General features: G+C 45.9%; 3 protein-coding genes across 6 annotated transcripts in view; 1 reads left to right on the top strand and 2 right to left on the bottom strand.

Moving 5' to 3' along the window:
• The window catches only part of USF3 (upstream transcription factor family member 3), a 16,998-nt gene extending 1,825 nt beyond the window's left edge, over positions 1–15,173 (bottom strand). Inside the window, exons 1-7 of the mRNA XM_075263319.1 lie at positions 15,065–15,173; positions 8,271–8,375; positions 7,709–7,777; positions 7,466–7,494; positions 7,010–7,092; positions 6,233–6,329; positions 1–5,736 (exon numbers count right to left, since the gene is read on the bottom strand). The exon at positions 1–5,736 is cut by the window's left edge and continues 1,825 nt beyond it. Of these exons, the coding sequence (XP_075119420.1) occupies positions 1–5,736; positions 6,233–6,329; positions 7,010–7,092; positions 7,466–7,494; positions 7,709–7,755 (5,992 nt within the window). The 5' untranslated portion in view covers positions 7,756–7,777; positions 8,271–8,375; positions 15,065–15,173. The remainder of the gene's footprint in view (positions 5,737–6,232; positions 6,330–7,009; positions 7,093–7,465; positions 7,495–7,708; positions 7,778–8,270; positions 8,376–15,064) is intronic.
• A 5,599-nt stretch (positions 15,174–20,772) lies between these two features.
• Positions 20,773–31,592, bottom strand: NAA50 (N-alpha-acetyltransferase 50, NatE catalytic subunit). 4 transcript variants are annotated; one of them, XM_075263317.1, is made up of 5 exons: positions 31,363–31,592; positions 24,648–24,784; positions 23,433–23,552; positions 22,800–22,866; positions 20,773–21,306 (listed from the first exon to the last, which is right to left on the bottom strand). In XM_075263317.1, the coding sequence occupies exons 1-5, from the start codon at positions 31,368–31,370 to the stop codon at positions 21,126–21,128; spliced, it is 513 nt and encodes a 170-aa protein (XP_075119418.1). In that variant the 5' UTR covers positions 31,371–31,592; the 3' UTR covers positions 20,773–21,125. The 4 variants fall into 4 exon arrangements, with proteins under 4 accessions (XP_075119418.1, XP_075119419.1, XP_075119417.1 ...); XM_075263318.1 differs by having other exon boundaries at positions 24,648–24,781; XM_075263316.1 differs by lacking the exon at positions 31,363–31,592 and adding an exon at positions 26,237–26,309 and having other exon boundaries at positions 24,648–24,781.
• A 4,069-nt stretch (positions 31,593–35,661) lies between these two features.
• Positions 35,662–60,233, top strand: ATP6V1A (ATPase H+ transporting V1 subunit A). Its single transcript, XM_075263322.1, has 16 exons — positions 35,662–35,773; positions 46,254–46,334; positions 46,588–46,686; positions 47,444–47,572; positions 48,064–48,278; positions 49,544–49,681; positions 50,036–50,187; positions 50,382–50,544; positions 52,054–52,162; positions 52,251–52,373; positions 52,749–52,863; positions 54,710–54,773; positions 55,019–55,222; positions 55,340–55,434; positions 55,998–56,169; positions 58,482–60,233. The coding sequence occupies exons 3-16, from the start codon at positions 46,605–46,607 to the stop codon at positions 58,572–58,574; spliced, it is 1,854 nt and encodes a 617-aa protein (XP_075119423.1). The 5' UTR covers positions 35,662–35,773; positions 46,254–46,334; positions 46,588–46,604; the 3' UTR covers positions 58,575–60,233.
• The last annotated feature ends 533 nt before the right edge of the window (positions 60,234–60,766 follow it).

Below are 60,766 nucleotides of genomic sequence, written 5' to 3'. Positions count from 1 at the left end.
TCTGAGTCACGGGAGGAATAAAAGATGCGTTTGCGTTGATTGGTGGGTTCATCGTACCCTCTGGGATGAAGGGAAAACCAAAATTCTGGGTAAGTGCATGTTGGTCGGGAGCTGGATTGTCAGTGGACACCTGCGGGGTGTCGGTCATAAAGCGCACAATTCCAGTCCTCTTTTCCGTAACCGGCTGCTGACGCCCAAGGATCATGCTACTGGGCCCCGCCAGCGGGAGATGAGGAAGGGTAGAATCAAACATATTGCCATGTCTTTGGTTCCCCGATCGGTTTCGGTCAGGCTGACGGGTCTTGGGTTCGTCTTGTAGAGGATGCCTAGAACGCTGCGATACCGGGGGGTTAGCCTGTCTCACCGTTTGCCGCTGATCTCCGTTTCCATGGGAAACTGACTGATGAGGAATGGGCGGATGGACCACGCCGTGCATGTTGATGGAAACTTGTATATTGAGTTGGTTCTTTGCCTGTCCATCAGCCTGCCGTACAGACTTTTGCATGGAATTGTGTGGACTCGTATTCCTGCCCTGGATATCTGCAGAGGAAGAAGAACTGGAGAAGGGAATATTTAAAGAATTGTTCCTTGAGTTTACTTGTCCCATCACCAAATCACAACTTTCCCTGTTTTGTCCTTCACTGTCTCTCCGGAGATGAAGAGATTCCCGAGCGGGCGGGCAACTAAACTCAAGGCTGGAGGAGTTGTACTGCGTCCTTTGATGACTAGTTATTGACCTCTGACTCGTAACCACTTGGTCACCAATATGAGGCGCTAACAAACTCTGCATAAAGCTCTGGTGACAATTCTCATTTTCTCGAATCGGAAGGGTATTTGCAATGGGAACTTCTTGGGCGGTCTGGTAGGGAAGGTGTTTTTGCCGATCGATTGCAGGATTAGGATTTTGGCTGATTCTATAGGTTTGTGACTGCAACCCTCTCATATTGACGTTGGTGCCACCATCATTGTTCCTTGAGGTCTGGACTTCAAACGAGGTGGGTTGCTGCTGATTCAAGCCTCCGGGTTTAAAGGTCTGACAATCGGGAAGCCTCTGAGGCTCTGAATTGATGGCATGCTCAATGGACATGTGGCCCTGAAGATTATGGGTTGGTAGAACTTTGTTCCTGGACACATCTAGATACTTCCGCATTTCGATCTGCTCTGATACTCTTGAAGCTTGGACAGACACCCCGATTCTCTGTTCGGCACTTGACGTGCTCTTGCCTATAAGAGCCTCAGCAGAGTAACTGGAAACCCGGTTCCTTTCCTGCCGGAGTGGAGCGCACGTCATGTTTGTAGGCCGAGACACGACACTAGCTTGGGAAGCCATCTGCTGCTCTAAACTCCTGGAAGTCATAAGTCTTTGGACTTGGCTGTGACCTGATAAGTGCTCGGAGGACACAATGGGTCCTTGCGAGCGGCTGATTTCTTGTTGGTGTTGATGAAGTATATCTTGACTCACATGGCCTTGCGTGTGGGTTACATGGAGACCCCGGGAAGGAGCCGTGTTCTCACAGGTTTTCTCTGCTTGTTGACTTCCAAAATGAGGAGGAATCTGCTGCTGTTGCATCTGTTGGTGATGAGGTTGACCGCTCTTATGGTGATTTTGGTCTGTGAGGTGTTTCTGCTGTAGAGACAGCCGTGCCGCCTGAGCGCCTTGGACGGAGTTCTGTTTCTTTTGCATCTGGACGTCCTGCTGTATCATTCGCTGTTGCTGAAGGTTATGAGACTGAGAGCGGATGGAACGATCCACATGTGGAACTTGCTGCTGCTGGTACAAGTGATGATGGTCTCGTAGATGCCCTGCTTGCTGCTGCTGTTGCTTTAAGTATGGGTTGTTACTATGAAGTGGTACTTGCTGTTGGTGCGATTGTAACGGCTGAAGGTGTTGGGTTCCGATCTGACTCTGTTCGGACACAGAAGGCTGTGAACTGCAACGTAGATCAGTCTGTCTGAGAGTCGGGTTCATAAAGTTATTATTTGATGTGAAGAGACTGGAGAGTCCCTCGCTGTGGTTTTGGACGCTACTAGGAGCAGACACTGATGACGAGGACTCAGACGAGACGTGACCAACCAATACTTCATTTGGTTCCGTCACTGTATCCGGAGGCTGCAGTCGCTCAAGTCGGATTGGAGCCTGACAATGTTTTTGCCTCTTTGCTGCAGAAAGCAACTCGTCTTCATGTGCCGAACGCTTGTTTGACTCTTTTCTTCCCTCTATGTTTTGCTTGATGAGCGGCACCGTAGCCTGAGATACCTGCATGAGAGCCGAACTCAACGAATGCAACTGTTCATGCGAGTAGTTGGCCAGAACAGTCGTCACTTCGGTTTGGCTTTCATAAGTGCTGGAGGACACCGAGGGATTGGTGGATGGAGGCAAGGACATGTGTTCAGAGGTCTGCAACGCACCCGCACAGTTCCCTGAATGGCTAATGCCGCCCGGATGTATTAAGTTATTGATGCTCAAACTGGTCACACTCTGAGACTGGGACGTCGAGATCTGTAACGACAAACTGGTGGAATTTACAACCGAACAATTACTTTTTTCCACCAAACGTTCGACGCAAGGTTGTACATTCGCATCCAGGGCAGCAAAGGAATTTGTTGAAGTAGTAAGTCGAGAAAGACTTTCTTTGGTCAAGTGAGGTTTGAAAGGCAGTCGACAGTCTGGAGGCAAACTCTCCGCTTCAGAATTCTTGGGAACTAAAGTTGCCATTTCCGCCTGCACCCTTTGTCTTCCTTTCGAAAGGGTTTCTTGATCAAAAATAGCTCGAGCAGCAACTGCCACAATGTCATTTTGCTCAGAAAGCCCACATCCATTAAATGGCGGCCCTAAGGGTGCCCCGCTGACGCCATCCCGGTTGGAATCTGGCAACATGGAGGCCACTGAGAAATTACGGCTGCTGGAGCTACTGGACAAGGGCGAGTCTGTCTGTCGATGGGTAGCAGTCGAGTTGCTGCCATTGTCTTGTTCCGAGTTACTGGGATTATTTGGGGTCATGTGAACAACAGGGTTGTTGGGAATAACAGGTTCAGGCCTGGTTTCGCCTACAGACGTAGGTTCCTTCACCTTTACTTTTCTGAATAATGTTCCATGGCTATCAAGTTCCTTCGAGTCTCCTTTTAAAGGAAAGGATTTTTCGTTTGAGTCATCTGTCAATATCTGTGCATCCAACAGGTCGGCAGCCGTTAACGTTGGAGAGTCTTCTTCGACATGGCACGGTCTGGTAGAGGTCACCGTGTCAGGACTTCTACCAGTGGTCGATTCATTCGATGCTTGAGGAACTTCCACCACCAAAGCCTCTTGTAGGTTATTCATCGGATGACTTCTAGCTTCTACAACACCCTTTAAGCCATCTGTATCTGAAGACGGTCTGTGCTCTCTCTCCGTTAGGGTAGAGTTTTGACCTGCACTGCTATCCGTAGGGTTGGGGAAGTGCGTTGGTAATGGCTCGTCACACGGTATTGCATTGCCTTCTGAGTTTGCATGTAATGAAGCCTGATGATTTCTGCTTGCATCAGTTTTCTCATTTATTACATTTTCTGAAGATTGACCTTCCGCAACATCTCCTTTCTCTTCCATAGTTGGAGATGTCACCAAGACAGCAACTTTCTCCTTCTGAGCTTCGTTACAGGTCGGAGTTTTTGGAGGCTCTGGACAAGATGAATCCGGTTTCGCAGTTGCAGCCGGATCCTTTTTAGCATTAGCTCCTTTCTTTACCGCAGGTTTCTTGATTGTCTTCTTAACCTTTGAGGCGGCTGATGTAGAACTAACCGATTTTACCGGTAAAGGCTTGGTTATTAATGATGCAACGGGTAAAGCAGAGGTTTCAGCGATCGTAGACGTTATGTTGGTTCCGGTAACCGAAACACAGCTTACTGGTACAGTGTTGGAGCTTAAAGTAGCTGGTGCGGGCTGGTTGAGCGTAAACTGTAGGCAATTCTGTCCGGCCATCTGAGATATGTTCTGACTGAGGTTGGCCAAAGCACCAAAGGTGTTCAGAGCTACATTTGTGTTAGGATCTTCACTAGTTGTTGGTTGTATAATTTGCATAGGGGTTTGATTGGTGGAGCCAGCTGAAGGATTCATGGGCTGCAGTGCAAATAACTGTCCATTCAGCGAAATTGTTGGGGGTTGTTGGTTTGTCGCCGCCGTAGACACGGGTACTTGCTGTGCGGTGCTAGACGGCTGCGCAGGGGTAGGTCTGGGCAATATATGAACAAGGTGTTTTCCACCGAATGTCTGTGGTATGACGGTGCCTTGTACGGGAGTTGAAGGACAAACAACCGGATTGGTTGCATTAATGGGCATCACCATGGAAGGGGTAGGCTGAGCCGTCATGATGGGAAGAGTGTTCTGGTTAGGGGTCGCTTGGATTATAACGATTTGCTGCCCCACGGGTGGTTTGGGAACAGGCGGACAAGGCGCAGGTGCTGGTGGTTGAAGTAATATAATGTTCTGATTGGCTGGTGACGGATTTATTGCAGTACCAAATGGCTGAGCCACCTGAATGACTTGCACAGGCGGATGTAGCGGAAGGATACTGGGTGTGCTTTGCGGCTGTGGTTGGGTTATAAGAGACTGAACTTGTACGGGCTGACAAGAAGGCATCTTCACCATGACTTGGTCCACAGGTTTGGCTTCCGAGGATGCTATATTGTTCAGGTTTATACAAGTCGTAACTTGACGATTAATCAAGGTATCTTTGGAGGCCGCCGGCTGTTCAGACAGTGGTGTAGGAATAACCGCAGAGGACTGACTTAACGGCTGCACGGTGTTTCCAGCAAGTTGCAATGTTGTCCATGTAGTTTGAGTATTTCCATCTGATGGGATTCGAGACAGGCTTCCGACGCTTTTCAGATCTGGTAATCCAGTCGAAAGAGACCAACTAGTCTCCAGAGAAGGAGCAGACAACATGGACGCATTGGAACTTGCCTGAACATCTACAGGTGGATTCAGTTCCCTTGAATGAACGACAGCTCCCACGCTGGATCCAACATCAGCAGTTGACAAAATTTCCTTTCCAGCTTCCACACAATTTGAAGCTGCAGATGTCTCGAGAGCACTTGAAGACACCGGCAAACTTATTCCAGGCACATTGGCTTGTGATACTTGTGACGGTAGACTGCTGTTGACGGATACTACAGTTTTGTGCATGGGGTCCACATTTTGTCCGCACTGTACACCATCTCCTTGTGGCACTGGCTGGGAAGAACAAGTCACTGGACCTGGAGTGGCAGAACTGGTCAGAGATTGCACAGATTCTTTGCCCTTGGACACAACAAGGTTTGTCGTACTTTGTGCTATGATGACAGGAAGACTGGTCGATTCAACGGGACCGGCGGTGGTGGATGATGTTGAAGTTTGCTGCCATGTCTTGTCCAAAGGGAACACACCAGCGATGGTGATGGGCGTCACCAGGTTGCACGTTCTTTGCACAGGCACAACATTGGCCGTTTGCTTCTGCAGGTTATGACCCACGTTGAAGGTGATGCCATGTACCGTGGCGCCCTGGTTAGGAGGACTCAGCTGGTTACCGTTTAGACATAGAGGGAGCTTCTGGGCTTGATCGGTAGGAACATTCAATGAAGTCTTCGAGTTTCTTGCATTTCCTTTCCAATTCAGTGTGGGGTCGTCGTATAAGCAGATGTCATTGCTCTTCAATAATTCGATGTACCGAGCGTTTTCTTTCTGAATCTCCGCCAACTCTCTTCTGAGTTTTTTGATCTCGCTGGCTGAAAAACAAGAATTAAGGAGAATCAATCGGAGACAGAAAGCAAAATGGTGAGAGGAAATAGTTAAAAATTCATTATTGTGCACAGAAAACATCGATTTGCGGGTTCAGATCAAAAACCACAAGGACTACAGATTCCTTATTATAAAAAGTACTTGTCTTGTTTTTGGCCTTCTTATTTTATGTAGATTCGACATGTGGATGAACCCCGACAGTCCCTCTGAATGATCAAGGGAGCCCAAAGCTGCAGTCTGCTCCAATACTGACAACGCGCTGTACCGAGCGCAGAGGGACTGGGATTTAAAGGGTTTCCAGGGACCAGTCACATGGTACAACATCAGCTCACACCCATCCAAATGAGCACAGCACTGGTCGCCTTACACTTCTTTGCCGCCCTCTTGAAAGGCGAGCCAACTTGAAGGCTCATTCTGTACAAGTCTAAGGTTGGAGGAGTTGTGTAGTAACGTCTAAGAATGTAGCCGACGTCAGGGCCTCACCTTGCTCCTTGTTCCCTCCGTTTAGTAGCAGCTCATCGTTCTGACGCTTCAGCTCCGTGATGTACTTGAAGGCTTGTTCCAGAATCATGTTTTTGCTCTGAGGACAATAAAAGAAATCTTATTAACAAATCATATTAAAGGGTTTTCTAAGGTTCATATATCCTTATGATAGGTCATCCATAGGTGTTTGGTGGAGAACCAACTCCCAGGACCCCACTGCTGGTTGACAAGGCTGTGACGTTCCTCAGTGAAATGGTCCAGGAGCAGCAGCTCCGTCCTGTATGGTCCTACAATATTTATGGTGCGGTGCTTGGTATTGAATGAAGAGGCTGCAGAATCATCAATCTATAAAAGAGTCATGGATAACCCCTTAACCCCTTCCCACCAAAGACATTTTTCAATTTTAGCTTTTTACTCCCTTTTGGTTTAGTGCTAAGCTTCCCCATTAGTCATATCAGGCCAAAATCTGATCCCTGACATGGAACCAGTCAAGATAAGATCTTCCTCGTCAGTATAGAGCTGGTGTAGGGAACCTTCGGCCCTCCAGCTGTTGCAAAACTACAACTCCCAGCATGCATACTTGCTCTGCTGTTCTTGGAACTCCCATGGAAGTGAATGGAGCATGCTGGGAGTTGTAGTTTCACAGCAGCTGGAGAGCCGAAGGTTCCCTACCCCTGCTATAGAGTATCCGTGCCAGTCACATGTATGACCAGGGTTCTTCAATAAGAAGCCACTTGAGGATCATAACTGGTGAAGAGCGGCCCAAGGATCCATTACCTGCTTTAGGGCTGGAGAGCACGGGATTAGATCCCCGATTCGATTAATCCCAGAGTTGATTTTCTTCTTCCTATGTCTTTCCACTATAAAAAACAAAACACACACATTATATAAAAAACACAATTTATAACATATTCAGAAGACAGCACAACATCAGAGTGTCCATGCCATGGCAATGAAAGGAGAACATATACAGGGCAGTATGCGATAGGTGCCCAAGAGCTCCCTCCAGTGGTGGCTCCAGACAAATAGCTACTGAGACGGTGACGAATAGCCATAGAAACACGCTGGGAAAGTGACAACTTTATGGAAAAATATCACAAGTGACAACCAGTCACAACAGTTGCAGCTGAAGGAAAGTGAGTAACCGAACGCCATCCGCTGATCTAGTAATATTTGTAGAATTTTAGGTCTTTGCAGGATTTACAGGTAACACCAGTCATCTCTCTTGCTTACCCTCATTGTGACTCTCTCGGTTTTTCTTCCTGGTGAAGGAGACAAAGATATTTTATTATTCTACACGTCAGTCATTGATCTCCAGCTGCTACAACACTACAACTCCCAGCATGCCCTGACAGAACAAGATTCAGGAGTTCTACTTATTGAAGACTCAAGTACGACTTGTTATAGCAGAAAACATTAGGCCATAGAGGTGTTGGAGCGTCACCTCCGGCCCCGTGCACTATAGGGTCCACTTACCTGTGCTTGGATTTGTTAGGACTTGCATTCTGAGTCATCTCCGGCATGCTTACATTCAAGGACTGGTCACTGTAAGACAAGGAGAATATGGAGGACCATGAAGGACGGAGAACCAAGAGGAAATTAACCTGCGATCACCCTTTTTTCTTATTTTCTACTCATGCCCCGCGAGTGTGTCCGAGTCTTACAGGGTAATACAAAACAAGCTTTATAAATTTTATATATTTATTAACCCAAGTGGGTCGGCAGTAGCCACAGACATGTACAGAAATACGTATCAGTGGGTGACAAGCAAATACAGTTAAAGTACAATACATAAAATAAAAAAACCAAAACAAGTCTCACTTAAACCCGACTGCTAGGCCTCAGGGCGTATTCTTAAATCAGTCAAAGAAGCTCCACCTGCTCTACATCACGGCCCCGGGCTCCTCTGTGGGTCCCTTGCCACCCCTGAGAATGTCTCTATTACACTATACTGCCCCCTACAGGAACAAGAGAACCTCAGCCCTTTCAGGAAAGCCAACAATCTGTTCTATCGTAGCAGATATTACTATGTCCTCACCTCCACAGTTAGGCCTGGACGTATTGTGGTCTTACTCTGGCTTCACCGTCCTCATCTCCGTTACCTTCTAGTCCTCGTGGCAGACAAGTCTTCTCATCCCTCATTCTACTGGGCAATAAGAAGGAAGAACTAACAGGTCAGTATCCAACGGCAAAGGAAGAAGCAAAGCCAGTCCGACATAACTTGGAAAAAAAATACAAAAATTTAAGGACTTTTTCATTATTTCATAAATTTTATGTCAAAGACCCAGAGCGAAGATAACAAACAAAATCTGGGAAAAACAAATGAGGTATAAACTGAAGGCAAAGTCCGTGTATGAATAGGAGCTTATCAATGGCGTGCAAAAACCTCATCTAAAAAGAAAACATCACCAAAGAGATTTCTGTTCATGACCTGCCCGCACCAAGTTCTAGCCATCACAGGAGCGGATACCAGAGCGCTCATACAGCAAATACTAAACAAGGTGACTCTTTAGATGCTGGATTTTTGTTCTTTCACAAAATGTAAAGAGAAATTGTAGATGACTATATGTGTCAGACACCAACACTAGTGTGAACCCAGCCGAAATGTGAAACATTGTGTGTTTGGATGTTTGTTCCTCAATCACGCAAAAACGGCTGAACGGATCTGAATGAAATTTGTCCCATAGAAAGTTTGTAACTTTGATAAACACATCGGCTACATTTTATCCAGTAAATGACATGGCTTCACCACTGTTATGAATTTATGTTCACATATTATATTACACTGCTCCTGCAGCAGCAGTGTCCATGGGTGTCCTTAAGTGTCTTTTCACAAAGAAGTCCGATTTTTCAAGCAGATAGCAAAATTCTACATGTAGGGTTTAGCTGTCCACTTGAAAAAAAAAGAAAAGAAAAAAAAAAGAAAAAAAAATCAGACATCTTCGTAAACGGACACAACATAGTATCCCATTTAAAATAATGCAAATTGTAAAGGACGCAGCTAGTGTGCCGTGCTAAAATCTTGCACCGACATTAGCATCGGACACCGACACTAGTGTGAGGATACGCTCGCCGATTCTGAACGTGTAAACGTTCCAAATCAGCGGCATTTAAAACAGATCCCATTGCTTTCTATGGGAGCCGGCATACGTGCATGGAAAAAAAGCGTCCCATTCATTTCTATGGGGAGCGCACGCATGTCAGCTCCAATAGAAAGCAATGGGATCTGTTTTAACGCCGCTGATTTGGAATGTTTACACATTCAGAATCAGCCAGCGTATCCTCCGTGTGAAGGGGCCCTGAATCCAGCCAAAATGTGAAACATTGTGTTTGGATGTTTGTTCCTCAATCACGCAAAAACGGCTGAACGGAGTTGAATGAAATTCGGCACATAGATAAATTGTAACTTCGATTAACACATCGGCTACTTTTTATCCCGGGAAATGACACGGCTTCACGACTGTTATGAATTTATGTTCACATATTATATTACACTACTCCTGCAGCCACTTATCTCAGGTCCCAGGTCTGTTATCTCTCTGTGTAACCACTCAGCTAAGCCTCAGTGGATTGTGTATACACATTTGCATATTATCTGATCTGCTCCAGGCAGTACTGACACACTGACATGGGAAAACACTTTTAATCCAAATTCTCAGTTTGCAACGTTTAAACATGCCAGGAAAAAAAGAAAATCTAATTTGTTGCTAAATTCTAAAACAATGGGAGCTATGAAGGAGCCAGAAGTCACAGAGTTCTCCTCAAGCGGAGCTGAGGAGGATTGTCTACACCAACGATACGCTCAATATATGGCGTCGCAGTGAGGTGGTGAGATACCGGAACAATCATGGGCACAGAACAAGGAAAAAGTTCAGCGGCAGGCCAGCTTGACAGCTGCCGAAACAACGGAGTAGGTTGATCAACCATGCCAACAACATGCTCATTATATGGCGTATCAATGAGATGCTGAAACAATCACAGGCACAGTGCGAGGAACAAGTTCAGCAGCAGGACAGCTTGAAAGCTGCCGAAATGCCGGAGCAGGCAAAACATTGACGGCAGCAATTTGCTGGATATAGGCAGATCACCGACAACAACAACATGCAGACGAAGTCGCGGGCAGAGCCAAGTACCTGTATAATAATAATACCCCTGTGACATCTCATGTAATATATGTATAATAATACTTCTACCCCTGACATCTCATGTAATATCTGTATAATAATACTTCTACCCCCCTGACATCTCATGTAATATCTGTATAATAATACTTCTACCCCAGTGACATCTCCTGTAATATCTGTATAATAATACTTATACCCCCATGTAATATCTGTATAATAATACTTCTACCCCCCTGACATCTCATGTAATATCTGTATAATAATACTTCTACCCCTGTGACATCTCCTGTAATATCTGTATAATAATACTTATACCCCCATGTAATATCTGTATAATAATACTTCTACCCCTGTGACATCTCCTGTAATATCTGTATAATAATACTTATACCCCCATGTAATATCTGTATAATAATACTTCTACCCCTGACATCTCATGTAATATCTGTATAATAATACTTCTACCACTGTGACATCTCCTGTAATATCTGTATAATAATACTTCTACCACTGTGACATCTCCTGTAATATCTGTATAATAATACTTCTACCCCTGTGACATCTCCAGTAATATCTGTATAATAATACTTCTACCCTCTGTGACATCTCATGTAATATCTGTATAATAATACTTCTACCCCTGTGACATCTCTTGTAATATCTGTATAATAATACTTATACCCCCATGTAATATCTGTATAATAATACTTCTACCCCTGTGACATCTCCTGTAATATCTGTATAATAATACTTCTACCCCTGTGACATCTCCAGTAATATCTGTATAATAATACTTCTACCCTCTGTGACATCTCATGTAATATCTGTATAATAATACTTATACCCCCATGTAATATCTGTATAATAATACTTCTACCCGTGACATCTCCTGTAATATCTGTATAATAATACTTATACCCCCATGTAATATCTGTATAATAATACTTCTACCCTCTGTGACATCTCCTGTAATATCTGTATAATAATACTTATACCCCCATGTAATATCTGTATAATAATACTTATACCCTCTGTGACATCTCCTGTAATATCTGTATAATAATACTTCTACCCCTGTGACATCTCCAGTAATATCTGTATAATAATACTTCTACCCCCGTTACATCTCATGTAATATCTGTATAATAATACTTATACCCCCTGTGACATCTCATGTAATATCTGTATAATAATACTTCTACCACTGTGACATCTCCTGTAATATCTGTATAATAATACTTATACCCCTGTGACATCTCATGTAATATCTGTATAATAATACTTCTACCACTGTGACATCTCCTGTAATATCTGTATAATAATACTTCTACCCCTGTGACATCTCTTGTAATATCTGTATAATAATACTTATACCCCCATGTAATATCTGTATAATACTTCTACCCCTGTGACATCTCCTGTAATATCTGTATAATAATACTTCTACCCGTGACATCTCAAGTAATATCTGTATAATAATACTTCTACCCTCTGTGACATCTCATGTAATATCTGTATAATAATACTTCTACCCCTGTGACATCTTCAGTAATATCTGTATAATAATACTTCTACCCTCTATGACATCTCATGTAATATCTGTATAATAATACTTATACCCCCATGTAATATCTGTATAATAATACTTCTACCCCTGTGACATCTCCTGTAATATCTGTATAATAATAATTCTACCCTCTGTGACATCTCCTGCAATATCTGTATAATAATACTTCTACCCTCTGTGACATCTCCTGTAATATCTGTATAATAATACTTCTACCCCTGTGACATCTCCAGTAATATCTGTATAATAATACTTCTACCCCCTGTTACATCTCATGTAATATCTGTATAATAATACTTATACCCCCATGTAATATCTGTATAATAATACTTCTACCCCCGTTACATCTCATGTAATATCTGTATAATAATACTTCTACCCCTGTGAAATCTCCTGCAATATCTGTATAATAATACTTCTACCCCTGTGACATCTCCTGTAATATCTGTATAATAATACTTATACCCCCATGTAATATCTGTATAATAATACTTATACCCCCATGTAATATCTGTATAATAATACTTCTACCCCTGACATCTCATGTAATATCTGTATAATAATACTTCTACCCCCGTGACATCTCCAGTAATATCTGTATAATAATACTTCTACCCCCGTTACATCTCATGTAATATCTGTATAATAATACTTCTACCCCCGTGACATCTCATGTAATATCTGTATAATACTTCTACCCCTGTGACATCTCCTGTAATATCTGTATAATAATACTTATACCCCCCTGTTACATCTCATGTAATATCTGTATAATAATACTTATACCCCCATGTAATATCTGTATAATAATACTTCTACCCCCGTTACATCTCATGTAATATCTGTACTTATACCCCTGTGACATCTCCTGCAATATCTGTATAATAATACTTCTACCCGTGACATCTCATGTAAAATCTGTATAATAATACTTCTACCCCTGTGAAATCTCCTGCAATATCTGTATAATAATACTTCTACCCCTGTGACATCTCCTGTAATATCTGTATAATAATACTTCTACCCTCTGTGACATCTCCTGTAATATCTGTATAATAATACTTCTACCCCTGTGACATCTCCAGTAATATCTGTATAATAATACTTCTACCCCTGTGACATCTCCAGTAATATCTGTATAATAATACTTCTACCCCCGTTACATCTCATGTAATATCTGTATAATAATACTTATACCCCCTGTGACATCTCCTGCAATATCTGTATAATAATACTTCTACCCCTGTGACATCTCATGTAATATCTGTATAATAATACTTCTACCCCTGTGACATCTCTTGTAATATCTGTATAATAATACTTATACCCCCATGTAATATCTGTATAATAATACTTCTACTCCTGTGACATCTCCTGTAATATCTGTATAATAATACTTCTACCCTCTGTGACATCTCATGTAATATCTGTATAATAATACTTCTACCCCTGTGACATCTCCTGTAATATCTGTATAATAATACTTCTACCCCCCTGTTACATCTCATGTAATATCTGTATAATAATACTTATACCCCCATGTAATATCTGTATAATACTTCTACCCCCGTTACATCTCCTGTAATATCTGTATAATAATACTTATCCCCCCTGTGAAATCTCCTGCAATATCTGTATAATAATACTTCTACCCCTGTGACATCTCCTGTAATAGCTGTATAATAATACTTATACCCCCATGTAATATCTGTATAATAATACTTCTACCCTCTGTGACATCTCCTGTAATATCTGTATAATAATACTTCTACCCCTGTGACATCTCCAGTAATATCTGTATAATAATACTTCTACCCGTGACATCTCATGTAATATCTGTATAATAATACTTATACCCCCATGTAATATCTGTATAATAATACTTCTACCCCTGTGACATCTCCAGTAATATCTGTATAATAATACTTCTACCCTCTGTGACATCTCCTGTAATATCTGTATAATAATACTTCTACCCTCTGTGACATCTCATGTAATATCTGTATAATAATACTTATACCCCTGTGACATCTCCTGTAATATCTGTATAATAATACTTCTGCCCCTGTGACAACTCCAGTAATATCTGTATAATAATACTTATACCCCCATGTAATATCTGTATAATAATACTTATACCCCCTGTTACATCTCATGTAATATCTGTATAATAACACTTATACCCCCTGTGACATCTCATGTAATATCTGTATAATAATACTTCTACCCCTGTGACATCTCCTGTAATATCTGTATAATAATACTTATACCCCTGTGACATCTCATGTAATATCTGTATAATAATACTTCTACCCCTGTGACATCTCATGTAATATCTGTATAATAATACTTCTACCCCTGTGACATCTCCAGTAATATCTGTATAATAATACTTCTACCCCTGTGACATCTCCAGTAATATCTGTATAATAATACTTCTACCCCTGTGACATCTCCTGTAATATCTGTATAATAATACTTCTACCCCCCTGTTACATCTCATGTAATATCTGTATAATAATACTTATACCCCTGTGACATCTCCAGTAATATCTGTATAATAATACTTCTACCCCTGTGACATCTCCAGTAATATCTGTATAATAATACTTCTACCCCTGTGACATCTCCTGTAATATCTGTATAATAATACTTATACCCCTGTTACATCTCATGTAATATCTGTATAATAATACTTATACCCCTGTTACATCTCATGTAATATCTGTATAATAATACTTCTACCCCTGTGACATCTCATGTAATATCTGTATAATAATACTTATACCCCTGTTACATCTCATGTAATATCTGTATAATAATACTTATACCCCCATGTAATATCTGTATAATAATACTTCTACCCCTGTGACATCTCATGTAATATCTGTATAATAATACTTATACCCCCTGTGACTTCTCCTCATAGCTTATACCTGTATAATACTCCCTTCCCCTCCCACGTTATATCTGTATATTATTAACCCTTCCGTCTTGTCTCCTGTGGTCAGTCAGATTTGGGGGTCCCTCTGTCACATGACCACAGACCTCCCCCCTCCTTCCTCTCTCACAGACCCTCATGTAGATCCCTTTCGATGTCGGTCGTCCCCCTAATCGCTGCCGGTTGTCGGACACTCCTACCTCAGTCCTCGCCACACGTCTTCACCCCCGGGGTCGGTCCCCGGTGGGGCCTCCAGACCCCTGAAGCAACCCCGCCAGCCAACCAAACCCGAACCCGAACCCAGCACCGAGATCCTAAGCACTAGCAGAGCCTCAGCCAATCACCGCCCTGCGAGCGCATCAGATAGCCAATAGGCGGGCAGTTCATCTGATGGACAGCCTCCTTATCCAATAATAACAGAGAATGAGGTCGGAGGGGCGGGGACAATCGGTCGATGGAAAGATGGAGGGGACTTGGGCTGGAGATCAAGGAAGTGTTTTGGTTTGATGGTTTTTGATTGACAATGTTCTCGACCAATAGGGTAAAGGGGGCGTGGCTAGCCTTAAAGGTACAGTAGTCCCTCAGCTGTGGCTGAGATCACGTGGTGGAGACTGGCTCAGAGACCTGTGGCTGGGCAGATATTATAGCACTACTCCTCCCAGCATGCCTGGCACTGATGCTGGGGGTTGTAACCGTTACATTCTGAGGTAATAGAACATTATATGTAACATTTTACTTGTAATTTTGACATTGGTGCCAGTCAGGCTCCTGTACCCTTAGGGCGCAGTGACATACACAAGGACAGGATATATACTGTACCGTATACACATGTACCATGGCCGCGGTGTACGTCATCTATATAGTGGCACATATCAGAGGTGCGAGTTACAAAATGCCCAAAATATGACTAAATAGTCCCGAATATGTGGAAACAAACCAGTAAACACGTCCCAGGTGCAGCAGGACAGTCCCAGATTTCGGGCGCTGTCCCGGCTTAAACCCCCATCTATGTCCAGAGTTGAGTACAATGGTGAAGCAGGGAGACGTCTGCACCCCTGTACTGATCTGCCTCCAGGAGGTGATGAATTGACGTCAAAACATGGCGGCCGATGCTCCTAAGCCACCGGCGGGAACCAGGAGATGAAGAGTAACTTTATGTTGTTTGTACTTTTTTTTGTAGGAGCCACAATGAGGGGGAATGTATACTGTAAGGGTCATAATAAAGAGGGTATTATATAGTGGGGGCCACAATGAAGGGGACTTGATACCGTGGGGGCCACAATAAAGGGGACTTGATACCGTGGGGGCCACAATGAAGGGGACTTTATACCGTGGGGGTCACAATGAAGGGGACTTGATATTGTGGGGGCCACAATGAAGGAGACTTGATATTATGGGGGCCACAATGAAGGGGACTTTATACCGTGGGGGCCACAATGAAGGGGACTTGATACCGTGGGGGCCACAATGAAGGGGACTTTATACCGTGGGGGCCACAATGAAGGGGACTTTATACCGTGGGGGCCACAATGAAGGGGACTTGATATTGTGGGGGCCACAATGAAGGAGACTTGATATTATGGGGGCCACAATGAAGGGGACTTTATACCGTGGGGGCCACAATGAAGGGGACTTGATACCGTGGGGGCCACAATGAAGGGGACTTGATACCGTGGGGGCCACAATGAAGGGGACTTTATACCGTGGGGGCCACAATGAAGGGGACTTTATACCGTGGGGGCCACAATGAAGGGGACTTGATACCGTGGGGGCCACAATGAAGGGGACTTGATACCGTGGGGGCCACAATGAAGGGGACTTGATACCGTGGGGGCCACAATGAAGGGGACTTGATACCGTGGGGGCCACAATGAAGGGGACTTGATATTATGGGGGCCACAATGAAGGGGACTTGATACCGTGGGGGCCACAATGAAGGGGACTTGATACCGTGGGGGCCACAATGAAGGGGACTTGATACCGTGGGGGCCACAATGAAGGGGACTTGATACCGTGGGGGCCACAATGAAGGGGACTTTATACCGTGGGGGTCACAATGAAGGGGACTTGATACCGTGGGGGCCACAATGAAGGGGACTTGATACCGTGGGGGCCACAATGAAGGGGACTTGATATTATGGGGGCCACAATGAAGGGGACTTGATACCGTGGGGGCCACAATGAAGGGGACTTGATACCGTGGGGGCCACAATGAAGGGGACTTGATACCGTGGGGGCCACAATGAAGGGGACTTGATACCGTGGGGGTCACAATGAAGGGGACTTGATACCGTGGGGGCCACAATGAAGGGGACTTGATACCGTGGGGGCCACAATGAAGGGGACTTGATATTATGGGGGCCACAATGAAGAGGACTTGATACCGTGGGGGCCACAATGAAGGGGACTTGATACCGTGGGGGCCACACTGAAGGGGACTTGATACTGTGAGGGCCACAATGAAGGGGACTTGATACTGTGGGGGCCACAATGAAGGTGGCATTACAATGCATACGTTAGGGGGCCATTATACTATAAGGAGCCATTACACTATAGGGTCCACATTAAGGACATTATACTGTCAGGGCCACAATGAAGGGGACATTATACTATGTTGAGGCCACTATAGAGTCCCTATACTGTGTTGGGTCAGAAGGGGACATGGCTTCCGATACCTTAATTCACTGCGGTGTGGAATAGACGACACTTGGACGGCCTCCATATGTTCCTGTACACTTGTATGACTAAGCCTGGACCACCAAATAATAGAGGAATAGGTCCGGCTCTGTACTTTGCACCGGGGCGTTCACAGACCCTACATGGATCCTTAAACATGCTTTTATAGATTCCTACAGCGCTGTTTTTGGAGATGTGACACATGGACAATCTGCAGATCAGTAATACAGGACTGGTGCACAGCTAACCTGCGGGGGGGGGGGGGTCCTAAGGACAGATCATCACGATCACAATCCTGTAATTATCCCGAATTCCCCTTTAAGACTCCCTATTACATATTTCTAGGTCAGTAAATCTGCCCCAACTTTCCAAATCAATGACAATGAGCAGAAATCCTGAAAACGATGGAAAATCGGAAAGTTTGAGAAAGTTGAAAAACTGGACGAAGCCCTTTACGAGGATGAATCCCAGGGCAGCGGCGGATTATATAGAGGAATACGATCAGTCTGATCTGACGTCATCGTCAATCGGGGTTAATAAAATGGAGATGAGTGCTCGCCGAGATCTAAGAGGAACGCCGAACATTAAACCTCAAAAATAGGCCAAGCGCTGAGACAAGGCGATGTACGTAATGAGAAAAAGGAATCTGGCGGCTGCAAAATAGTAGAGGAATAACATCAGCCCTGATCATGGAGGGGGGAGGGGGCCACATGTCAGGGCTCTATTAGCAGCACAGCAAAGTATACTGGGACTTATGGATCGCATTGCACCAGTCATTACAAGATTAGGGGGTGCCTGGTCCCCCATAGTCATCGCAGGGCAGCAACCTTCAGCACCACAACTCCCAGCGTTTGAAGGGAATGAAACATGTTGGGAGTTGTAGTTTCACAACTGAGGTTGCCGATTCCTGCCACAATGTTACTGGTTTTACAATGGTCACCCCCTATGTCTGAACATAAGGGATTAAAGGACTGGCTGTACCAGTCAGATTCTTCATCATGGACCCAGAGTTTTCAGCCCAAAGCATCTCCCCCCCCCCCCAGTTCATCTGACTACTGGGTCACTCAGCCCCTCTCCTCCTCTGACAGGTGATATACCTGTGCTATGGCAGCCGGTGGACTATAGTAAAGCCATGGTCAGGTAAATGACATATATGATCAGGAGAGAAGGGAGGGGGCAGAGCAACCCAGGGGAGGGTACTGATCATGTGACCCCTCCAAGTGTTAGAAGAATTGACCAGATACAACAAGGCAAGTCCCTGGACAACCCCTTTAATGCAGCATTCCAGTAATTTAAGTTATTCCCAACCCACAGGATACCGGGGTAACGCATTCATCGGTGGGAATTAAAGAGCAAGGGGGTCCTGTCCCCATCTGAATGGAACAGTCACAAAGGCGCCCCAGGAATCAGCAGCTGTGATACTACAACCCCCAGCGTTCAGACTTGCTCTGTTGTTCTTGGAACTCTTATAGTGTACGCAGCACGCTTGCAGTTGTAGTTACATATTAGCTGGCATTGCTGGGAACTGTTTCGGGGGGACAGAGAAAGACACCTGTGGACAGGGCTTGGTTATCTTTGGCAGTCCCATAAAATGAATGGAGCACACTCACACGTACAAGCAATTGTTCCCTTCATTTGGGTAAATAAGGGGACCCCAATACTTGTAAACAGAAGTCAGACCCACCACCAATCAGGAACTTACTGCTTAGCCTGTGGATAGGAAGAGACTTCACTTTTCTAGGCCACTTTTGAGGTGTAGGAGGGGGATACTGTGGTCACATTTGGCACAAGGCCCCATCTTGTACCACCACAACCTTCATTCTGCCCCTCACTCACCACATTGTACTGGAGCCCCTTTATTATGGCTGGTATATGATACATCAGTCTTAATGACTCTGCCCTATTACACGTGCTCCTATAGTGGCCATACGTGAGGATGAGGCAACAATCACTGCATGTTACACCTACAACCAGCTCTGTCCTGAGAAGGTCCCAAATTAGGAACTCTGTGATAGCACTATGAGACAGACAGTGCAGAATCATGTTACTCTAGAGATCGCCCACTAGTGGTGGCACCAGGCAGGAGCACTCCCCGCCCTGCAGACCTGCCATCCCTCCAGTTCTCATCATGGTTGCACATTGAATCCTTTGCAGGCGTTTTCTTGCAGAGATCCTTCCCATACATGTGAATAGGACTTTGCTGCAGCCTCAACTTCATTCACATGTATGGAAATTCTGCAACAAATATGGGCTGTGACACGATGTTCGTAAAGGGAAACTCCACCTAAAGTCCTGACTATGCAGCCTACTCTTCAGTATATAGCTGGGATCCCGTATTTTCAATCCCTACTTCATGGCACATTTGCAGTGCCAGGACCTACTAGAGATGTGCCATCTGGTCATAACCTCTGTACACTGCTCTGGAGTATGGTGGAGGCAACAGGATGGGAATATGAAATACGAGTGTCCTTGGCAAGGAGATCTTTCTTGTCCCCCTGCAGTACTGTATTAGGATAGACACATCCCCTATCACCAGCCCATATATCAGCTAGGAATAGGATATGCCAAGACTGGATAAACTGTACCAAATTCTCAGCTGTGAGAAAAGTCCAGAGGAAGACAGGACTGCACTTAGTGAATACGCTGAATATACAAATGCATATACAAATATGCATATACAAAATAATATAATAATAATATAATATATTTTTATCCATATCATTTGACGCGTCCTGTGTCAGGTTGTGCAACAAGATAACTGGATGCAGCAGGACTAGGAAACCACATCTGCTTCCAGAAAACAGCGCCACACGTGTCCAAAGGTTGTGTGCGGTATTGCAGCTTAGCGCTATACAGTGTAATGGAGTAAATCTGCAATACCAGGCTATGGCCTAGAATGAATAAACACGCTGCCTTCTTACTTAAAGGGGTTTGCAGGCTCTTTAAGACGGAGGACCTATCCTTAAACCACGGTTTCCATGCATAGCTTTTTTTGCTGCGAGATGTCACCAGGGGCCTTAGCCTAAAATTTGACAATTCTGGACCCCGATATGTGCCGATCCATCAAATATTCTGGGATATCAATTGCAGAAACAAAAGTAGATAGAAAACCATCAGCAAGAGCATAAAATGTTAGAAACCGTAACGGACCATCATGTGCCGGATTATAGGAAAGGTTTCAGCAATTAGTAAAAAAATACTGTAAAAAACTGCAAGGACCTTAGAAAGAGAATGCTAAAAAGAAATTAGATTTTATTTAAAGACTATTATTTGAGACTGATAGAAGCCACCCAACTCTTCCAAACCAAAACAGGGGAAAAGCCCGAAAATAAGAGAATCCGTTACTCCCCCGCCCGGGTCATCTCCACACACGGGAAACACTTCAGAGTTCAACCAGACAATATACATACAAGATTGTACAGCTCTTTCGAGAAGCATTCAACACTTTTTCTTTTAATTTTTTTTTTTTCAAGTGGAGAAGGAAGAAGAGATATTAGAAGTGTGCGCTCAGTAAAACTCAACGGGTCTCTTATCCGTATTTGGCGACAAGCAAGTGCAAGAAAAAAGGTTCGTCCAGATTTCCGTTCAGTTATCGCTCTTTTGCACATCTGCATTCGGCGCAGGAGAAGAGATCTTCAAATTTTTCTGGAGCACGTGAGCGTCGGCCGGCTCTATCCTCTTGTAATAATTTTTCTTTGTTTCGATGATCTCAAAGCCAAATTTTCTGTAGAAATCTATGGCAGATTCATTGCTGATCTGGACATGCCTGTGGTGAAAAATTATAAGCATCGGTTACTCTAGTTGTATCAGGCAGTTACATCCTGTATTATACTCCAGAGCTGCGCTCACTATTCTACTGGTGCAGTCACTGTGTACATACATTACATTACTTACCCTGTATTATACACCAGAGCTGCGCTCACTATTCTGCCGGTGCAGTCACTGTGTACATACATTACATTACTTATCCTGTATTATACACCAGAGCTGCGCTCACTATTCTGCCGGTGCAGTCACTGTGTACATACATTACATTACTTATCCTGTATTATACCCCAGAGCTGCGCTCACTATTCTACTGGTGCAGTCACTGTGTACATACATTACATTACTTACCCTGTATTATACACCAGAGCTGCGCTCACTATTCTGCTGCTACAGTCACTGTGTACATACATTACATTACTTATCCTGTATTATACTCCAGAGCTGCGCTCACTATTCTGCTGGTACAGTCACTGTGTACATACATTACATTACTTATCCTGTATTATACTCCAGAGCTGCGCTCACTATCCTGCTGGTACAGTCACTGTGTACATACATTACATTACTTATCCTGTATTATACTCCAGAGCTGCGCTCACTATTCTGCTGGTACAGTCACTGTGTACATACATTACATTACTTATCCTGTATTATACTCCAGAGCTGCGCTCACTATTCTGCTGGTGCAGTCACTGTGTACATACATTACATTACTTATCCTGTATTATACTCCAGAGCTGCACTCACTATTCTGCTGGTGCAGTCACTGTGTACATACATTACATTACTTATCCTGTATTATACTCCAGAGCTGCGCTCACTATTCTGCTGGTACAGTCACTGTGTACATACATTACATTACTTATCCTGTATTATACTCCAGAGCTGCGCTCACTATTCTGCTGGTGCAGTCACTGTGTATATACATTACATTACTTATCCTGTATTATACTCCAGAGCTGCGCTCACTATTCTGCTGGTACAGTCACTGTGTACATACATTACATTACTTATCCTGTATTATACTCCAGAGCTGCGCTCACTATTCTGCTGGTACAGTCACTGTGTACATACATTACATTACTTATCCTGTATTATACTCCAGAGCTGCGCTCACTATTCTGCTGGTGCAGTCACTGTGTACATACATTACATTACTTATCCTGTATTATACTCCAGAGCTGCGCTCACTATTCTGCTGATATACTGACAAGCAGGTTTATTCTATGGATCAGATAGAGGTTGGGTCAAACTCATTACATAAAAAAAGGAGAATAAAATAAATCCAACCTTTCCTATTCCCCAGCTCACAATCTGATTTGCACAGTTATCTCCCTAATCAAAAATGGACGCTCAGCTGAACATGTCCTTTAATGCCTGAGTTGGGGGCTGTCAGCAGAACCATTGTCTATGGGCAGCTTTGGCCTCCCCCAGAATCTGCTGACTGCACCCAGGGCTCAGGACACAGATGAAGTAAAGCGGGATACTTACAGATAGATGTTATCGAAGGTGCCGTCCTTCTCACAGATGTTTAACACGTGGTTCAGCATCTTTGTTCCTGAGGAGGCAGAAGATTTTATTACAATAGAAGCCCCACTGAACCCATTACACAAGCTTCATAAACACCCCCTCAAAGGGATTTTTTGTTAACCCCTTATTAATCAGAGTTCTGGTCCTAAATGACCAGATATTTTAGTAATAATGTGTATGCGGTGTGCTGAAAAAGTCTCTACACCTAGAACACTAGACCACAGTCCGATCAGAGTCTCAGGCCTGGTTCACATCTGCGTCCGGCAGTCCCCGAACGGAATACCGGACGCATTAAAAAGCGGTTAGCTACGAAACCACATGGACATCATAGACTACACAAATCATGCGGAAAACACCCAGACCCCATTATAGTCTATGGGGTCCATGTGGTTTCTTAGCTAACCGCTTTTGAATGTGTCCGGTAATAACAAGATGTGAACCAGGCCTCAGACTTGTCTTGGGGAGGGGCGAGAACTGTAGTGAGGTCAGACATGACAGGTTTGGGACCCTAAAGAACCAGCATTTCCACCTGTGCTTTAGTGTCCCCAAACCTAGCAGCAGGTTCCTCCTTTTAAAGTTAAGGGTCATACATACCTATTCCTAGCCTGCGGTACGGTGCCAGGCAGCCAAGGGTCATAATATAAAGTCTCTTCTGATTCTGAGAGTGGTCGACTCGACAACACACGGCTCCAACTGCAATGTCATTGAAATAAGCTGCAACAAAAAGACACTATTAACACTTCTGTCACCAAGAACCTGCTCCTACATACATCAGATCACGACTTGCTAAACACCGATGGCCTATCCTTAAGATACAGTAGCAATATTCGATTGCCAGGGGTGCCCAGGGTCAGAGGCCTGCAAAGCTGATTGTAAAGTCCACAGCGTTCTGTAGATCAGTCCTAATCAAAAGGAAAATGTTTGTTTTGGTACCGTGTTAGCCAGTGGTTATAAAATATAAAAAACAAAAAAAACTTTGCAAGTCTTCAGTAGGTGATACCTTTTTTAATGGCTAACTCATAATGATGACAGAATATGACGTTTCGAAGCTTTCCTCTGAGCTTCTTCTTCAGATATAACATTCAGTTATCACCTACTGAAGACTTGCAAAGTTTTTTTTGTTTTTTATAGTTCTAATCAAGTGAAAGAATGAGCTGCAATACCAGGCACAGAAGCTATGCAGAGAGGGGCGCTGTGCCTAGTATATCATAGTTTGCAGGGCCTGTGGATGCTGCAGTGGTTTTGCATTGCAAGGGTTGAACACAACTCAAGCCACAGAGGTCAACCCTGCAGCAAAAAACCGATGGGGCTGGACCACCGCGGGATCTACCAATGTAAACAGCCATGTGCGGCCATAACCTTAAGCAGTTCCCTTAGAACATTCCCCACCATTAAAGAGGTTGTCCGAGCAAAAATTTTAATTTTTAAATAGGGGGAGGTGAAAAAACAAAACAAAAACTAAACAAGTCACACTCGCCTGTCCCCGATGCCTCCCGGCACGGTCTGGTCCTCGGCTGTCTTCTGGAAGTGAAATCTGATTGGCCAATGAGATAACTCAGGAAGGGACATGGGACGTTACAGGTAGTCATGTCCTGCGCCCCTTGCTGAGTCCGCTGACCCCCTTCTGTGGTCATGTGATGCGGGGACTTATACCAGAAGACAATGACAGACCAGTAAGACTGGACCGTGCTGGGAGGCACCGGAGCACCAGGGAAAGGAGAGTAGGATTTATTTTGTCTTTTTTTCCTTCACCTCTCCCGGCCCATTTAGAAAATAACATTTTTCACCCGGACAACCCCTTTAACTCACCAAGTTTTGCCAGCTCTCCGACCTCCAAGACGTCTTTGTAGAACTTGTCGTTGTAGCTGACTGGGAAGATGACCTGGTTCAACCGCTTCAGCTGCTTTATGTTATGTGGAGTCACATCTCCCAACTCGATCCGGCTACTGGAACAAAGCAAAACATCCTTAAAAATCAGTCCACATTCACAGGAGACTCCAGGCCTGTCAGCCCCGGTTGCCTTCTACAAAGGGTTTCTTAAAGGAGGGGAGAAAAAGCAACAAGCAAGTACATTGCAAAATAAACAAATGCAAGATCCATATCCATGTGATGAATTACTGCGACGCGTTCATCACTTCCATTCCCTGTATAGATTGGGGCTCGGCCTTACAAATCCAAATATTACAGCGACACACTACTAGCTCAGGCTTCTAGCAGCTTCCAGCACCTGGGGGCCGCTGCGACAGCTGATCTGTGCGGGGACCCCTTATACATCGTATACTGATGACCTGTCCTGTGGATACGTCATCACTGTGAAGAATCAACTTGGGGTCGGAAAATCCCTTTAATGTAGAAATCCCTACAGATGAACAATCACAGCAAGCGTCCATCAAGAAGCAACCACCCCCTTCCAGATCAGTCCATTTTTTGTTGTAAAAAGTGAACCCCTATAGAGAACAGGACCAGTGGCGATCAGTAAGGGTCCGGATGTGACGGCCACCAATTGCTTGAGACAGTGTGGAAGGTGAGGATGGGCTACAGACTTGTATTGCAATCTATGACTTTGCCTTCACTTGGTGGTTAGCATTGCAGCCTGTAGCCCTGTGTTCGAATCCCACCAAGGACAGCATCTACAAGGAGTTTGCGTGGGTTTCCTCCGGGGACTCCAGTTTTCTCCCACACTCCAAAGACTTACTGATAGGGAATATAGAGTGTGAGCTCTATAGGGGACAGTGACTGACAAGGTCTGTAAAGCGCCACGGAATAGGATGGTGATATATAAGCAAAATATATAAAGCAGAAGAGTATAGAGGGGGTCTTAAAGGGGGTTCTCCTTGGACTTACATATTGGTAATAGGTCAATATATGATCAGTGGAGGTTCAACATCCAGGAGCTGTACAGATCAGCCGTGCCGATGACATCATACTCATCGGATGGTACAGCAGGAGGCGTCCCATTCAAGTGAATGGGGCTAAGCTGCAAAACCAAGTACTGACACTATATAACATACGGCGCCGTGCTTGATATACAGGCCGCAGCATTCGCCAGTGGGGATCTTGGGTGCCAAACTCCCACCAACCTATAACTACAGTCCTAAAGTCCCTTTAAATGGTGAAGATTTTCATTTCAACTACAATGATCAAAGAGAAATAAAGTATTGTTCTATCCCTTCTGTAAGTGAAACAGGAGACTCAGGATGAACACAAGTGTTGCAGGTCTTGGGAATGGAGGTAGAAGCGGCGCCCCATTAGTGGGCACCATTTCATCAATGCCGCACTGAATTCTGGTGGCACTCCGAGCATTGCCCTGTATCACAAGCCGACTATCTGACCTGGCGTAAACAACACGGGACGAGACACGAAGCCATGAGACGGTAAGACGTGGCCTTCACACTCACCAGAACGCAGCGACGCTTCCATGGCTCATCGCTATAAATAGCCTCTGACCGTCCTGAGAAGGAATGTGGAGCCCTGAAACAGATCCCAGCGCTCATCGCTCCTCGGAGCCCACAATCTATTTACAGCTATCGCTTGTTAAATTTAGTTGCAGCTCCATGGACTAAGGCAAGGTCTATGCAAAGATGGACAATCCCAGGAGCTAATGGCGGGTGTGTACGGAAAGAAACAGGGCTTTGTAATACTTCCATGTGTGTTATTTCCTGCAGTTAAGTCATGGTGAGGGAATGGGGTGAGAAGCTTGTTATAGGGGTTTCCTGGGGTCATAGGTGAGCTGCTTGAAGACAAGTTCAGGTGAACACTGCGGTCTCTTCACTTTATACCGAGCAGAGCGCCATACATCGTATAGTGGCTATGCTTAGTATTGCAGCTCAGTACCACATGACAAATGAAGGCTTGCTGCAGTTGATCTGTGGGGGTCCTGGCAGTCAGACCAGCACTGATCAGATATTGATGACCAATGCAAAGGATGGATCAATATTCAACATCTGGAAAACCCCTTTAAAAACAAGGAGGTGGTGAATGAACCTAAATATCTGCCCTGTGCTCGGGGTCTCAAAATTCAATACCAAAATGAGGTCCTCTATTTACTGAACAGAACCAGTGAGTTCTATGAACGATATTCTATGTGAGATACGGAGACAGTTGAGGAAATTGGGGAAATATTGTGATGCAATTTAGATGTATAGCTGCTTGCCTTGTGTTTGGGTGGGGACCAAGGCGGATCAGGGACGCCCCAGCCTGCCAGATTTACTACAACTCTCGTACTATAAACCTCAGACTTCCTGCACTCAATGGACCCGTCTTAATAAACTCCGCACATTGTGCTGCAGAAAAGTTGTAGAACCAGGTAACCAAAAGTGGACGAGCCCTTTAATTCAATCCAAGGCTGAGAGTCTATCCTGAAGATTTAATAAAGAAGAGCAATAAACCTCTAATGTTTCCAGCTACAATAGGAGAACAGATGTGAAGGACTTTCTATAAGGCGCTGCCAAGTCACAGCACATAGTTAGAGGGAAAGGTAGACTTGGCTGCAGGAGACGCTCACATTCAGTCTGCAAATCCGATTCCTTCCCCAAAGTTTATAGGGCGCAAGAGACCGAAGGGCGGCTGAAGGGATCTGCTGGAGCCTGAGCGAGAAGAGGAGGATTCTAGAAAGAAGGGACATTGCATTTACTTGTACATTATACAGCATTACGTATCGTCTGAAGTCACCGGGGGGCAATTTATTAAGACTGGTCTTAAGTGCTATTCAGATTCTAATACTAAGGATAAGTCATCAATATTAGATCTACGAGGGGTTAACAGATAAGACGCCTGCAGATTATCTTCTCCGGGAGCTGCTCACACCATACAATAGGTAGCGGCAGGTTTTGGGACTGCCCATTGAAGTCTATGGGGCAGCGCTGAAGTACCTGGGGCTGGGGGTGAAAACTACATTTGGGTTCCCTGAATTTGAGCAATTCTAAAGCTTTGAGACACCTCTGGACATCGCTATGGGTGTAGATTTGAGAACCAGCCGATATAAGAATTAATTCATTAAAGGGGTTTTCAACCCCAAAGGGTTTATATATTGAAAGGTCAATAGTATATGATTGGTGGGGTCTGACATCCGGACCCTGCACAGATCAGCTCCAATTCAAGTCATAGGCAAAGAGCCATGGAAGGGAGGGAGCCACAAGAGCTGGTCAGTGGAGGGTCCGGGTCCCAACAATCATATACTGGTGACTTATCCTGTGACCAAGCTCTTGGGGCTGGAAAGCTCCTTTAAAGGCCAGTTGCTGGGGTTGAACGGCCATCCATTACTCACGGCCACATGTATAGCCGCTCATTTCTATTACGGTCGGGGACACATCTGAAGTGACTATTTTTAATCCACATCGATGCAGCGTTTGCTTCTTTGCAGGACATTTTATATACAGAGATGACCAGGAATGAATCTTTGTTCGGCTGACAACAGCCCCATAGACCACGTGACCGCCGGCCGACACAACCCTTCTAGATGGTGGCAGGTCCTTAGACACGGTAAAGTCATTAAACCTTCAAAAACAGGCAAAAATCTAAAAAGTGGTCTCCACGACAAGAGAAGATAACCTAGGATGACAGATCTATGGGCAAGGTTGGCTTTCCATACATTGCATTGAGACTCACTCCTGCTCAGCTGCTAATTCCCCAACATGGAACTACAAGCACTCCTAGTATGCCCGGGCCCGTGACCGAGGAGCTGACATATCAAATATCATTGTTAAATAGTTAATAGATGTCAGCGCCCGTAGTAGAGGCCCTGTATACAGCACAAAGGTGACTGACAGGTGTATGTAGTGCAGCACTGAAGTCTGCTCCATCTGTTTATACACAGCAAAAGGCAATATCTGGACGTGACCGGGTGACTTTGGTGCTGCATTCACAATTCAACTGCTTCTTAGTGGAAACAGTCAGCAAGTCTGCAGAGACAGCACCTTAAGGCTGACACATGGGGTAAATGTCACGGCACAAAGTGTATGAGATTTAGTGGATCATCCTATAGCGTTGCCGCCAATGTTTTTCTACAGCGCTGTTTTTCCCCCCATCAGTATTTCTTTGTCGAATGGGAGGAAAACCACCCAAACATGGGGAGAACATACAAACTCCTTGCAGATAGTACTTGCTCCATAGTACAGCAGCAGCTCAGTCCCATTCAAGTGAATAGGGCTGAGCTGCAATACCAAGCACAGCCATTGCGCTATGTGTGACATGATGCTTGGTTTTTAGTAAAGGGGCTACAGTGCTCACCCAAAAATGGAGGTCCCGGATGTTGAACCCATCACATATGGATAGGTCCTTAATAAGGTTCCTGCAATCAGGGCAGGGCAAAGTAGACAAGTTGCTTTCTCCTGGGATCCATGATGGCATCCCTGAGGGTAGGGGTCCTATTCTGACTACAGGGGTGCGGAGGTGCAGGCTCGCACATCTCCAGCTGCAGGCTTACTAATCTTTACGGTGCAGTGACCAGGTTGTGCGATCCATAACAAGGAGCACTGTAAGATGACTGACCTATGTGTTGTGCTCTATCACCGCTATATCCTGAGGTCTTCACAATACACCTCTAATGCACGAACAGGCAGACGAGGGGGCGTCACGTCATGTAACCAACAACCTGACAGTATGACGGGTCACTAGTGGACTCAGGTAAAGGAATAAAGCACAATGCAGAGGCAGAACCAAACCAGAGGACATAGGAAACCGGTAACGCCACTAGGATACATGTAAGTGTATGGGGTGTAAATATCTGGGTGCTCATGATATCGGGGAGCTAAATATCCTGCATGGAGAGAGTCACCCAAAATGTTTCTCTCTTCCTGCACCTTTGCAATCTAAAAGGCAAATACCCTGATGATCCATGGCACATTTACAAGGATTCTCTTCTTACCCAACATTATAGCAAGGAGCCCTCAGTTTTCAGAAAATGCAGCAGAAACCTAAGGCCCCATGCACATGGAGGAATACGGACAAGAAAACCCCAAACTTTGGACCCATGCCAGGAGTCCTGACCTGACAGCGACTTCATTGAACCATACTACATACAGTACAGGACAATGGAGCCACAAGGAAGTAGGGAACGGCTCTTAGCACTACAATTACTATTATGCAAGGAGCCCAGGTCTCCAAACTGGAGAAAGAGTCCTCAGTGACCAGACTATAGCAATGGAAGCCATGACTAATATGACCAGGGGTCAAAATGTAGGCCCCACATACAGAGTGAACCCCCATAGGAGAGACTGGGGCCATGGACAACTCTCCATTTGGATTCTACAGATCAGTACAATCCCCAGAGGTGGGAGTACTCACGGTTCGGATACAGTAAAACCATTTTATTTTTGGTCTTTCTATCTCTGCCTCAGTTTTGTTCACACGACACAGGTTTGGTGAAAGTGGTGAACAAACTTGCAGCAATGTCTGAACCAGACCCTGAAGGCTTGTCCCAAAATTAACTTATATGACACGTCCAGCAGCTGCACCTCCCTCCCCTCCCCCACCCATCCTGCAGGTTTAGGTCTTGGCTGGGTCCCTGTATTTAATATGGAAGTGATCTGACACATCATAGACAGATAGGGGAGCTTATAAATACCTAAACTATATACTACCTAGAAATATGTGCAGGAGTTAGTCCTAGACTGGACAGAATCTGCCCAAATTGTCACCCCCATGACCCTCTCTGATCCCCTGTCCTGTAGTGGATACAACCAGCCCCGAAACCTGTGTAGGGAATAACTCACTAGTATAACAAACCAGGACCTGAGTACACACAGGGGCAGGACCGACCCCACCAGAAGAGGACTGCAAAGTTAGAAGTGAATGGCGCCCACTGCTGGCCACACACAGATTGACAGTTTTGGGCTGAGTGCCACTTTAAACCCTTCAGTGATTTGTTATGTTATTCCCGGGGTCGACAACCTTTAAGGCTCCAGCTGATGACAAACTACAACTCCCAGCATGCACATCTGCTCCAGGGAATGGAGGATGCTGGGAGTTGTAGTATCACATCAGCTGAAGGTCAGCCTATCTTAGGCCAGGGTTCACATACATAGAACACCAATGAAATGCAATGTAGCTGCAGGTCATCGCCACAGACCTTTGGCGATTAGTCATGTGACTAATCCGCGGCAACACTGCCATATAGCCGCGGATTCTGACAATACCAGTGTGAACGACGCCGTAAAGTGACCAGACAGGAAAAGACATAAAATAGACCCAAAGCAAAGTCACCTGGCCAAAGCCACAGGTATCGCCCTCATACAGGGTGGGGGCCCCACAGAAATTGTAACCTTTGGGGCCCCAACAGCAGCCAATCTGGGGAGTCAGGGCGCACCAATGAGGCATTACCCAAAATATAGCAACAGCCCAACCAAAGATGGGGCAAAAGTGGGCACTGGGGGGAGGGGAGGTACTTCATGGCCCAAGGTAAGGGTGGGCCCCCAATGAGGACTATTCAGTAATACGGAGATACAGGACACGTACAGGGGGGGGGTCTATACATGGGCTACAGTGGAGCTCGCTACAGTACACACAGTGCGGTATGACAGCTCACCCCTTCATGATGGCAGCGTCGGCGGCTGCGGCGGCTCGGAGGCCCGGGCTGTATGATGGTGGCGGCGAGCTCAGGGCGGAGGCTCAGTCCCGGGTGTCGCTGGTGACAGTTCTCCCCCGTCTCTGAGGTAACCTGGGGTCTCTCTCCTCCTCCCCCACCACCTGCACCACGTGACCAGCCACCCCACACTCCTCCGAATGGCGCGAAGGATCCCAAGCCGGGGAGAACGGTACACGCATGCGCAGAAGACGCTCCAATCACAGCGGCTGAAACGGGAGACCCCCAGACTCCGCGCCTGCGTGTTGCCTGAGCCAACCACAGGGCGATAAGGGAAGGTTCGTTGTGCGCAGGCGCGTTGCGAGACACCGTGACAGCGGCGGCCATTAAAAAGAAAGGCGCACATGTGCAGTGCCAGGTCGTAAGTCGCCGGCTAGGAAAAGCGCATGCGTAGAACGAGGTCGTGGTTAGGCCTCTGCTCAGTAGAGTGGCAATGGGAGGCCTTCTATGGGCAACAGTGCTTTATTAGCCCCCTCTGTGACTGGCAGTGACCACTGTACCCCTTGTCACAGCCTCATAAGCCCCAATATATGACATTAGGACATTCATGCACCCCTTCACATGTGCACTGAGATAAGATATGTTTTGGTTGTCTGTCTGCTCCTTCCCTGAGCTTGAGGACTGGGGTCCCCCCCCACTTGGAATTCAGTCTGGCTGACTATAGGGTATCTGCAGTGCTCCTATTAACCCCTTCCCGACAGAACAGGAGCACTGCAGATCCCCTATATTCAGTAGACACAGGGAGACCTAATGTGTTTGTGTGTCACAGTCATTTTCTACTTTTATATGTATTCTAGGGAAAGGAGGGATTTACAACTTTTATTTAGTTTACTTTTTATATTTTTTTTAAAGCTTCTTTTTTTCACTATTTTATGGGAGATTCTATACATTACTATTGCGGCTGGTCATATACAGTATACAGCGCCTACATATTCCATAGCGCCATACACACATTGTCAGTCACTGTCCCATATAGAGCTCACAATCTACATTCCCTATCAAGATGTCTTTGGAGCGTAGGAAGAAACCGGGAAACCCACCAAACACGAGAGAGACGTACAAATTCCTTGAAGATGTTGTTCTTTGTCTGAATCTCACCTAGGACTCCAACACTGTGGGGCCCAGAAACTTCGGCAAGATCAAGGAGGACACCCAACATCCAAGGGTGGCTTCAAGAGGAATTGGACATATTATATGCACCCCTTCTGCTAAATTCAGCCACAGCAAAATCGCTAACCAAAAAGGCAGCTTTTCCGCAGTGTTGGGACCTTAGCCCTAAGGGTTAATTACACCAAAGTGAAGGCACAAAATTTCCAGAAGCCAAGCGCAAAGGGGAGCTTGGTACTCGTTTCGTACTTGCTGCCAAATATACCCTTTTACCTAAGGTGTTGGTTCCCTCTTTGGTACCTACCTGTGTCTTATCCTTAGGTCATCGATATGCAATGTGCGGTCCCAAGTTGTTCCTGTAATTCCAATAGAAGAGAACAGACAATATGGAAAGAGTGTAGCTGAGCTGTACTACCTTCTGTAGATCACCATTTTCCTCTATGGGAGTATAGGTAGCAGCACACAACCGTGAAACACGGAACGTATGTTAGCCATATTTACCAGCTTGAGCTTTGTCCTGGGAGCAGGACTCCTAGCAGTATAATTATCTGTGATGCCAGGAGTCCCTGCCTCCCAATGGCATACTGTCCCGTACTGTAATTGATAGGATGTCATTGGGAGGCAGGGACTCCTGGCATCACAAATAATTCTACTGCTAGGAGTCCCGCTCTCAGCATGAAGTCAGTAAATGTGGCTAACACACGGATCGTGTTTCACGGGTGAAACGTGGTGGTGTACTGCTACCCTTACAGGAAGATTGTAGAGCAGAACTGCTAGGCTAGTCCTGCAACCTCCGACTATAGGGCTTGGATGGGAGCAGGAGGGGCTCAGGATACAAATAACACCCTATACAGTATGCCTTTAGGGTGAGGCTTCACATTGTGGAAAAGCAGCTTTTTTTTGGTTGCAGATTTTGTTGTGGGTTTTTGTTTTTTTTTTAGTCAAATCCAAGACTGAATTTAGCAGAAGGGAAATACATAAGTGTTCCTGTATATATCCCATTCCTCTTGAGGCCACTCTTGGCTTTGGCAACAAAAAAGCAGTTTTTCTGAAACATAGTTAGGGTGAATTCACACTGAGTAAACGCTAGCTTATTCTGAACGTAAAACACGTTCAGAATAAGCGGCGTCTAAAGCAGCTCCATTCATTTCTATGGGAGCGGGGATACGAGCGCTCCCCATAGAAATGAATGGGCTGCTTCTTTCACTCCGTGCAGTCCCATTGAAGTGAATGGGGAGTGCCGGCGTATACGGCAAGCTCTGCTCATGCCGGAGCGTACACGCCGGCACTCCCCATTCACTTCAATAGGACTGCACGGAGTGAAAGAAGCAGCCCATTCATTTCTATGGGGAGCGCTCGTATCCCCGCTCCCATAGAAATGAATGGAGCTGCTTTAGACGCCGCTTATTCTGAACGTGTTTTACGTTCAGAATAAGCTAGCGTTTACTCAGTGTGAATGCACCCTTACATAGTAGATGAGGTTGGATGAAGACATCAGTCCATCAAGTCCAACCTATAACCCTACAATCCCTACAAGTGTTGATCCAGGGGAAGGCAAAAAACCCCATGAGGCTCCAGCCAAACATGAGGTGCCTTACCAAGCTGCTTGGCACACCTGGCGATCACCCTTTTTCCTAACTTTCCAGTTGTCTCGTGAGTGTTTGGGCTCACATAGGGTAATGCAAAACAAGCTTTCTAAATTTTATATAATTATTAACCCTGAATGGGTCGGTACTTGCCACTTAACATATAGAGAAATACATATCAGTGAGTGACAAGCAAATAGGCTTCATAGTGAGGTCCTCATCGTGTAGACACCAAGGATGACAACCCCATCCCCTTTGAGTTCGGTGCCTGGACCCTTCCTCTGCTCTCAACACTAGCAAGTTTGGACTTTGAGCATTTGGATCTGCCTGGCACACCCGAGGAATTTACCAATGCAACTGTGGCATGTCCTTTTAGGCAAATATTATCAGAAAATCATATTTCCTTTGAAGTCTGAACTAGAGACAACCTGTCTGGCTGATGCGTATTGAGAGCTCCTTCAGCATATAACGCTAGGATACCCCCATGCTGGGATAATGAGGTTAGCACAGGTATACTACTTGTGCTAGGCAGAAAAACAACAGAAGACTGTGTTTACAGAGCTGACAAGCCCCCCAACTAAGTGTCCAATCCTTATCTGATGTGTATGGCTAGGCTTCGCAAATTCAAGCTGTTCATGTATTACAGGGACGCTACAGGGAATAAGCCTGGCTAGCTCCCCCCAGTGGAGGAAACTGTGTAGTGGGAGCTGCACCAGTGCAATGAGTCTGCAGTGTAAATATGCTCGTCTCTGATAAGACAAAGTGGTGGCACAAAAATTCCAGAAACCAAATCCAAACGAGGGCTTAGCACCTATTTCATAGTTACTGCTGAATAGACCCTTTTGCCTGTGGTTATGGTGCCCTCTTTGGTACCTACTTATGGCATCAGATTTTTTTATTTTACTGTGCCAGGCGCTAAGATGGGGGGAGGGGGGGTCTCGTGCGCCTGTTGCCCACCTCTCTAATATAACAACCCTCTCTGTACTTTACATGACATCCATTCTTTTCAATGGCTGACACTTTGCAGTGATCATCTCCTGGCCCGGCCATCTTATATTCCTGAGATAGATAGATATATATATATATATATATATATATATATATATATATATATATATATATATATATACAGCTCCTAGGCAGGCAATGTACGTATCAGCGGTTACAGGTATCACCTGTGCTGTATGTCCAGCTTAAAAAAGGCCCAACCTGGCGGGGGAACAGGAATAAAGAAGCTGCAGCCTAATCTCCACCTGCTGCTTACTATGGTGACTGCCCCCTTCCTGTACTAGTCTCCGCCTCCTGCTTACTATGGTGACTGCCCCCTTCCTGTACTAGTCTCCGCCTCCTGCTTACTATGGTGACTGCCCCCTTCCTGTACTAGTCTCCGCCTCCTGCTTACTATGGTGACTGCCCCCTTCCTGTACTAGTCTCCACCTGCTGCTTACTATGGTGACTGCCCATCTTCAGTCAGTCATGTATTGGCAGGCTGCCCGTACCTAAGATGGCGGCCGCTCCTCTCAGGCTCCTATCGCGATGTTTGGCGGTGGGCGGTCCGGTCAGCTGATCGGTGACGGTCGGTTGTTGCTGCAGTAGGAGGGGGTAGCATCGTTATTGCAGCCGGGCCTGTGACACGGAGCACCGGGACCATCCTCCGGCAGGTAGGCGGCCATCTCCGCGGTACTGACAGGCCGGGCTGGGCCAGGCTGCGGCCTCCATTACTGTGAGAAGAGAGACCAGAGACATGGAGGAGGAGCCCGACCTCATTCACTGCTGAGGTCCGGGATAGAAGGAGGCTGCGGTGTATGACATGGTGTTATTGTATATATTATATACCCTCCTCCATTATATCACACTGTACAGTATATATTATATACCCTCCTCCATTATATCACACTGTACAGTATATATTATATACCCTCCTCCATTATATCACACTGTACAGTATATATTATATACCCTCCTCCATTATACCACACTGTACAGTATATATTATACCCTCCTCCAGTATATCACACTGTACAGTATATATTATACCCTCCTCCATTATATCACACTGTACAGTATATATTATATACCCTCCTCCATTATATCACACTGTACAGTATATATTATATACCCTCCTCCATTATACCACACTGTACAGTATATATTATACCCTCCTCCAGTATATCACACTGTACAGTATATATTATACCCTCCTCCAGTATATCACACTGTACAGTATATATTATATACCCTCCTCCAGTATATCACACTGTACAGTATATATTATATACCCTCCTCCAGTATATCACACTGTACAGTATATATTATATACCCTCCTCCAGTATATCACACTGTACAGTATATATTATATACCCTCCTCCAGTATATCACACTGTACAGTATATATTATATACCCTCCTCCAGTATATCACACTGTACAGTATATATTATATACCCTCCTCCAGTATATCACACTGTACAGTATATATTATATACCCTCCTCCAGTATATCACACTGTACAGTATATATTATATACCCTCCTCCAGTATATCACACTGTACAGTATATATTATATACCCTCCTCCAGTATATCACACTGTACAGTATATATTATATACCCTCCTCCAGTATATCACACTGTACAGTATATATTATATACCCTCCTCCAGTATATCACACTGTACAGTATATATTATATACCCTCCTCCAGTATATCACACTGTACAGTATATATTATATACCCTCCTCCAGTATATCACACTGTACAGTATATATTATATACCCTCCTCCAGTATATCACACTGTACAGTATATATTATATACCCTCCTCCAGTATATCACACTGTACAGTATATATTATATACCCTCCTCCAGTATATCACACTGTACAGTATATATTATATACCCTCCTCCAGTATATCACACTGTACAGTATATATTATATACCCTCCTCCAGTATATCACACTGTACAGTATATATTATATACCCTCCTCCAGTATATCACACTGTACAGTATATATTATATACCCTCCTCCAGTATATCACACTGTACAGTATATATTATATACCCTCCTCCAGTATATCACACTGTACAGTATATATTATATACCCTCCTCCAGTATATCACACTGTACAGTATATATTATATACCCTCCTCCAGTATATCACACTGTACAGTATATATTATATACCCTCCTCCAGTATATCACACTGTACAGTATATATTATATACCCTCCTCCAGTATATCACACTGTACAGTATATATTATATACCCTCCTCCAGTATATCACACTGTACAGTATATATTATATACCCTCCTCCAGTATATCACACTGTACAGTATATATTATATACCCTCCTCCAGTATATCACACTGTACAGTATATATTATATACCCTCCTCCAGTATATCACACTGTACAGTATATATTATATACCCTCCTCCAGTATATCACACTGTACAGTATATATTATATACCCTCCTCCAGTATATCACACTGTACAGTATATATTATATACCCTCCTCCAGTATATCACACTGTACAGTATATATTATATACCCTCCTCCAGTATATCACACTGTACAGTATATATTATATACCCTCCTCCAGTATATCACACTGTACAGTATATATTATATACCCTCCTCCAGTATATCACACTGTACAGTATATATTATATACCCTCCTCCAGTATATCACACTGTACAGTATATATTATATACCCTCCTCCAGTATATCACACTGTACAGTATATATTATATACCCTCCTCCAGTATATCACACTGTACAGTATATATTATATACCCTCCTCCAGTATATCACACTGTACAGTATATATTATATACCCTCCTCCAGTATATCACACTGTACAGTATATATTATATACCCTCCTCCAGTATATCACACTGTACAGTATATATTATATACCCTCCTCCAGTATATCACACTGTACAGTATATATTATATACCCTCCTCCAGTATATCACACTGTACAGTATATATTATATACCCTCCTCCAGTATATCACACTGTACAGTATATATTATATACCCTCCTCCAGTATATCACACTGTACAGTATATATTATATACCCTCCTCCATTATATCACACTGTACAGTATATGTTCTATACCCTCCTCCATTATATCACATTGTACAGTATATGTTCTATACCCTCCTCCATTATATCACACTGTACAGTATATACCTTCCCTCCATTGGTCATACAGTACATAATATATTCCAGTGATGGCGAACCATTTAGAGACCGAGTGCCCAAATTGCAACCCAAAACTCACTAAATTATTGCAAAGTGCCAGCACATCAATTTAAAGGGGTTGTCCCATCACAAGGCTCCTATCTATACTGCTTGTTAATGTGAATGTAAGACTTTTCCTAAATACACTGCTTCAGCAAAACTGCTTTGTTTATCCATTAACTTACTTTATTCAATTCATTGTTGACATTCCCTTGGGATTATCTGCTCAAAAGTCAAGTGATGTATCTGCTGCTCTGAGGGGGAGGGAGGAGGGGCTAAGTGCAGGGAGCGAGCCTGTGTATCTAGCTATTCCTGTGTCTACACCACATGTGACCTAGCTTGGGGGGGGTGTATGTGTGTGTATATATATATATATATATATATATATATATATATATATATATATACCACCCCCCCATACAGCGGTCAGCAACTAACAGGAAGATGAGACCCCACGGACTGTTCTACTTTATATACATAACGACTGAGATTTATATTTGGGAAGTATTTGAACACAGGGGGACTGGTCTCGCCATTCAAAGCGCTGTATGTCCAATGCCTAGCTGCATCGGGATCGCGCACGCAGGGCCAGTGGCATAGAAGTGACGTCCTCTCGCCGCTGGCTTTGCATATGTAACCCCGCCCACCAATGACACAAGAAACCAGGAAGAATGAAGATTTTACAGCAGCGAAGACTGGTGAGTATGCGACGTGGGAATACCCCTTTAATACTGTGCGAATCCACAAGTGTGGACAATTACAGACCTGCAAAACACAGTCGTGTGAATGTGGCTTTACAGAGCTTTCAGTTATAGAAACAATTTTGTACCGCATTTGGTGTAATTTTGTATAATTAAAGGGATTCTACCACTAAAACACTTTTTTTTTCTAGTTACCACGTCGGAATAGCCTTTATAAAGGCTATTCGTCTCTTACCTGTGGAAGTGCTCTCCGCCGCGCCGTTCGTTCAAAATACCGGTTTGTACCGGTATGCTAATGAGTTCTCTCGCAGCGATGGGGGCGTCCCCATCGCAGGAGCAGCGATGGGGGCGTCCCCATTGCAGCTCGAAAACTCACCGCAGCGCCGCCTCTCCGGTCTTCAGTGTCCTCCCCTTGCTTCTTCAGCGTCTATCGGACGCCTGCGCAGTATGCTCTCTGTTCGGCGAAGATTGCTGAACGTATTGCGCATGCGCGAAAGTTCGGTGCCCGCACTATGGCTGGGATCACAATTTCGCGCATGCGCAGTACGTTCGGCAATCTTCGTCGAACAGAGCGTACTGCGCAGGCGTCCGACAGTACGCTGAAGAAGCAAGGGGAGGACACCGAAGACCAGAGAGGCGGCGCTGCGGTGAGTTTTCGAGCTGCAATGGGGACACCCCCATCGCTGCGAGAGAACTCATTAGCATACCGGTACAAACCGGTATTTTGAACGAACGGCGCGGCGGAGAGCACTTCCACAGGTAAGAGACGAATAGCCTTTTTAAACATACATAACACTATGTAGTATATTATATTCCCTCCTCCAGTATATCACACTGTACAGTATATAAATATATACCCTCCTCCAGTATATCACACTGTACAGTATATATTATATACCTTCCTCCATTATATCACACTGTACAGTATATATTATATACCCTCCTCCATTATATCACACTGTACATTATATATTATATACCCACCTCCATTACATCGCACTGTACATATTATATACCCCCATTATCTCACACCATACATTATAGATATTATATACCCCATTTTATTAAACTGTACATTATACATTATGTAAAACCCATTATATCGCACTGTGCATTATCCGTTATATTACACTGTACATTATATAGTCTATACCCTCCTCCATTATATCACACTATACAATATATATATATATATATATATATATATATATATATATATATATATATATATGTTATACACCCCCTTACATGACACTGTACATCATATATTCTATATTCTCCCCCATTACACTGTACATTATATACGATATACCCTCCTCCACTATATCACAGTATACATGATATATTATATATCTCCATTATATCACACTATACTGTACGTTATAACATTATGATACCGCTGTCCTCCAGGATACCATACTGTACATCATAGCTTTCTAACCCTCCATGTTGGCTGTTTCCTGCGCTGCACTGAGCAGTCATGTGGCCGGTCACAGGTGACTGATCTCCTCGGCAGGACGAATAGAGGGCAGAGGGGACAATGGCGGCTTCTCAGTGATTATTGCTCATGTCTCCTCTTATTATTAGTCCGAGGGTCTCTGTATTGTGAGACATCAGATTATATGTCATGTGTTATATGGCAGTGCTGTGTGTGTAATATATATTGTATTACAGTCACCTGGAGGGGGAGCTATCGCAGCATCCATCTGTCCTGTATGGAAGAGTCCTGTCTGACCGTATTATATTAATTCCATGGTGCTGTACATTATTATATTAATTCCATGGTGCTGAACATTATAGAGGGGTGGTAGCCCGCGGGATGGGGGGGGGGGACTCGGGAGGGGAGGGTCTGTGCGATGAGGGTGTGGGGACGCCAAGGGGGAACAGGGGCATGGATGCAGAAAAGAAAGGGGCCAGGGGCATGGGCACGGCGGAGGAAGGGGGCAGGTGGAGGGAAGCCAGGATTAGGCAGTAGGTAGTGAGGCCAGGCGAGAAGCAAGGGAAGCGGGGGCACGCAAGGGGGGCTGCGGGGCCACATGCCGGATCCTAACCAACACGACTTGCCTGAATAAAAGCGTCTCAGCGCCCACGCTGACCCGCAGGCAGATGCTAGTTATTATATTAATTCCATTGTGCTGTACCTCTGCTTGCTGTCAGTGAATGTGAGCATATCCAGGTCACATCTAGCTGAGGCCTTTGCACAAGCTTATGATACATAGTGAAGCGTCCGCCGCCGGTGTGAGACCATGACTATCTCCATTCACTGGCCGGCAGCAGAGATCTGGAACGTGCTGAGGCTTCATCATTTCCGTGACCTCAGTATTTGCCTTCATGGTGATGGTCGTAGTAATCGCTTTCCTCGCTCTCTGGGCTTATAACGCCGGCAGTGTCCCCCATGATCCGTGTAGTATGAGGAATGTTCTTTGTGGGATTCCAGTGTGATGTGTGCGGCATCTCCCATGTGACGTGTCAGGAGAACACGTAAAGTATTGTGATCGGCCAAGCGCAGGGTCAAGGAAGATATGAGAGTTCTCAGAGAGCCCGGCCTGTGAATGAGTCTGAGCTGTCAGCTGTAGGATGGAAGTGACCCCACAGTGTATATCCTTATATCCCTGACATTATTATTATTTATGTTATATAGTGCCAACATATTCCTCAGCGCTGTATCTTCAGCTATAACGCTGCTGCTGGTGCATTCTTGCACTGGGGGGGACCCCTGTGGCTGCCACACCGGTGCATGGTTAATCCTTGATCACAATGCTGCATGTTGGATGACTCCTGAGGCTGGTGCATTGTTGCATGGGGGGAGAACCCTACATCTAGCACACTGTTGCAAAGGGGGAGAGCTTTGGGACTGGTGCTTGGGGTCACTGTTGCACAAAGATTGCCCCTACACCTGGTGCATTGTTTGCATGGGGGACCCCTGCGCCTGGCGCATTGTTTGCATGGGGGACCCCTGCGCCTGGCGCATTGTTTGCATGGGGGACCCCTGCGCCTGGCGCATTGTTTGCATGGGGGACCCCTGCGCCTGGCGCATTGTTTGCATGGGGGACCCCTGCGCCTGGCGCATTGTTTGCATGGGGGACCCCTGCGCCTGGCGCATTGTTTGCATGGGGGACCCCTGCGCCTGGCGCATTGTTTGCATGGGGGACCCCTGCGCCTGGCGCAGTGTTTGCATTGGGGATTGGGGCCTGCTGCAGCTGATGCTCTGGGGACCCCTATGGCTGGGACACTATTGCACTAGGGAAATCATTCATTTGAGCCGCAGCTGTAATTCAATTACCAAAATCAATTACTAGTGCTACAAAAATTCCCAGTGTAGCCCCGACCTTACTAGTACTATATGGAGCTGCAGCTTTTCCTCCTACTCTGATGATTCATTCATCTGCTGCTGCGGGGTCGCTCAGTGAACTATGTGCTTGCAGTCAGGTGACCGGTCAGCTGAGCAGTGAACAGGGAAGTGAGCAGCCTGCTCATGTGACTGCAGCAGCCGAGGAAAGGAGATCACCCTGAGCCCTCCATTCATAGGAGCCGACCCTGGCCGTGAGTACAGAGCCGAACTACAACTACCAGCAGCCCATGAAAGCTGCATATTACATGAACACACTGGATCCTGTAGTGTTATTATATTGGGGATCGCTGCATTATTTACAGGGGTCTGTGTGCTGTGCAGACTATGCTGCTGCTATCTATGCGATCATTGGAAGAGTTAACGGTTGTAGTCAATTCATTTTCTGGTTAATACTAATATTTAGATTCAATATTGTTACACTGTGTTATTTGGATACATTGTTGGTTGTTTTTTTTTAAACATGATTGTTAGACTGAGTTTACTATTTGGAGACATTGTGTTAATGTTTGGATACATGGGGGCAGCACGGTGGCTCAGTGGCTAGCACTGCAGCCTTGTAGCGCTGGAGTCCTGGGTTTGAATCCTGCCAAGAACAACATCTTCAAGGAGTTTGTATGTTCTCCCCGTGATTGCATGGATTTCTTCCCATTCTACAAAGACATACTGATAGGGGAAAAATGTACATTGTGATCCCTATATGGGGCTCAACTTCTACAAAGAGAAAGAAAAGAACCAAACAGGCAGGAATGTGGCTTTATATGCAGCAGTTCACACTGAATATAGAAATCACGTTCCTTCTGTGTCTTAAAAAAAAATATTGAGATACATGTTTGATAAATTGTTATTATTTGGATACTTTATGTTATTATTTAGATACACTGTGTTTACTACTTGGATACATTGTGTTATTTTGGTGCATGATTGTTACACTGTGTTTACTATTTGGAAACATTGTGTTAAGATTTGGATACATGTTTGATACATTGATATTATTTGGATACAAGTTTGATACATTGATATTATTTGGATACATGTTTGATACACTGTCTAGTATTTAGAAACATTGTGTTATTTGTATATACTGCGTTTACTATTTGGATACTTCGTGTTATTATTTAGATACACCTTGTTTACTATTTGGAGACATTGTGTTATTATTTAGATACACTGTTTACTATAAATAACTCTGTGTTTGATGTATCCAGATCTATCCTGTTTGTTCTCCGCACACCCCCTATGCTGCTGTATACGGTTTACACAGGGCTGCAGACACAGGCAGGGCTGGACTTTCACCTATACATTCCTGTCTGGCTGTACACTTACCTTCACTATAGGTTACCTGTAAGGATCTGATCGCTGTGCTGGGTTTATACATTACATCAGGTTATCATAGACATCAGATTTTAACACAGAATAATATCTAACATGTGAACCTAGCCTTATATGTTGTCTTATCTACTTTGTGTTTCATTTCTGCACCATTTTAAGACCCCTGTTTGCTGTCATTGAATGGGACATATTTGTTTCCATCCAGTGACCCGTTCAGACCTTAATTTGGCCATAGGCATTATGATCCCACTGGTGAGGCTGGCCGACCATTTAAAGGGGTTGTCCAGACCTTTCCTTAGGAGAAGTTATTGGAGTCTGTTACCTGGGACCCCCACAGATCAGCTGGGTGAAGGGGCCTAAGAGTTCAGGTGAGCACTACGGCCTCTTCTCTGAATACCAAGCACAGCGCCGTATATTGTATAGTGGCTGTGCTTGCTATTGCAGCTCAGTCCCATTCACTTGAATGAGACTGAGCTGCTGCTATGCTATATGACTGATGAACATGAATTGGGGGGTCTCTGCTTTATCCCCTCTGTATGCCTGATACTTCTCACAGCTGAGGGTTTGTTACAGGCTGAGGCCTCATGGAAAACCCAACAATGACGTTAAGGACATGATGAAGTGGCACCAGCTGGTAGAGGAGCCCTCTTCAGGCCCCTGAGGGGTACATCCTCAGTGTAGTGTTTTGGGGTACCTCAGATGTGAGGGATCAAGTCCCTATTCCAAGTCCTCCTTTAACCCCATATCTTCCACCTGACATTGAGATATCCCAGGATATGCTCTGCATTGTCTCTGTCTCCTCTTTGACCTTGCTGTGACCTGCACAGGAAGGTCACACTGTGTGTGTTTGTGTGTTGGGGGGGGGGGTCCCCCTGTTTGAGGTGTCCCCCTGTTTGAGGTGTCCCCAGGGATTTCTGAGGAGGGGGAGGGGAGCAGTCACCGCTCTGCAGTCTGTGGAAATGGTGCACAATCCTGCAGCTTCCTCATTTAGAGGATCAGCCTGGAAATTTGGTGACTCACCACATGTGAGGACGGCCGCAGCCGCTCAGCAGAGATGACACAGGCAGGCAGCAGGATCTGTAAGCATCATCTTAGTATAGGTGAGGGGGGGGATGGGGACCCCTGACTCTTAACCTTTATAGGATCGATCTCCGGATGGTCCCTGCACACAATGGCCTTGTACTTGTTCTTTGAGGTCACCTCTGTGCATGTTGGAAATGGGGTCTTGTGTAGATTAGGCTGGGGCCCAAGTATTCAGAATCTATGGCCGCATCAGTGCTAGTCTGTATTCTGTAGGTCCGGACTCCCCAGTAGATGCTGAGCTCCGTCCTCCTGTAGGTCAGGACTCCTTGTATATATCTTGGACTCTATTGCACTACAATAATATTTTCTGTCTTATTTCTTGCTGTCATCTGTGCCTTGCATTGCTTATTGTGTACAGCATTATACTTCAGTAGCTGCGCTCGGCGGTGCGGGGATACGTCTATCCTGTACATAGTGGTGTCTGAAGGGTTAGGGAAGTGTTTGGCAGATATTTCCTAATAATCTGTGACACAACTTCCTCCCGGGGTCAGTTCTTAGAATGAAACTGGACCCCTTGTGTCTATTACAGGATCAGAGCGATCATGAGACCCTTCCTTTTTACATAGATCCATTGTGGTGACCTTGTCTAAGCTCCATGCATAGGGGTCAGGGGAGTATATTTATTGCTCCCTGTTATCAGCCAGCTCAGGCGGGGGAGTGATCACTTTGGGGCAAGTGATTGCAATCTATTGTTCTCTATTATCAGCCATCTCAGGCTGGGGGATGAGAGATGGGAGGTGTATAAGCCTCCCTGCCCCCGATCACATATATATCAGCCTCTTCTAATGCTCCAGCTTTGATATAAGCTGCCTAGCGTTCCTCTAGCAGGTAATGGATGCCCGGGGTACATGGTGGAGCATCAGAGCAAGAATAACCTCTTCTTCTCAGACCAGACGTGACAGATGCTGCAGGGATGGTGGATCATGTGACATGTGGGAGTGAGGGGTCTCGGCTTTACCTTCCTCCACGGTCACTTGACCTGTTTATTTGGTGATGTGGTGACATCAGGGTGAGAGATTCCTCAGAGTGGTGTGAGCGGGCGCAGAGCTGAACGCCAAGGAGCCCCCCACCCAATCCGTGCAGGCCTCTTGGACCCCACCGAGGCACTATGTTAGGTTAGGATTGACGGTTTCCAGTTTAGCTACAATGCCTGTTGGAGTCTCAGGTGGTCTGAAATCTATCTTGTCTTCTTTGCTGATGCTTTACACTGCAGCACTGCTCATAAGGTTATCAGGTTATTTGCTCCAATGCTGGCACATACAGGACGTAACCCTGGTGCTGCTCTGAATGTATCATTGGAATGGATCCAGGGTCTAGATGGGACAGATTGGCGTAAAACTTCCAAATCTTGGCGGACCTAAATTTTTTTTTTTTCATTTATCTTAACCATTGCACCTTATTCATTTCTATTTCATCTTCATTCCAGGTGATCGATTGGAGATTCTCAGCTTGTGACGTCATCACCTCCCGCCCCAGGCGCAGCACCGCTTGCAAGCCCTGTAAAACCGTAAGTTGTGTTGTAAAGTCTAATGACATTTATATCCCCCATCCCCCCCATGTCCAGGGCAACCGTGATGGAGACTCCAAAGGTCCTGACAACCTCCTTGTCCCTGCTCTGTTGTCAGCCTCAGCCGCTCACATCATTCTCAGCCATAATCAGATTTTTCTCCGTTTCGGAGGAGGGATCTCTAAGTCTGTGATCACTGTCAGGATGTACAAAGTAGCAACTAGAAATAACGTGACATTCTTTTCCATTGCAGATACTTAAGGCTAAATCATGGATTTCTCCAAATTACCAAAGATCAGGGATGAAGAACAGGAGAGCAAGTTTGGTTACGTCCATGGCGTCTCTGGTCCTGGTGAGTGCTGGGGTGGGAGGGTGGGTTTAGGTTATAGGCGCTTGTGATTCATAATGGTCGGTACGCAGCTCCACCACTGAACATCTTCCTGATACATCTACATCCGATGGTCAGGGACTGCTTTGCTTTATCTATATGTACGCTAATGGTGGAGTATATATTTTCTGTAGTCACATCCAGAGCTGCATTCACAGTTTTACAGACTTGCTGTTCACTTTCTAGCCCCAGGGCCTTATGCTTACTTGCCCCCTGCTGGATGGCTGTCTAACCTGCACCAACCAGGTCGATTAACTAATGATAAAGATAAGACAAACTACATCTGCCACAATGCAGTGCATCGGGGTGCAGTGTATTATGGGGTGTTATTAAAGGGGTTTTTCAGGATTGAAGATCATGCAGTCACATCCAAAACTGGAACTCCAATACCCTTTACCCCTCCCTGAGCGCCGCTTCCAATTCACAGGCCATGTGATGTCACCTTCGTCAGTCACATGGTCAAGTGTTAGCAGCTAAAAAAATTTTGGATGCAGCTTTGGATGTGACTAAAGAAAATAAATGACATAACTCAAAATCCGTAAGCTTGTGTGTTTGAAGCGTTGTCTCCAGTAGACACTGATTCCTTTAAAGAAAGCCGGGGAAGCCTACAGGGTGGCGCACACTTAGAAATGTATTATGTGGCGCCCTCTGTATTAGTCACACATATTGACCTTGTTGCTTTGTCATTTCTTCGTAACCCTTGGTCTTGTTTCTCGCACAGTGGTGACAGCATCCAATATGGCGGGAGCTGCCATGTACGAGCTGGTGCGTGTAGGACACTGCGAGCTGGTCGGGGAGATCATTCGTCTGGAAGGAGATATGGCCACAATCCAAGTCTATGAAGAGACCTGTATCCTTTCATTCCTGGGCTGATGGGGCAGATTATACTGTCCAGGGGGGGTTAGACACATGAGGGTAAGTTGACCCAACAGATTTTGCGGCAGGACCCACCATGTAAATGAGCCGTGGAAATCTCCCTTTCACTTTAGATGGAAGTTTGGCCAAAATATCTGTACAAGACGTTCCCTCTAGTCATGTGACTCTCTCAGACGACTGCAGGATAGCCTCTTACCAATCTGTCATGGTGTTGCTCTGGTACCCAGTGCAGTTGGGTAGTGAACCCCTAAAGCCATGCTAGTGTATGCACCATGTGGGTGCTTATATATATATATATATATATATATATATATATATATATATATATATATATATATATATATATATATATATGTGTGTATACATGTGCCCAGGGCTCAGGTTCTGGTGAAATGAGGCTCTGTGGATGTTCCTAGGTTGTTTTACATGTTTCTAAAGTGAATTTCCTCAGCGCCCCTCATACAGCTGGTGTATCAGTTGGAGACCCTGTCCTGCGCACCGGGAAGCCCCTTTCCGTGGAGCTGGGGCCTGGCATCATGGGATCCATTTTTGATGGTATTCAGAGGCCTCTGAAGGACATTAGTGACTCCACACAGAGTATCTACATCCCCAGGGGTGTAAACGTGTCCGCCCTGAGCCGAGATATCAAGTGGGAGTTCAACCCTTCTAAGAGTCTTCGGGTGAGTGGAGTAGAGCTCATGCAATCCCAAGTGGTGATTAAAGGGGCTGTATGGTTTAGGATAGGTCATCAATGGATGATCGACTGGGCTCAACACCCGGGACCCCCACTGATCAGCTTTTCAAAGAGGCTGCAATGTTCATGGATGCCCTTTGGTCACTGATGTGCGGGGACTGAAGGCTGATCCCAAAGAAGGTATGCTATAGTACTGGTGACTGTGATATGAGATGTCAGTACACACAGGACATCACAGCTTGTGTATATGGCGTAGTCACTGACCGGTCACAGCCTCCATGCTGACCCCTGACTATGATATGAGGTTCAATATATACAGGACATCACAGCTTGTGTATATGGAGTAGTCACTGACTGGTCAGAGCCTCCATGCTGACCCCTGACTATGATATAAGGGTCAGTATACACAGGACATCACAGCTTGTGTATATGGAGTAGTCAGAGACCGGTCACAGCGTCCATGCTGACCCCTGACTATGATATAAGGGTCAGTATATACAGGACAGCACAGCTTGTGTATATGGAGTAGTCACAGACCGGTCACAGCGTCCATGCTGACCCCTGACTATGATATAAGGTGTCAGTACACACAGGACATCACAGCTTGTGTATATGGAGTAGTCACTGACCGGTCACAGCGTCCATGCTGACCCCTAACTATGATATAAGGGTCAGTATATACAGGACAGCACAGCTTGTGTATATGGAGTAGTCACTGACCGGTCAGAGCCTCCATGCTGACCCCTGACTATGATATAAGGGTCAGTACACACAGGACAGCACAGCTTGTGTATATGGAGTAGTCACTGACCGGTCAGAGCCTCCATGCTGACCCCCTGACTATGATATAAGGGTCAGTACACACAGGACATCACAGCTTGTGTATATGGAGTAGTCACTGACTGGTCACAGCCTCCATGCTGACCCCTGACTATGATATAAGGGTCAGTACACACAGGACATCACAGCTTGTGTATATGGAGTAGTCACTGACCGGTCACAGCCTCCATGCTGACCCCTGACTATGATATAAGGGTCAGTACATACAGGACAGCACAGCTTGTGTATATGGAGTAGTCACTGACCGGTCAGAGCCTCCATGCTGACCCCTGACCATTGCTGAAATGTCCTACAATTGGCATCTGAGTGTCAGGATTGGACAATAGATCAGGGAAAGAAGGTGCCTGGTCTGGTGAATCGTGTGTTACACATTTTTGGGTATCATTTTGTAATTCTTGTTTTGTCCTGCAGGTCGGCAGTCACATCACAGGAGGAGATATTTATGGGATGGTATTTGAGAATTCCCTCATCAAACACAAGCTCATGCTCCCTCCTCGTAACCGGGGCACAGTCACCTACGTGGCACCACCAGGACACTATGACACATCGGTAAGATTTCAGGGGTCTTAAGTTTTGTTGGATGTCTGTGGCTGAACATTGACCTGGTGCATGCATTGTATACATGAAGTGTTTGCCTTCGTCATAGGTTGTAGTGCGTGTGGTTAGATTAGTGACAGTAGTGCGCCAGGCGTGGGGGAACACTTACCTCAGTCCAACACTGTTGTGAATCCTGTGAATAGGGTTTTCCAAAAAATGAACCAATGTTAGTGACCCATCTCCAGTACGTTTTATGTACCCATTGAAAATTACCACTCAGCCTGCAAAAACAGGATCTCATACAGCTGTGACAATGGAAAAAAAAGATCCGTCATCCTGACCCCCTTCCCTATTTTATTTTTGCAGGATGTGGTGCTGGAGCTGGAGTTTGAGGGTGTGAAGGAGAAGTTCACCATGGTCCAAGTGTGGCCTGTGAGAACGGTGCGTCCAGTGACCGAGAAGCTGCCTGCAAATCACCCGCTGCTGACCGGCCAGAGAGTCCTGGATGCGCTCTTCCCGTAAGTTCTTAAAGCACCGGTCTCCTGTAAATACAGTGTAAATAATGTGTAATGAAAAGTCCTGTACCTGATAACTCTCAGGCCCTCACCGGTGCAGGTTCTTCTCTTGTTGTCAGTGAATTGGTGGAATTAAAATAATGAATGTGAATGTCCCCTCCATGTTATAGTGAGACTGATGTGTGATCTATCCTCAGGTGTGTACAAGGAGGGACCACCGCCATCCCAGGGGCTTTTGGTTGTGGCAAGACTGTGATCTCACAGTCCTTGTCTAAGTACTCAAACAGTGACGTTATCATCTACGTTGGATGCGGAGAAAGAGGAAATGAGATGTCTGAAGTACTGAGGGACTTTCCTGAGGTGAGACCCCCGGAGTGCTGGAAAAACTGAAACACAACTGAAGCATGAACACACATTACATGACTTATTCTGTATAGTATTATACTCCAGAGCTGCGCTCACTATTCTGCTGGTGCAGTCACTGTGTACATACATTACATTACATATCCTGTATTATACCCCAGAGCTGCACTCACTATTCTGCTGGTGCAGTCACTGTGTACCTACATTACATTACTTATCCTGTATTATACTCCAGAGATGCGCTCACTATTCTGCTGGTACAGTCACTGTGTACATACATTACATTACTTATCCTGTATTATACTCCAGAGCTGCGCTCACTATTCTGCTGGTACAGTCACTGTGTACATACATTACATTACATATCCTGTATTATACTCCAGAGCTGCACTCACTATTCTGCTGGTACAGTCACTGTGTACATACATTACATTACTTATCCTGTATTATACTCCAGAGATGCGCTCACTATTCTGCTGGTGCAGTCACTGTGTACATACATTACATTACTTATCCTGTATTATACTCCAGAGCTGCGCTCACTATTCTGCTGGTATAGTCACTGTGTACATACATTACATTACTTATCCTGTATTATACTCCAGAGCTGCGCTCACTATTCTGCTGCTGCAGTCGTTGACCAGGATGGGATCTCCTCACCACCTCCTGACTATACCACAGTGGCGCTGGTTGCTCAGTGAGATGTTGAGTTCTGACAAGGTGTTAAAGAGGACCTTTCACCACTTTTGGGCACATGCAGTGTTATATACTGCTGGAAAGCTGACAGTGTGCTGAATTCAGCACACTGTCGGCTTTCCCGATCCGTGCCCGGTGTACAGAGCTTACGGTGCCGGTACCGTAGTGCTCTATGGTCAGAAGGGCGTTTCTGACCATTAGCCAGGAACGTCCTTCTGCCTCGCGGCGCCAATCGCGCTGTGCTGTGGAGCGGGGAGGAACGCCCCCCTCCCGCTCCTGATAATGCTCGTCTATGGACGAGCTGTGTGAGCAGAGGGAGGGGGCGTTCCTCCCCGCTCCACAGCACAGCGCGATTGGCGCCGCGAGGCAGAAGGACGTCTCTGGCTAATGGTCAGAAACGCCCTTCTGACCATAGAGCACTACGGTACCGGCACCGTAAGCTCTGTACACCGGGCACAGATCAGGAAAGCCGACAGTGTGCTGAATTCAGCACAATGTCAGCTTTCCAGCAGTATATAACACTGCATGTGCCCAAAAGTGGTGAAAGGTCCTCTTTAAAGTTGATGCAGCTTTGTAGGTGTTTGGAGACATTGAGGTCTGAGCAGAAGTCTTCATCTCTTCCCCCCTGTGAATGACCTGAGTCTGACCTCACACCCGCCATGGCCCGGCCTACGCTCCCCGCTCTGGAGCAGCTGTTATTCTTGGCAGTGTCTGTTGTGTTTTTATTTTTCACGTTTATGGCCAGAGTTCACACAGAGAATTGTCCGGAACGTTCCTTTCCATGGTGATCACATCTGATTTGTGTTGCAGCTGACTATGGAGGTGGACGGTAAAGTGGAGAGTATCATGAAGAGAACCTCCCTGGTCGCCAACACATCCAACATGCCCGTAGCCGCCAGAGAAGCCTCCATCTACACAGGTAAGGCCTGGAAGGATCGTCGCCCCCTGCTGGTCACATCCCAGTAATGCAAGTGTCAGGACTGAACGTTCTCCTCTGTACCCTACAGGAATCACACTCTCAGAGTACTTCAGAGACATGGGCTACCACGTCAGTATGATGGCCGACTCCACCTCCCGATGGGCTGAGGCCCTCAGAGAAATCTCTGGACGTTTGGCAGAAATGCCTGCTGGTGAGTATCGGAGCAAAGAGGGGACAGATTTGAAGCACACAAGATGGGGAGAATGGATTGGAGTTTTACAAGGGCTCCTTATAGTGACCACCTGAAGAGACTTCCTACAGGGATTACGGCTGATAACAGCGCCACCCTTCTCCTTTTGGTCGTGTTTGGTATTACAGCTCTCATATTGGTGCAGAAAAGACTCTGTCCCCCGGCAAGTCCTATTGGGAAGCCGTAGATAAGCAGCTGCCAGGCACATTCAGTGCCGCCTATCTTCAATTGTTGTATGTGTCCTAATATGTAATCCGTCACCTATATATCATATATAACATGGGGCCCGGGAGCTTTCATTGCTGACTTATAGCTCTGTGTCTCCTTCTTCTATAGACAGCGGATACCCTGCCTACCTGGGCGCTCGATTGGCCTCTTTCTATGAGCGAGCCGGACGGGTGAAGTGTCTGGGAAACCCCGAGAGAGAAGGCAGCGTCAGCATTGTGGGGGCGTAAGTATTCATACATTACAGCAGAGCCTGAGCTAATCAGCACATATACACTTAAAGGGCTGCTCCACTGTGGACATTGCCTTTATCTCAGGCAGTACCATAACTTTAGTGGAGGGGGACAGACATGTTTCCATCACTGCATTGAAGCAGAGAGATACAGGGCCCCCATTCTGGAGTTCAGTGCACGTTCCAGTATAGAAACCACACCCATCTGACACTTACTGCCTGTCCACAAGTCAGGAGATAAGTGTCAGTCGTGGCGCAGCCCCTTTAAGAGCCAATGGAGGAGCTGGAAAAAGTCGGCGTCCACCTCCCTAAAGGTTTATAAGACTATGGACTGCAAGGAAGAACCATATGCCCCCCCTCCAGCTCTCCAGAAAGAGTGGTGGGTCAAATGTCACCCCATCCCCTTATATTGGGTGCAATATTGCCCTATGGTTGACCATTGGTGTATTCAAATCCCCTGTGTTTAAAGATGACTGTTCACTTCCTCATAGACATGCAGTATTATTTACTAGCAGGAAGCCAAGAGTGCACTGAATTCAGTTTTTTTTTTTTTTGCTGTGGACATATCCATACCATTCATTTTGGGACCGATATCTCCCCACTGTCAGAAGGGCGGACCTTACAGCCAAGTGTCATCTCTGGACACTGAGGAACGCCCTCCCCCCGACAGTACTCTTCCTTACCTCCCTGGGATGACGCTAGGTTGTAAGGCCCGCCTTTCTGACAGTGGGGAGATAACGGTGCCGAAACTAATGGGCACTGATATGTCCGGCACTTGGGCAAACCCTGGGAAAGCCGACATTGCACTGTATTCGGCACACTGTCAGGTTTCTAGCGATATATAGTATCGCATATCTATGAGGACATGAAAGGTCTTCTCTAAGTAACCTCTGAGGATCTATTCATGAGAGAGATGAAGGAAAGGGAGATGGGCAGCAAAAATAAAAAGAGAGAGTGAGAGATAGAGAAGGAAAGGTGCAGCAAAAACGGAGTGGGGGTAGAGCAAAAGGAGCGAGGGCAAGGGATGGAAGAAAAGGAGGGGAGGGGGGAGATGCAGCAAGAAAAAAAGAGGGCGAGAGAAGGAGGAAAAGGAGAGAGGAGCCAAAGAGAAGGGCAACATGGGGAAGGGGAGAGAGGACATAAGGAACAGAGAGCTGGAGAGTGATGAAGGTCTGGTCAGTTGGGATACTGATAGGGATCGGTATCATCCTAAGCGGGTTAGAGAGCTGATGCCGCATGCTATACTTTAGCCTGGATGTGAAGGGTTAAGCGCAGTCATTGTGGTAGTAAGCGCCAGATCACACATGGTGAATTTGAGGCTCTGCCAATGTCCTCTCTCCAGCAGCCAAGAGAAACTGAACCGTCCTGGAGTCAGCAGAGGCCACAACCAGAGGTGCGAAAACGCCGCCGCTTCCAGTGGCCTCAGCACACACCCCGATGTGGGCGGCTTTCATTGCGCTGTCCTACACCCCATATTATACGTTTTACCTCTATCTTATTCAATCCCCAAAGCTTAGAGCCGCCCCCTCCCCCCAATGCTAAAGCTGCAAGTTTACCCAGGGGTCTGAGCTGATCGTGAATGATCCAAGACCCCGATCAGTCAGTGTATGAGCTCAGAAGACGGGTCTGCTCTTTTCCATAAGGAGCTGCAGTACCAGTTATGACCCATGGGGGCACTCTTACTTGGAAAAACAGACCTATGTTTTTAGCAGTTTTCCAGATACTTCTTGTACCATAACTTCTACTCCAGCTACATCCAGAGCTGCAGTCACAATACTGCTTGTCGTGGTTACACTATGCATAATACATATCCTATGTTTTTGTGTGTTTCCATCTTTAGTGTGTCTCCTCCTGGTGGAGATTTCTCCGATCCGGTCACCTCTGCCACCCTGGGTATCGTACAGGTAAGGTCTAACCCTTATTCTCCTTAGTTGTCCAGGATTGGCAGATTTGCCCAGTTTTAGCCCGGGCGCTGCCATCTTGTCTCCTCAGTAATGTATCTGTATATCCATGGCTTGGGCACCAGTCTCAGCTCCACGCTCCACCATTTTTGTACTAGATACTGCACTGGTCAATCTAAACACTCAGTAGTGACCCATAGATGACCAGGGGTGGCGCTGTTTATCTCACCTTGCCTTCTTGTGTGCAGGTCTTCTGGGGTTTGGATAAGAAGTTGGCTCAGAGGAAGCATTTCCCATCTGTGAACTGGCTGATCAGCTACAGTAAGTACACCCGGGCGTTGGACGAGTATTACGACAAGCACTTCCCCGAATTTGTGCCGCTCAGGACCAAAGCCAAGGAGATTCTGCAGGAAGAGGAGGACCTGGCCGAGATTGTGCAGCTGGTCGGAAAGGTAAGACTGAGTGATATCAGCCATACAGCTACAGAGATGTGTTATGTATGGCCGCCGTTATACTGGTGTAAGCCGCGTTCAGACATGGAGCATTGACCCGCTGCTGCTTTATTTCAGGCTTCATTGGCAGAAACAGATAAAATTACACTGGAGGTGGCAAAACTGATCAAGGATGATTTCCTTCAGCAGAACGGCTACACTCCATATGACAGGTGAGAGGTGGGAGGCTGTCCCTGGTATTAGGACTGGTGGGTTGGAGGTTGTCCTTGGTAATAGGGCTGGTGGGTTGGAGGCTGTCCCTGGTATTAGGACTGGAGGGTTGGAGGCTGTCTCTGGTATTAGGACTGTAGGATTGGAGGCTGTCCCTGGTATTAGGACTGGTGGGTTGGAGGATGTCCCTGGTAATAGGACTGGAGGGTTGGAGGATGTCCCTGGTAATAGGACTGGAGGGTTGGAGGCTGTCCCTGGTAATAGGACTGGAGGGTTGGAGGCTGTCCCTGGTAATAGGACTGGAGGGTTGGAGACTGTCCCTGGTATTAGGACTGGTGGGTTGGAGGCTGTCCCTGGTATTAGGACTGGAGGGTTGGCGGCTGTGCCTGGTATTAGGACTGGTGGGTTGGAGGCTGTCCCTGGTAATAGGACTGGTGGGTTGGAGGCCGTCCCTGATATTAGGACTGGAGTATTGGAGGCTGTCCCTGGTATTAGGACTGTTGTAATGTTTTCTGATACACTGCAGCTTCCTCAGGTCTGACCATGTTCATTTGCTCTTCCTCAGGTTCTGTCCTTTCTATAAGACGGTCGGCATACTCTACAACATGATCGCGTTCTATGATATGGCTCGCCGCGCCGTGGAGACCACCGCCCAAAGTGACCAAAAGATCACATGGGCAATAATTAGGGAACACATGGGAGAGATCCTGTATAGACTGACATCCATGAAATTCAAGGTCAGAGCAATGCAGAGAATATAATTCAAGGCACTATGGGGAGATGGTGGCATATATATTAGTATATATATTAGTATATGGGAGGCAGATGGTATGTGTACATTATTATATAGGAGATGGTATATATGTCATTATATGGGAGGCAGATGGTATGTATATATTATTATATAGAAGATGGTGGTATATATATATATAGTATATGGGAGATACATGGTGTTATATATGCATTATATGGAATGTAACGGCAGCACACGTGTTACTACATAGGAGGCAGATGGCAGTATACACTCACCGGCCACTTTATTAGGTACACCTGTCCAACTGCTCGTTAACACTTAATTTCTAATCAGCCAATCACATGGCGGCAACTCAGTGCATTTAGGCATGTAGACATGGTCAAGACAATCTCCTGCAGTTCAAACCGAGCATCAGTATGGGGAAGAAAGGTGATTTGAGTGCCTTTGAACGTGGCATGGTTGTTGATGCCAGAAGGGCTGGTCTGAGTATTTCAGAAACTGCTGATCTACTGGGATTTTCACGCACAACCATCTCTAGGGTTTACAGAGAATGGTCCGAAAAAGAAAAAACATCCAGTGAGCGGCAGTTCTGTGGGGGGCGGAAATGCGTTGTTGATGCCAGAGGTCAGAGGAGAATGGCCAGACTGGTTCGAGCTGATAGAAAGGCAACAGTGACTCAAATAGCCACCCGTTACAACCAAGGTAGCCAGAAGAGCATCTCTGAACGCCGCACAGTACGTCCAACTTTGAGGCTACAGATGGGCTACAGCAGCAGAAGACCACACCGGGTGCCACTCCTTTCAGCTAAGAACAGGAAACTGAGGCTACAATTTGCACAAGCTCATCGAAATTGGACAATTGAAGATTGGAAAAACGTTGCCTGGTCTGATGAGTCTCGATTTCTGCTGCGACATTCGGATGGTAGGGTCAGAATTTGGCGTCAACAACATGAAAGCATGGATCCATCCTGCCTTGTATCAACGGTTCAGGCTGGTGGTGGTGGTGTCATGGTGTGGGGAATATTTTCTTGGCACTCTTTGGGCCCCTTGGTACCAATTGAGCATCGTTGCAACGCCAAAGCCTACCTGAGTATTGTTGCTGACCATGTCCATCCCTTTATGACCACAATGTACCCAACATCTGATGGCTACTTTCAGCAGGATAATGCAATGCCATGTCATAAAGCTGGAATCATCTCAGACTGGTTTCTTGAACATGACAATGAGTTCACTGTACTCCAATGGCCTCCACAGTCACCAGATCTCAATCCAATAGAGGAGCATCTTTGGGATGTGGTGGAACGGGAGATTCGCATCATGGATGTGCAGCCGACAAATCTGCGGCAACTGTGTGATGCCATCATGTCAATATGGACCAAAATCTCTGAGGAATGCTTCCAGCACCTTGTTGAATCTATGCCACGAAGAATTGAGGCAGTTCTGAAGGCAAAAGGGGGTCCAACCCGTTACTAGCATGGTGTACCTAATAAAGTGGCCGGTGAGTGTATATCTTATATAGGAGGTAAGACTGCTTGTTGTTTTTGCCCGAGATAACCAGACTATATATCCCCATCATTACTAGTGTTCATATACTATTGCCAGTTTGCATATTGTCTGCAGTTACCTCTAGGGGGCGCTCACTGCACACGCCTAATAATAAGTCCGTGTTCAGTATTCTCTTGAAGGAGTGTTCCAGCCCCAAATGCATTCTTGATACTAATGAAGTATGCACAGGATCGGTTCTTAGGGGTCTGACAGCCCAGACTGCAGAGACTGGGACTAGCGCTGATTCTGGAGGTTTAACCCTTTAGATGCTGCGGTTGATAGTGTCTGAGGCATCTAAGGTGTTTGGCAGAGGGAGGGCGCCGTCCATCCATCAGATGATACATTACCACGGCAGGCAGGGCCTACCTAACCTACGTTCTACATCTCATGAAACGGGGCCATTAAAGATACAAGTCATCCTGCAAGAATCAAGCCCTCGTTTATTTACAATGTGACATTGGCATGTAATGAAAAAAACCTCCCAAAATATCCATTGGGTAATTAATAAGCTGCCCCCTGCTGGTGACTGTGGGTAGTCAGGACTTTATCACTGAGGGGCCCCTGTATAGCTGTAGACAGCAGCCCCATTGTTGGAGCCACAAGACAAGAGCAGTCACGTGTGACCGGTTTCCCGTATCCCGTGCTCCACCTACGCAGGGGGCGGTTTTCGGTCACACATCGCGCTCCACTGATTTCTTCCCTGACGTCTTTCGCTCCCGCCTGACGTCTGTTTGCTTATTTTCTCTTTCAGGACCCGGTGGTAGAAGGAGAAGCCAAGATCAAGGCTGACTACGCCCAGCTCCTGGAGGACATGCAGAACGCCTTCCGTAGTCTAGAAGACTAATAGCCATAGAGGCGGAGCATCTGCTGCCGAGCACCACCCATCATCTCAGACCTCCAGCTGCTGCATCAAGACTGGGGCTCCTGTATATCTCCTCTTAGACACCACCTTGTAGCCCCTCCCCCTCGCAGATAGCGTCCATTCCAGTGTGATATTGGTGGCGTGTGTGTAGCTGTCATCCTGCTAGTGTGATTGGTGAATGCCGGGGTGGGGGGGAGGAGGGAGATGCTGCCGCAGTCACTGACACTTCATGTACATTGTCTGAACCACCTAGCAGCTCCAGGGCCTTCCTCCTTTGCACAAGTACAACTCCTACCATGCACTGCTGATGCTGGGGGTTGTAGTTTTGCAACAACTGGGGGGGGCCACAGATTACACTCCACCGCTCTGCACATTCCAGCATCACCAGGGACCTCATTAGGCAGCCTAGGTTCTACTTCCTGGGACTTGTAGTCCTCCAACTTTCGCTGTTTGTGTCTATCCCTGCCTTGTACAATAATCTGAGCCAACCTCTGGGCATCCACATACGTGTAACCTCCAGCCGGGTCCATGTGTCCTTCCTCATAGAACTGCTATGGCAGTCCGACATGAATAATCCTATAGGAGATTCTTCTTTAGGCGATTCCCTGGTGTCATTTTGTATCGTGGCACTACGGTGAAGCCTCCGTTGCCCCTGACGTATTCTCTGCAGCCGTGTCTTTGCCTTGTTCCTTCGCCTTGTAGCACGGTTGATGCTAGAATGGAGTGGTAGGTTCTTCCTGGTGTGGATCCAGTAGATGGCACTGTGGCTGCGGGGGGTATTAGCCGTGTGTTTTGGCGGGCTCCGCCTACCACAACAAGCACGCTCCCTGCCTCGGCCTATCATGTAACTACGTCTGCAAACATAGTAACATGATGAAATTGCAGATACCTGAACACACCACTAGGGGGAGCGCCACAGATTGCTGCATTATTATTCAGTATGCAATAAACTGAGGGGCTCCCCCTAGTGGTGGCCACAGGTAGGCGGCTTTATCATGCTGCCACAGGGGATTTGGAGCTCAGTATCAGAAAGACAAAGCTAGAACTCCTATAAGGATATATCAGACATTATTCAGCACAGAATTTAGCTATTTTTCCCCATAATTAGGGGCGGTTGGATAATTAAAGACCAGTTTTAGACAATGGTCCCCGAATTCCATATGTAATGTCTCATCCTATTGTCATGGGCCAGGTGCCCAGAACACACTCACTGAGGATTGCGCCCAATATCTCCGCCCCTCCCCCGCTCTTCTCCCCTGTATGTTAATGCTCATGATTTCCCCCCTCATGTCCGGTCATTAGTCGTGTTCCCTTATCACCCCCAGACGCCCTCTCGCCCCATCCTGCCCTCGGGGTGGGGGAGGGGATGACTGACCTTTGATGCAAGATATGTAAAGATGATAGCGTTGTGTATTTATTGTCCTGCAGGGGGCGCCGCTCTGAGCAGCTCCTGGATATTTTTTCGGTGTTTGTCGTCCGTGTTCACTGTATCAGTTCTGTTTATTTTTTCCTTTCAAGATGTAAAAGTTACTGAAAAGAAGAAAAAGATATAAAGAGACGAGAACGCTCTGATTTTATGACTTGAAATTTGTGTAAAGTTGTTCAAATTCTTGAGAATAAAATATAAATTTAAATGTAAAATGAGTCTTAATGAAAACGTCCTCCAGCAGCACAGAGTATTTCAGGAGAGGCGTGTGCTGATCTCACAGGGGAGGTCACAGGGTGAGAATTACATAGTGGGGGGAGCAGGGTCCTCAGCAGCACAGAGTATTTCAGGAGAGGTGTGTGCTGGTGATATGGGGGGGGGTCACAGGGTGAGAATTACATAGTGGGGGGAGCAGGGTCCTCAGAAGCACAGAGTATTTCAGGAGAGGCGTGTGCTGATCTCACAGGGGAGGTCACAGGGTGAGAATTACATAGTGGGGGGAGCAGGGTCCTCAGCAGCACAGAGTATTTCAGGAGAGGCGTGTGCTGATCTCATAGGGGAGGTCACAGGGTGAGAATTACATAGTGGGGGGGAGCAGGCTCCTCAGCAGCACAGAGTATTTCAGGAGAGGAGTGTGCTGATCTTATATGGAAGGTCACAGGGTGAGAGTTACATAATGGAAGGAGCAGGGTCCTCAGCAGTACAGAGTATTTCAGTAGAGGGGTGTGCTGGTGATATGGGGGGTCAG

The sequence above is a fragment of the Leptodactylus fuscus genome, chromosome 2 (assembly GCF_031893055.1).
Source record: "Leptodactylus fuscus isolate aLepFus1 chromosome 2, aLepFus1.hap2, whole genome shotgun sequence".
Taxonomy (NCBI): domain Eukaryota; kingdom Metazoa; phylum Chordata; class Amphibia; order Anura; family Leptodactylidae; genus Leptodactylus; species Leptodactylus fuscus.
This window is presented reverse-complemented; position numbering and strand designations above follow the sequence as displayed.

Bases quoted from the DNA above. Each gene is read 5' to 3' on its own strand.
- NAA50 (XM_075263315.1), bottom strand. From the start codon at position 26,265: ATGAGCCATGGAAGCGTCGCTGCGTTCTG. The intron at 22,867-23,432 runs GTATGTATGACC...CTGCCTCCTCAG, and splicing joins GTACCGCAGGCTAGGAATAG to GAACAAAGATGCTGAACCAC. The intron at 21,307-22,799 runs GTAAGTATCCCG...TTTTCACCACAG, and splicing joins ACCTTCGATAACATCTATCT to GCATGTCCAGATCAGCAATG.
- ATP6V1A (XM_075263322.1), top strand. From the start codon at position 46,605: ATGGATTTCTCCAAATTACCAAAGATCAGGGATGAAGAACAGGAGAGC. The intron at 46,687-47,443 runs GTGAGTGCTGGG...TTTCTCGCACAG, and splicing joins CCATGGCGTCTCTGGTCCTG to TGGTGACAGCATCCAATATG. The intron at 55,435-55,997 runs GTGAGAGGTGGG...GCTCTTCCTCAG, and splicing joins GGCTACACTCCATATGACAG to GTTCTGTCCTTTCTATAAGA.